This window comes from Mesoplodon bidens, assembly GCF_964165515.1.
Source record: "Mesoplodon bidens genome assembly, chromosome: X".
In the NCBI taxonomy this organism is placed as follows: Eukaryota; Metazoa; Chordata; class Mammalia; order Artiodactyla; family Ziphiidae; genus Mesoplodon; species Mesoplodon bidens.
The window spans coordinates 24,560,741-24,632,829 of NC_138163.1; the positions used below are offsets into that span (position 1 = coordinate 24,560,741).

The 72,089-nt window shown below is 41.2% G+C and overlaps 1 protein-coding gene and 1 pseudogene across 2 annotated transcripts; one reads left to right on the forward strand and one right to left on the reverse strand.

The window, feature by feature from the left end:
* Window positions 1–30,441: 30,441 nt before the first annotated feature.
* LOC308609288 (transcription factor A, mitochondrial-like) lies at window positions 30,442–32,642 on the reverse strand (annotated as a pseudogene). The gene is made up of 2 exons: window positions 32,580–32,642; window positions 30,442–31,138 (listed from the first exon to the last, which is right to left on the reverse strand). The product of its transcript is annotated as a transcription factor A, mitochondrial-like (transcript).
* Window positions 32,643–38,253: 5,611 nt separating this feature from the next.
* On the forward strand, window positions 38,254–60,165 carry MOSPD1 (motile sperm domain containing 1). The gene is made up of 6 exons (XM_081223181.1): window positions 38,254–38,357; window positions 49,760–50,014; window positions 50,126–50,201; window positions 51,679–51,896; window positions 56,314–56,475; window positions 58,562–60,165. The coding sequence occupies exons 2-6, from the start codon at window positions 49,861–49,863 to the stop codon at window positions 58,591–58,593; spliced, it is 642 nt and encodes a 213-aa protein (XP_081079307.1). The 5' UTR covers window positions 38,254–38,357; window positions 49,760–49,860; the 3' UTR covers window positions 58,594–60,165.
* Window positions 60,166–72,089: the final 11,924 nt, after the last annotated feature.

A 72,089-nucleotide genomic window follows, 5' to 3' on the forward strand; every position in this document is an offset into this window, starting at 1 on the left:
CAGTTCTCTCCTATCTTTTCTTATCATCCCATCAAGAGAGCTCCACTCTCATGACTTAATTACCCCCCAAAGGCCCCACCTCTTCATACCATACACAGGGGATTAGGGTTTCAACATGTACGTTTTGGGGGGACACACACAGAGAAAAGTCCACAGCAGTACCTATTAGAGTGGCTAAAATTAAAAATACTGACACTACCAAATGCTGGTGAGGGTGTAGAACAACCAGAACCCTCATAAATTGCTGTTGGGAATTCAGAATGATACAGCCACTCTGGAAAACAGTTTGACAGTTTCTTATAGAGTTAACCATATACTTACCACATGACCCAGCAATCCCACTTCTAGGTATTTACCCAAGTGAATTGAAAGCTTATGTTCCCACAAAAACTTGTACACAACACATATAGCAGCTCAGTTCGTAATTCCCAGAAACAAGAAACAACCCAAATATCATTCAACCAGTAAATGGATAAGCAAACACTGGTATATTCCATACACTGAAATACTAGTTAGCAATAAAAAGAAATGAACTATTGACATACTTAACAAGTTGGATGAACCTCAAAGGTGTGCTGAGTGAAAGAAACTAGTCCCAAAGGTTGCATACTATATGATTCCATTTATATGACCTTCTTGAAAAGACAGAACTAGAGTTATGGAGAGATCAGTTGTTGCCAGAGTATAGTGGTGGGGGGAGGGTATCACTATAAAGGGATTGCAGAAGGGAGTTTTTTGGAGAGTAATGGAACAATTGTGTAACAAGACTATTAAAATCCATAGAACTTTATGCCCTCCTCCCCTTCTAAAGTCCCTACCTTTCCTAGCTTCCCTTGCTGCTAAGGTGTAGACATACAACTTAGCTTCTGCCAATCTGATGCCACTGTGTTCAGCTTTGATTGCTAAGCTGTCCCTTGCCTCTCCACCAGAGTTGGTCCAAGAAGACCAGCCTAGAGTCTGTTCCACTACCTTTTCCACAGATTTTCTAACATACATAATACACCTATAATAAATTGTTGCTAATTTGAACTGGTTGAGTGGATTCTGTTGTGTAAAAGCAAGAATGCTAATTAACATATCTGTGTGTGACTGATGGTGCTATTCAATTCCAGACCAAGGCCTGCTTCTCGAACATACCACGTAACCATGATAATCAGTTACTAACCATAGCAAGCAACCATTATCAGAGAGGAACAACTGGATGTCCTTTTAACATGGCCAAAGGAGGAGCTGTGAGTCCTTACATGGCCAAGTATTCAATAACAATTCCTTGGCACTTGAAGTGGTAAAATACTGATTCTAAGTAGATTAGTCAATTGATTGCAAAAAAGGTCCCAACAATTCCTCCCATCACTATATGTGCAGCCCTTTGCACTGGGACTTTGCCAGTCTTTCCATCAAGAGGTGGAGTCTCTTTCTCCACCCTCTTGAGTCTGGGCTGGCCTGTGACTTGCTTTGACCTACAGAATGTGGTGGAGGGGTTATTGTGGGATTTCTGAGCCTAGTCAAGGAGGCTCTTGGAACCTTGAGGCTGTATCTCCTGGAGGTCTGGTAGCCTAAATCTCCTGGGGAGCTCTGAAATGTATAGACTCCTGAGCCACACTGCAACCAGAGCTACTGAGCACGAAGTGAGGACAAGCAGGTCCGCCCCACCCCTACCCCAAAAGTTAACCTGGAAAATATTGACTTGCTATCTGGATCTGACGCAAAGGACCAGTGGCTCTTGGCCCTGTGGTCTCCAGGGCGTCACACTGCTGGCTGCGGGGCAGTGACTCAGAGTCTGCCCAGGAGGGAAGAGCGAAGTCTCTGAGTGCCATATCAGCATGTATTAGCAGTCCACAAGCTGTCCTCTGGACAGCAGGGTGCAGAGGCGGGTCTGGGCTCTCTTCAACACACATCTCACAGGCTGCCCACTGCCATTTTCTGCATTCCTGCTCCCTGTCAAAGCTGTCTTGCAGGTTCATTCTCACCAGAACTCTGTTTTGTATGCGTGAGTACACAGAGCTGAGCGGAAAGAAAGAGTACACACGGTGAGCTCCCGGGGCCTGCCCTCCCATCCCACAAGAGGCAGCCCCTCCCATCTTGGTCCACAAGATTCCCTCTGCTCTATCCTGTGGGCTTGTGATCGGCGTCACATCCCACTGAAGCCTCATGGTCTACTGACAAAGGTTCTCTTCTTGACCATACTCTAGCCAGCCTCCTCTCGGGCTTCAACCTTGGTGTATAAAGACGTGAACAAACACTAACATAGTTCCTGATAGCTCAAAGTCTCCTCCCAAGGATGACCTTAGTTCCCTTTAAAGTGTCTGTCTGAGAAAAGTCAAGGCTGCCAAAAGAATTTACTGTTTCTTCAAGGCAACAACTGAGCATAGGGTCCGTGTCTCCCAGGCTCTGTGGGAGGGTAGGACCTAACATTGACAGGCACCAGTTAATAAACCCAGATGGGTTTCACACAGACCGACTATCCTCCCCCAACTTCCCACGTTTTATAATTTTTTCTCTTCCCTCATTCTATTGAGCCTTCACTTACTCCCTTCCCTACTTCATTTTCCTTTTAAAGCACCCAGTCACCTCCATACACATCAAAGTTCATGCTGGACTATCTTCTCCGTTGCAATAGGATGTTACGGATTAAAATCTGTGCTAACCACTTTAGTGTCTGGCTTTGTTTATCTTTGACACTACCACCAACAACTACATGTACACAAATCTTCTAGACGGTACTGTGTCATTCAGATGGCATGTCCCAAAGGAAAAGGAGGAAAAATGACTGCACTTGCTGTCTGAGTGGGACTGTGGCCTCGTTTTCACTCCTCACCTCATACAGCTGTTTCCCTTGATGCCGCTCTGAAGCTGTTTTGCAGCAAATTAAAATATATATATAGGTGTGAAAAAGCATGTCCTTCTCCACCAATACTTCCAGACCCAATACCCATCTAGGATGACAGAGCCTACCCTAAACATGATGAATGTCGAAGGCGCTGTCTAGAAGATGGAGTTAACCCTACAGAGCTCACCTTGTCTCCTGGCTACTCAGGAATTCAGGGAAAGAGCAGTGACAGGAAAGGTTGTGGGCGAGGGATTTTGGAGGCCAAAGGCTTTCTCATTTCACGTTTTCCAGAATGAGACTGCACACTGTCATTATAATTATAGGTTTTCAGGCTTGAAGCCTCCTCCCTGTGACTCTGTGTGAGGATGGTGGGAAGGTCCAGGGCTTCTGCTCAGGGACTTGGGATGGTTGTTTCTGCCCTTATCATAAGCAATGGCTTACCTTGCTCTGTGCGCACGCGTGCGTGCATGTGTGTGTGTGTGTGTGTGTGTGAGCTCGAGGGGGAGAGCATGTGCCCATACTGGGCCTGCTGCATTGGTATCTGCTTTTGTGGTGAGACAGGGAACAGACAGGCCTCGTCCTAGTGTAAGGCTTCCTCAGCACTTCACAGTTGCCAGTCCAGAGAGAATGGCGGACGGGTAGAGTTTGCTCTTTACAAGATGTAGGACATCGTCATTATGGCAGCAAGGAAAGGCAAGGGTTTTATCATGCAGATGGCCTCTTCTTCCTCTGGGGGATAGAGCGAGCCTATGGGACAGATTACCTTATTGGTGCTTGACCAGAAAATTACAGATAGGTTGATTAAGATTATATTTCTGGGAGAGGTTAAAACTATGATTCGATCAGGTATTAAATGTAGGTTTGGTATCATGAGCTTTTAGTATGAGTGATGCCATTTGGGGCCTGTGGTTTTCTTTTTATCATCAGCTACCCTTTACCCCCAATCCCCCACCCCACCCCAGTTCACAAAAGAAGAAACAGTAGCTGATGAGCATTTAGGGGGGAAATGTTTCATTTCATCAGTAACCAAAGAATATGCCCCTTACTAGCTATTACACACTACCCTGTTTCTTTCCTCTCTGTAACACATCATCCAACCCAGAACTAGGGAGAGTGGAATGGTATCTGTCTTACTCCCTCCTGGGCTCCTAACGTACGGAATATGAAAATGAATCAACGTTCAATAAATATTTCTTTTACATTTGATTTTTGAAGAGGTACAATATAAAGCAACTCTGAAGTAATATGTTGCCTGTCAAGTTGGCAAAGACTTCAAAAGATAGGAACAGTGTTGCAAATGACAAGTCCAAAGCAGCATTCTCTCACACTTCCAGGGAGAGCGGAGTTGTCTTTCTGGAAAGCAACTTGGCAATACGTGTCCAAAACCTAAAAGGATTACATTGCCTTTGAGCCAGCAATTCCTCTTCTGGTCACTGAGCCTCTAAACTAAAGGGCTAATCAATGGTGTTGAAGGGGAGCAGAGCTTGCCACCCCAAAATATGCCTCTTTGGCTTACTGATCATTTGGGGCTGATTATTTCTGAGAAGCTGCACAGAGGAGAAGCTCTGAAAACCAAGTAGAAGTTACTCTTTTATAAGATACATTTACACTTCTAAGGGAAATCTCCATTTATAAGGGTGTCGCCTGCTCTGTACCAAGAAGGGGGTGTGGTGAGGGGGGCGGGGATGACCTTATCCCCAGGAACTCTTATCAATGGAGAAAGCAGATTTAAATCCGCATCACGGGGCTTCCCTGGTGGCGCAGTGGTTGAGAATCTGCCTGCCAATGCAGGGGACACGGGTCCGAGCCCTGGTCTGGGAAGATCCCACATGCCGTGGAGCAACTGGGCCCATGAGCCACAACTACTGAGCCTGCACGTGTGGAGCCTGTGCTCCGCAACAAGAGAGGCTGCGATAGTGAGAGGCCCACGCACGGCAATGAAGAGTGGCCCCCGCTTGCCACAACTAGAGAAAGCCCTCGCACAGAAACGAAGACCCAACACAGCTAAAAATAAATAAATTAATTAATTTAAAAAAATCTGCATCACAACCTTACCCTTGTTTACTGTGCTTTTCCTGGTCACTTCCCATAACTACCTCCGACCCGCTAACATCTCCTTTTGCCTTTAGCTGGAGATGGTATTTAACGTGATAGCTTGGGCCGTTTGGGGGAGTTACTCAGTTTTCCTGGGTCTCTCCCCTGTATACAGGAGGTATCCATGTTATTGAACGTGTTTTTCTCCTGTGTATTTGTCTTTTATTACGGGGTTGGGCGGGGGAGGTCTCAGCCAAGAACCTAGACGGGTAGAGGGTAAATTATTGTTCCTCCCCTACTGTATGCACAGAAATTAAACCACAGTGAAGTATACCGTCCATGTGTTTTGCAATATTTAAACATTAGAAAATAATGCCATAGAAGAATAAATAACACCTTGGAAAGATCTTTACAAGATTTTGTTACAAAGTAGAAACAAGATAGTATGTAGAGAAATACTACATTTAAAATTTATTTACATTTAGGTAGAGGGAAAAAATAATGTAAACAAAATGCCATGATGTTCTGAGGGATTATCTGATGTACAGGATATCAGATGATTTTTATTTTCTACTATTGGTTTATCTGTATTTTTCAAATGTTCCCCACTTTTGTCATGACGCAATTAGAATTTACTAGAGCATCTTTGCCCCCTGCTGGTTTATTCAGTAATGGCCCTTAGTCTGAGGGAGGAATGTCGTCCATTCAGATAGAAGAGCAGATACTACTGCAGGCTTTAATCCAAAGGCAGAACTTTCAATATTCCCAAGTCCTTTGCTAGGACAAGTGGCTGTGTCCTAGGGGAGCAATTTTGCAGAACTCTGCTACCTTTGACCGTATGAGGACAATATGCTCTCTGCTGCCGTAAGACAGAGAAACAGCAACAGCAGGAAGAGGAAAATAGTTTCTGGGATCAGCAGGGCCCTCGAGGCAGGGCCTCTGCCATCAGAGGGCTGAAGAGGGCAGGCGATTGGAGTTGGGGCGGCGGCCTTGGGGTTGGAGGAAAGAGGACCCACTGAAGTGGGAGTCCGGGGCAAAATGGATTTGGTGACTGTCTACAGGGGATCAGTAACAGGGTGGGCACGAAGAGCACACAGGGTGAGTGGGAGACGGTGGTGCAACCCCCAAGGGGATGAAAAGGAACAGAATACAGGGAAGGTAAGGAGCTCTGGTCCAGGCCAGCGGCTGCTGAATCCAGCCAGGCAGCAAAACCTTCTCCTAGACATGTCTTACCTCATCATGTTGTCAAGGACCACCCACCCCCCCTCCAAGTTCTTAGGGGCCCATGGTTTCCTCTTTGAGGATCCCTGATAGGCCCTAGAATTTTCCATACATAGTGGTTTCCCAGTTGACCTCTCCTTATTCACTGAGAGTAACAGATAATGGGCAGCATTGGGCCTGGGCTGGGCCTGGGGTTGAGACCAGGACTGCCCTTACCTTAGTTAGGAAGATTGGATAGTTACGGGTGTCAAGGGATAAATATAAGGGTGGAAGGGGAGAACCCACTGACATAAGACCACTTTTCCATGATTCAGGGTTTAATGTCCTGGCAAGGACCCATGGAGCCAGTACTAACCTGATGCTGGGGATAGCTACTTGAGGCTGAGCAGGGGCACCACCTTCTCTGAGAAGATCAACAGTGGTTGTCTTCTGTAGACCAGGATTGACAATAGGAGATGCTGTGGTGGTGGAACTGGGTGCCCCAGTATCAATGGAGATGATTTTGTGATGGCAGAAGCCAATGATGACATTTAACTGACCTAGGCGAGATTGAAGTAATTACGATAATGGGCTGTGGTATCATCTGAATTGTGTCCTCCCCCCTTAAATTCATATGTGAAGCCTTAACCCTCAGTGTAATGGTATTTGGAGGTGGGGCCTTTGGGAGGTAATTAGGGTTAGATTAGGTCATCAGGGTAACACCCTTATAAAAAGAGGAAGAGACAGGAGATTCCCCAGCTCCCTCAACCAGGACCAAGAAAAGGCCATGGGAGGATACAAGGAGGGGGACAGCCCTCACCAAGAACTTGGCCATGCTAGCACTCTGATCTTGGGCCTCCAGAACCATGAGAAATAAATGTTTGTTGCTTAAGTCACCCAGTCTTTGAGCTTGTTACAGCATCCCAGACTGACTAAGACATATGTCAAAGACAGAAAGGTCACCAAAAGTGAGTATCCAGAAGCCAGACGTCCAGGTGAGGCAGTGTGTCAAAGTCAGTTAATCCCCAGGAGAGTAGAAGCAGACATAATTCTGGTCAATTTTGCTACCTCATAGTTGAAGCTCAACTTTTAAAAAATATTGGCATGAATTCCTGGGTGCTAGGTAGAGTACTAAAGGAATCTCAAGAAGTCTGGGGAATCCCCATCTTTCGGAGGCTGGTACCAAAGAGGGACATATCCTTTTCTATCACCCATCTCTTGGTTCCCATCAATAGCAGAGTCCTGGACTGTACATACTTGAGTGTTGACCCCATTTGCGTTCCTTCTATTTTTACATGTTTTGGAATGAGGCCGTGTTCTAAGGTGACCCAACTAGCTAGAAAGCAGCATCATTTAATAAAACCACCTTGTTAATTTAAAATGCAAGGAGCTGGAGAAAACAGAGCACTTCAGAGGATTTGGATTGGCCAATATTTTCATCAAAGAAAAAGAGATGATAAATAGCGGCTATACCATTTTTGCAAATTCATATTAACCTAACAGGGTTTCATTGCATTTCCTAACACCCACCTTTCAACACAGAAAATCCTCAGGCCTAGTGAATCCTGAGGAGGCAATCTTAGCATTGCTTTAGCAGCACCTGTGAAACTGGACTGGATTAGAGAATGGTGTTGCTCCTGGTTTAAAATCTTCATAAATGAATGCTGAACGTTTGCTGTTATTCATTACATGAATGCTCTTAAGAAAGGAATTTTAGTTTTGACATGAAGGGAATTCCTGTAGGTACCTTAGTAGGTCACAACCCATGCAGCAAGTACTTAGCAAGAAGGTAGGGTGGAGATTTCTTTCCCTGCTAGGGCTACAGTAACCATCTGTTTGAGATGATTGTTTTCTATCATTAAAGAAGAGGTTTTGTCCTGTACATAAACTGAGTAGCATATGATTGGTTTTAGCTGACCAACTTATACTGAGTTATGCCCTCATACTGAGGCAGAAGCTTACTGGGAAGCATCTATGTCAGATCTCAGGGCAAGGTCCAGTTTCCCGCAGTGGGACCACACCAACTGAGGGAATGAGTAGTGGGGCTGGAGTCTTCCCACGAGGAGCAGGGCCAGGCCCAGAGGGATGGAGACAGCTGTGGAGCCCTAGACGAGGAGGCAGCTTTGTGTTTGGGTGTGTGGTCAGAGTAGGTTGAAGGGTTCCAACGTTAAGTGACAAGAAGAATACCGATAGACTCTTAGAGCAAGAAATGAACCAGAACCTCTGAAGGGTCATTCTGAGGAACCAAGGCCTTGGTAGCTAAAGTGTGGAGGATGGAGGGAAGGTCACCAAGTGGGAAGAATTCAGGGACCTAGCACTTATATTGGACACCCTGGAGCCTCCACTGGAATCTCACTACTACATGATGATGTCTCTCCTCCCTCCCTGACACACGTAGAAGGAAGCCAGATGTAAGGTAAGGAACATAGGTTTTAGAGTCAAGCAGACCTGGGTTCAAATCATGGTTCTGTCATTTATTTACATGCTGTGTGACCTCAGACACATCACTTGCCTTCTCTGATCTTCAATTCCCTCATTTATAAAATAGGAATAATAAGAATGGTTATCATATAGGGTGTTTTTAAGATTAATGGGGACAGTGAGGTGTCTCCACTCATTAGGGGTATATACCTAAAATGGTTTCATTTTATTTCTTTCATATTTCCCAGTAAATATCTCTCAACTGCACTGTGGTCCTGATGGAGGCATAAGACCACACTCTGCTGAGGTGTGAAACTCTTTTCCCCCATAACATGGTAGTTTTTGGCAAGAACATGGGCCCCAATCTTATCTATCATTTTGGGACAATTCCTGGGCTTGCAGACAAATGCCATATATATCTTACTCCTCAAGAACCAGAAAATTGAGGCTTTGGCCCCTTTTCCACCTGGCAGTGCCCCAGGTCTCCATCTCTCCCAAAGTCCCTTCCTGTATGCCCGGGCAGCATCAGGCACAGTGCCAGCATGGGAGCTTTGCAGCTTTCAGAGGAAGGATAGACACCCGTCTCCATCTTAGTAAGATGGTGCGTGACTTCCAATGACCCTTGTTTTTATGAGTGGATCTCAGGCCTTCCCCTGTCTTGGCTTGGGGAAGGGAAACATTGCACAGTCCCTAACTAGACCTCTTCTATCAACTGGGCCCTGGGGCGTAAAGCTGGTTTTCCCACAGCCAGGTCTGTGGGCTGGTGGCTGGCCCTATTCGTTGCTGGTCCTCTGAATTTAGAATGTGGGGTATTGAGTGTCTTTTGCTTTAAGTTTTAGGCCCTTAGCTGTGATTCCAAGAGAACAGGCAAACTACAGAGACAGAAATCAGATTAGTGGTTGCCAGGAGCTCAGGGTAGGGGTTAGGGGATTGACTGTGAAGGGATTTGCAGAAACTTTGGGGGGTGATGGAAAGGTTCCACATCCTATTCTGGTGGTGATTGTGTTATAAAACCCATTGAACTGTGCACCTCAAAAGGGTGAATTTTACTGAATTTAAATTATACCTTAATAAAAGGGGGGAAAAAACAGGGAACAGGAAAAAATCTCTTTGGGTAACTAAGAGTGTCATATCACAAGGTAAAGGTCCTGGCACACAGATTTCAATACCCCATAGCCACTGTTCCTGGCAAGGGCCAGAGCTCTGCGGGAGCCCCGTCAGCACTACTGTTCACCAAGCTATAAGTCCAGTCACCTCACTGCTACCTCTCCTGAGCTGTCCTGTCACCTGTGGCTGCTACTTGGCACCAGTAATACCCACACTGGTGATATTCTTATTTCTGTGGGCCTCAGGCCTGCTTCAGCATTCCTGCTCTGGTTCTCTGATGGGGTAGAGCTGGGGTGGAGGTGGAGAATCCTTCCAGATGGGACCCAGTTCCTGACCACCAAGAAAACCTGCCCAGGATCTCCCAGGAGACTGGCTGGACTGTCTTTGGGCTCTGCTCTCAGCACAGCCTTTCCTGATGGCCCTGCAGAGAGGGACCGCACTCTGAGCCAGACTCACTTATTCTCCTTCCCAGGAGCCCTGGTGTGAGCACAGAGGAGACAGTGAGAGAAAGCAAGAGAAAGAGGCTTGTGTCTTGCTGGCTCCCGACCCAGGAGAGAAGCTGATAAGGCCTTACTTATGGAGGATGCCTCCTTTTTTCCATCAGCAACTTTAAAATATTTTTATTTAAATATCTCAAGCTCTTGAGGCTTGACACTTTGGAAAAGGAGGTCTTGCCCCAGGCTGTCGAATAGCAGTTACAGAATAAACGAGTGACCATCTGGGGTGGGCAGGGGGTGTCTGTGAAATCAGATGTCAACTGGGGTCACCCTGTCATTTGAGATTCCCATAGAATTAGCCTAAAACCCTGTCCGGCATCCATAGGAGCCACTGCATGTGTCTGCGCATTCTGAGGAGAACGTGCTTTTTTCCTAATCACACACCTCTGGCTCCGAGTTCTTGCTTGGGCTGAATCAGCTTAGTAAACAGAGGTTCTCACCATCTCACCCTCACTGACGCTGTTCCCCACACCGGAGACTGGAGACCAGGAATGTTGAAATGAATAGCCCAGCCCTGGCTGAAATTTGCATCACCTGGGGAGCTTTTAGAACTCCCAATGCTGGGACTTCCCTGGTGGCGCAGTTGTTAAGAACTCGCCTGCCAATGCAGGGGACATGGGTTTGAGCCCTGGTCTGGGAAGATCCCACATGCCGCGGAGCAACTAAGCCCATACACCACAGCTACTGAGCCTGCGCTCTAGAGCCCGCGAGCCACAACTACTGAAGCCCATGTGCCACAACTACTGAAGCCTGTGCACCTAGAGCCCATGCTCTGCAACAAGAGAAGCCACCGCATTGAGAAGCCCGTGCACTTGCACTGCAACGAAGAGTAGCCCCCGCTCACCGTAACTAGAGAAAGCCTGCACACAGCAACGAAGACCCAATGCAGCCCAAACTAACTAAGTAAATAAATAAATGTGTTAAAACAAAACAAAACAAAAGTCCCAATGCCAAGGCCGCAACCCATGCTGATTACATCAGAATCTCTGGGGGTGTGGAACCCAGGCATCAGTATTTTTAAAGCCTGTGTTGTGCAGCCAAAGTTGAGAAACAGTGCTTTCGAAGTTCAGACAGACCTGGCCCTGCCACGTATGGGCTCATGGACCGTGAATAAACTACCTAAGCTTTATGAGTCTCAAGTTTCTTCATCTCTAAAAGAGTTTGTATGAAGAGGCCATGAGTTAATCCTGATAAAGCCTGGTGCCTTGTAGAGACTAAGCACCTAATAAATGGAAGCTGTTAATATATTTTTATAAGACAGTTTAATGCTGTTATTAATGGTGGATAAGAGCAATTTAACACCCGTAAAACCGCTAGTTTGGGAAACCGTTGCTCTGAATGGAGGAATAAGAGAAGATAAATTCTAGCCACAAATATTCATTGTGATTCTAACTCATGCTAAGCTTCAAGGGGACCCAGTGATGGTTTGATCTATGCTTTCCAGGGACTCACAAATCTAGTTGTGGGGAGAATAGATGTGTAGACAAAGAAGGAGGAAGTGAACTTTAACTTACGTTAGACAATGAATAGATTCAAACTCCGTGCTGGAATGGCCAGGAGAGTTTTCACTGAGAAGGATGTGGCTTTGAAATATGGGTAGGATGAGGGAGAGTGTCTCGGGGAGAGGAAATGGCTGAGTAGAGATTCAGTGGCTGGAATAAAGATGGGTGGACTGGTCTGAGTGAAGCAGAGGGTTTGTTATGGAAAGCACTGGGGGATAAATGTAGAAAAGCAGGTTTGGGAAGAATTTGAATCCCAGGTGAAAGGCTGTGGACTTGATCCTATAGGTCCTTAAGGAGTGTGCGTGTGTGTGTGTGTGTGTGTGTGTGTGTGTGTGTGTGTGGTGTGATGGAATCCTCTGAGCATTCAACGAAAAGCTACGTATATGGTGGGGGACATCAAGGATGGTAATGTATCACATCCCTCCCTTATGGGATCTGAACCAACAGAGAAACATACATGTGAATCAGAATCAAAGTAGGAGCTCTGTTAATAATAAAGCTGTGTTGGAGAACATAGTATGGCCTTAAGGCCAAAATGGACTTCTTACACCTTCCTCTAAAATTAGATGAATTTAACCATCTAGTCACAAGCAGGAGAAGCCCTGACCTGGTTGCAGAAGCAGGAAGCAGAGAGAATATTTGCCACTTGTACAGGGAAATGTAGCAAGAGGTCAGGTCATTTATTTGCAGTACCTTGAACATATTAATCTCTGACCAGAATTGGAACCAATGGAAATCAGGCCATCATAAAATGGCAAATTTATAACTTCAGAAATTTTATTGACTCTCTCGGAGTACATGGACCCCAGAATAAAAATCCCTGATATAGGCAATGATAAGTCACAGGTGTTTTTTTTTTTTTTGGTAAGGAAATGTAGTAGCAGATTTATTCATCATAGCCCCAAATTGGAAGCAAGCAAAATGTCCTTCAACTTTTAAATGGTTGAACAAACTATGGTACATCCATACCATGGAACACTACTCAGAAGTAAGAAGGAATGAAAAATTGATACACAGCAACCTGAATGAATCTCCAGAGAATGATGCTGAGTGAGAAAAGCCAATCTCAAAAGGTAACATACTGTATGATTCCATTTATATAATATTTCTGAAATGACAAAATTATAGAGTTGGAGAATAGAACTGTGGTTGCCAAGGCTTAGGGATGTTGGAGCAGGGAGGGAAATGGCTTTGGCTATAAAAGGGTAGCACAAGGGATCTCTGTGATGGAACTGTTCTATATCTTGACTGTGGTGGTGGTCACATGAATCTACAAATGTGACAACATTGTGTATAACTGTACACACACACACACACACACACACACAAGTGCATGTAAAACTGGTGAAATCTTAATAAGGTCCATGGATTGTATCAATGTTAATTTCCTGGTTGTGACAGTATTCTATAGTTAAGATGTGACCGTTGGAAGAACTGGTGAAGGGTGTTTGGGATCCTCTGTTTTATTTCTTACTTCATGTGAATCTACAATTAACTCAAAGTGAAAAGTATTTTTAAAAAAAGCAAGCTTCACAGAGCATTGAGTGTAGTATGCTTCTGTTTGTATTCATGCCCTCAAAAGGATACATTCATATATATGTACTTATATAGGCATAAAAAATTTTTGAGAAGGCCACACAAGACACAGTTAATAGTCGTAGTTTTGTGGCCCTGTGGTTAATAAGGAGACTTACTTTTCACTGTACATCCTTTTATATGCTAAATTATTTTAACAATGTGCATATTTTCTTTTTAATTTTAAAGGAAAATTAGTTGAAGCAAATAAATTGTTGTAGTCACTGGAATCAGATATGCCACGTTATCATTGGAGCACTGGCATCTGATTCATCTTCCTTTGCTGCACTCTGCACAGGAATGAACACTTGCATATACATAAAATATTTCCGGAAAAAAACTGTTCTCAGTGGCCACCATTAAGGAATGGCATGGTAAGTAAAATAATGTGGCCTCAAAGTTGTCTGTGTCCTAATCCCCAGAACCTATGGATATGCTTTGGCACATGGCAAAGGAGAATTAAGGTTGTAGATGGAATTACGGTTGCTTATCAGCTGACTTTAAGATGGGGAGATTATCCTGGATTATTCAGGCATGCCCAATGTAATCACAGGAGTCCTTATAAGTAAAAGAGAGAAGCAGGAGAGTAAGCGGTCAAGGTCAGAAGGAGACTTGAAGATGCTATACTGCTAGCTTTCAAGATGGAAGAAGAGGCATGAACCAAGGAATGCAAGTGGCCTGGAGCAGCAGAAAAGGCAAGTGAACAGATTCTCCCCTGGAGCCTCCAGAAGGAATGCATCCCTGGTCTCCTTGATTTTAGCCCAGTGAGATCCATTTTGGACTTCTGACCTACAAAATTATAAGGTGATAAATCTGTGTTGTTTGAAGCCACTAAATTTGTGGTAATTTGTGATAGCAGCAATAAGAGACTAATATAAATGGCTATGAAGGTAAGAGAATACACTGAAATATTTTTACTTTTCAATTGACACCCTTCTTTAAGAGAAAAAGAAACAAATTCATCAAGTTTAAGAGCTAAGTGGTGATCCTAGATAAATGGTTTTCATCAAAACTCTGGAGCCCTGAGGGAGAAAGAGGCTCTGAATGGATGGGGCTCTAGGCCCACTCAACCCTGTCAGAGCTAAAGCTTTTTCACTTGTATCTGTTATTTATATTGGGCTTTGGTGGCTGTATTACTCAGGATTCTCCAGGGCAACAGAGAGAAGGAGAGGGAGAGGGAGAGAGAGAAAGTGGATTTGAAAATCTCTCTTCTCCTCTTGCGTCTTTCTTGACTATCACACAGAACCCTCATAACACTCTGATCACTCTAATACCAGATGTGTGGGCGTTCTTCCCTGCCAAGCCATTCTCTGTGACACCGGCTGGGTGACCTACACTTTAACTCAATTCCCACACTATCTACCTGGAGAGAGTGTCAGATCCCACAGGTTAAGGGCTCAGTCCCACAAGACTGCCCATCCCACTTCTGACCAATCGGCGGTAAATCTGAGTTTCCCATGAGCCCCTCCTCGGGTTCAATTAGTTTACTAGAGCAGCTCACCGAACCTCAGAGAAACGCTTACTTACATTTACCAGTTTATTATAAAAGGATATGATAAAGGATACAGATGAACAGCCAGACGAAGAGATACACAGGGCAAGGTCTGGGAGGGTCCTGAGCGCAGGAGGAGTTTCTGTGCCCATGGAGGTTGGATGTGTCACCTTCCCAGAGAAAGCAACCAGAAAAGTGGGAAACTCAGATTTATAGATTTATAGTCAACTGGTGAGAAGCCCAAGTGACAACCTGAACTCACCATTGGCATCTGAAGTTTGGGGGGGGCAGCAGTATTGTGGGACTGAGCCCTTAACCTGTGGGATCTGATGCTGTCTCCAGGTAGATAATGTCAGAATTCAGTTAAATTGTAGGACACCCAGTTGGTGTCAGAGAATGGCTTGGTAGGGGAAAACCCCCGCACATCTGGTATCAGAGTGATCAGAGTGTCATGAGGGTTCTGTGTGATAGTCAAGACCTCTCTCTCTGTCTCTCACTGTGATTTATAATATAAAATATCTATTTGGTCTTCCTCCCCAGTCTCTGACACAGGGCTCCTAAAACCCTTGTAAATCTCCAAGTGATAGGAACTCTAGGAGATCTTTTGTTCTAATGGGAGACTCTGGGTGGGCTCCTGGCTGGCTCCTGCATGGAGGGGGCTGGTCACCAGAAAGACCAAGTCACGAATAGAAGCTTGGAATTTTCAGCCCTGCCCTCCATTCTCCAGAGAAGGGTGAGAAGTAGAGTTAATAATTGATCAAGCCTACGTGACAAAACCTCCATAAAATCCCAATAGTAGGAGGTTCAGGGAGCTTCCAGGTTGGTGAACACATCAGAAAGTTCTTGGGTAAATGAAGATATGATTAGAAAGTACAGTGAATATGAAGTAGACAGCCCAAGAGCTAAATTAGATTCTCAGGAAGACAGAGAAGTATGCACTAGATTTCATCTTCAACATCAAGCTTGTAAAAGAGAAAAATATTTTCAGAGTGGTTTCCACAATTGTTCAGAAAATCCCTGCTTTTGCATTCAGTGTTAATGGGCTCCTGCAGGTAGTCGTCAGGTCTAAAACTTGTTTCCAGATTTGATGGCACAAACATCGCTATGAAAAACAGCATCCCTCAAATTTGGAAGAACTCTTTGAAAGTTTTGCTCTTCATATCATAGGCAATAGTTAGACTTAGTAACTGATTAGCCATTTATAAGGACTAGAATTATTCAGTTATTAAAGAGAATCCAGGGGCTTCCCTGGTGGTGCAGTGGTTAAGAATCTGCCTGCCAATGCAGGGGACACAGGTTCGAGCCCTGGTCTGGGAAGATCCCACATGCCGTGGAGCAACTAAGCCCATGTGTCACAACTACTGAGCCCGCGTGCCGCAACTACTGAAGCCTGCGCGCCTAGAGCCCATGCTCTGCAACAAGAGAAGCCACCACAATGAGAAGCCCGTGCACCACAACAGTGTAGCCCCTGCTGGCCACAACTAGAGAAAAGCCCGCGCGCAGCAACAAAGACCCAACACAGCAAAAAATAAAATAAATAAAAATTAAAAAAATAAAGAGAATCCAGGAATATTTCAATTCATACAATTAAACCTGGACAGAACCTTAAGATATCATCTCAGTTTTAGGAAAAGAAAGCTGAGTAGGTGGGTTTTTCAAGGTCACCTAGAGCCTTAGTATGGAAACTGGCCTCCAAATTTCTAACCCACTGCAGAATGGAAATCAGTTTAAAGCTTGTGAACAAACCAAGTTATATGATTTTCGAAACTTTAGGCATTGCTTCAATTGAACAGTCTTTCACCAATAGCAAAAACAATAGCTACCTTACAAAATAACTTTTAGAAAAGAACCTATCCAAAGAGTTTTAGAGAAACATAAGCAATTTAGTTCAATTGCTGACAGGGTGACAGGGAAGCCATTTTGGTCTTGACCAGGATTTAAATGCCTGTTCTCAAATAAATGTGCCCATTCCAAATGCCATTTGAGGGCTTTTAGACACAAGTTTCCATAGGGCTATGATGACCAATAAGAAATCACATCTCAGTGCCTTTCACATTTGATGAGTGATGGCTGTAGCCTCACTGAAGTGAGGTCAACCTCTGGATCTGATGCTTGAGAGCTATTAAGACCTTGGACAAGTGACCTCTTTGAACTGTAAGATATTCAAGAAGTTGTGGCTATTTTTATTATTATTACTATTATTATAAATTCCCATTTAAAATGGGGATAATTAAGTACCTACTTCATAGGATTGTTATGGTAATTAAATGAAACAACGCACTTAGCACTTTGGCATATAGTAATTGTTCAGCAAATGGTAGTAGCTATTAATAGCAGTAGTAATGTGACATCTAATGTGAAGGTGACATTATAAAGTCAAGTCGAAATCCCATTAAAATTATTCTCGAAATGTCCTACGAATATCCTGAAGTACACTATCCGTGCCTTTGTGTACATCCTGTCCAGCTGATTTCCTTCTGTCTCACGCTCATCCTGTTGCATCTATTCACTGAGTGGAATGGCAAGTGACTTGTTCTTTGTCTTTCTTTTATTTTCCTGTATTGAGTGGGGAGGGAGGAGCAGCATGCACACACAGTTGAATTGGCATGAATTAAATGTGGTAGATGGGACATCACTGGTTTATTAGTCCTAGGAAGCTGGCTCTTTTCAGTGTTATCTCCTGTGAGCCCTACCCTTTGCTACTTTCTTGTTCTCTGAGACGAAAGACATTAAAAGTTTTAAAAAGGCTGACCACGAGATTCCTTTCTATAGGAACTACAGAATTTTAGAGTTGCAAAGGATCTTGAAGGTGTTGACCAATGCATTGGGTGGCAGAACGTGCCACCAGATGTGACTGTGCTACTTACAAGCCGGGTGAGCCACTTAACCCCTCTGCCCTTCCATAAGCTCACAAGTGAAATGACGGCCTGTGCTGCCCGCCTCCCAAGGTTGTGAACAAGACTCCACAAGATAGTATGTATCCCAATAAAGATATTAACAATAGCTAGCACTTACTGAAGGCTAAGTTATCTCATTTAATTCTTACAATATCCTTGAATGAGGTAGTGCCCAATTAACTGGGCATTACCCCCCACCCCGGGTAGTGTCCAGGATAATTAATGATCCCCCATTAACTCATGGAGAGCCTGAGACACCAGAAGGTGTGTCAAAACACTTTGAAAACTCTGAAGTACTCTGCAAGCGTAGGGGATGATGGAGATGAGGATGTCGAGGGATAGAAGTACAAGTCACATCTCCAAACGGGACTGAGTTTTCTTATCTGTAAAATGAGAAGGTTGAACTCTTTCAAGGTACATCCAAAACTTTAAGAGTCTAAATACAAAAGCTTGGAGCAAGGTCCATTGTCTACACACTAAAAGTAAATTATTTCAATAACAAATTCTAATAAATTCACTTGTCATGTTGTCTATAGCAGCTCCATTCAGTTCACATGTTGAAGCCTGCGTGACATTTCACCCACTGCCAAATCGCCCCTTTCTTTTATGTTTATTTGACAAGCATGAATGCTTTGAAATGTTCTGAATATTTTCTCCTTAGAGCACAATTAAAGGACCAAGGAACATTCCCAGTAAAGCCTGCTTAGCACCAGATTATAATTTAATAATACATTCGTGGCTCCTTTGGTGTGCCTTACTGAAATAGCTGATGTGCATTTTTCTGTAAAGCCAACAGAATGCATTTATTTTCCCATGTTTTCATTGGAAATATAACATTATAGTTTTTCAGAGACAGAGAGAGAGAGAGAGAAGGAAGGAAGGAAGGATGGGAGGGTGGGAGAGAGAGACAGAGAGAGAGAGAAAGAGAGAGAGAGAGAGAGAGAGAGAGAGAGAGAGAGAGAGGGAGAGGGAAAACTTCTGCTCTAACCCAATCCCAAAATTTTTCATTCCCAGGTGCTTCCTTCAGTCCTTGTTCACCTGCTTCCAGATGTTTCCACAGTTCATCGTTCATTCCACAAGTATTTATTATGCCATAGCATGTAGCAGGCACTCACTGTCCTAGTAACTGAGTTTACAGCAAAGACAAAGTCCCAGGCCTGGCTGCAAGCCTTGTGTAGATGCACTTTGCACTTTTATTCCCCCTCACCTTTTTTGGGGGGGGCTTAACATTATATCTTAAGCATTTTTCCATGTGTCTGCCCTGAAAGAATGAGGACAGAGAGAATAAAATCGGCTCTGTAGGTCAGAGGGAATTTAAGTTCATACAAGATTTGTGCAGTGCTTCTGGGGAAGAGATTTGAAGATGATTTGAGGAGATTTGAAAGCACTCCCTAGATGATACTCATACATTATGTCATTTACTTCCATCTTTACGACAACTCTATGGGGTCGGAAATATTATTATCTTACTCCCATTTTATGTATAAGGAAACTGAGGCTCAGCGAGGTTCTTACTGGCTCCAGATCACATAGCTTATAAATTGCAAGGCTGGAGTTGGAGTCCCAGTCTGCATCACCCCGAACATCTCCCTTCACTTTCGGGATGGAATGGGGCCTTCCAGTTCTTCCTTAAGGAACTTGGATTTGCTTCTGTTTTTTTCTTTTTGAGGACGGTAGGGAGTGGAAAATCATTCTGCACCACCTGTTGCTCAATTTTCTAACTACTTCCAGGTTTGCAAGAAGATAGAAGTAGAGAGAAAGGAAGTAACATGCAACTTAGAGGAACTGAAAGAAAACAGGAGCTCTTCCTTTCTTTTTCTCTTTTCTTGCCTCAAGTCCTTCCACTGTATCACTTTTGTTTGGAGAAACAACTGAGAAAATAGTATAAACAGTCTACTAGCAATGGCATAAAACACAAATGACTAAGACATAGTAGCTAGACCGAATACTCAAGGGAGGCCAAAGACCCACAGCTTTACTGCATACACGCAACAAGTGGTTAAAGGGAGGCCAGGGTCACCTTGAACCTTTTAGGTATCTCCAAGGTAATAACAGCAACAAAAACAAAATTCCAATAACAGGAATCCCTAGACAGTCATGCAGCTCTTTACAGACTTCAACTCCCTGTACAGCAGTTTCTCAAATATGAGCAATGTGCGAACACTTTCTGTTGGAAAAGAAATTCCTTGAGACCTTCAGTGTCGATCTTTTATTGTAATATTACTTAAATAGATGGTAACATAAAAGGAGACATAAGCTCCTTATGCTTATACTTAAACAACAGTAAAACCAGATTGATTTTGCATATTAAATGCAAACAAAACTACAAAATCAAATTCAAATTTGAACATTAATTTCAAACATTCAAATCACAAGCATTAATTTAATATGATGGTTGATGTTGTTTTGCTGAAACTAAATCACTTTCCCCAATGTGAATACTGGTATGAGCATTATTAAAACACTTCCTCTGAAGTAACTATGATATTATCCACCTTCATTTGGAACAAATACATCCTTTATGCATTAGGTCTACCTCTGTTCTTTTCTCTTGGATCCAAAACAATTAAAAGAGTACTCTTTGTACTATTATGATTGTAAATAGAAATGCAAATTCTGATGCTGAAATTGCATGACAGGATTTGGTTATAAGGTGGGCATCCACTTGATACAATTCTGGGAGACAACTTAGGACCACACTTGGAAACACTAGAGATTAAGAGCATAAGCTTTGGAGTCCAGCAGATCTGAGTTTGTATCCTGGCTCTGGCTTTGCCAGTTTCTAGTTGGGCAAGTTATTTAACCTCAGGTTTCCTCCTCTATAAAATGGGGATGATAATAATAGTACTTTAATTTTGCCAGCAGAAGCAGGCACCATGACTCACTTTCTAGACATGCGTGATGTTTAAGCCTGAAACAGTAGAGAAACTTCAGAGCTCTTCTGTAACTTATTTCAGAGCTCCTCTGTAACTTGAGAACAACACAGAGTTGGGCAAGTTGAAAAAAAAAACACATTTCTCTGGCCTCCCACCCTATCCTCCCAATATCTGCATGTGCTGTCCCAGGTTCATGTTTTAGAGTGGAAATGGAAAATATGATTGACCCTAAAAAGGGAAACAACTGGCAATGCCAGTTAGACATTTGAGAATGAGTTGAACCCGTGCCACAAGACAGCTGTTTTTATCTGAAGCCCACCAATAAGGACTTGCTTTTCTGCTTCCTGGCCTGGCATGAATCCTTTGATTCCTGAGGCCCCCAAGGTTGAAAATAGCCTAGCCACCTGCCAATGGTTGGTATATTTTTAGGACCAGCAGGATTGGAAACAGGGCTCTGTATGCCTGGAACTTGAGCCAGGCTGCTGGGTGGGTCTCTTACCTCCATTGGGTTGCTAGGTCCTGAGTTGCTGGATCAGATCCAGCAGCCAGTCATCGAAGAGGAGAGAGAGTTCTGAGAGGAGCAGATTGCAATAGTAAAAAGGGGAAGAATACAGGAATAATGGGGCAAGTAGAAGGTCTTAGCTAGTGGATATTTGGATAAAGGATACAGGAAAATTCTGTAAATGCTAGGATCCCATAATAAGCAGAAATCACAGCACTAGACCCTTTCTTTATTTAAAAAATGTAGATCAATTTAAAATTGATCTTATGGTCTCTTACCAATCTCTCAAACAAAAAGCCTAATACACTTGAAATTGTCACAAAATCGTGTATGCGTCAAATTATAACAGACGAATCCAAAGATTTTGTTCTCTCTATGCTCCTTATTCCCCATCCCACTCAAGAGAAAAATCATTTCTTCCTGTTCTTCTTGTCTCTCTGTGGGTCTCACTCTCCTGAGTGATTTATCAAAATCATTCTTCCAAACTAACACAACATTCCTCCTAAGCAAATACACACTTACAGAGAAAGAGGAAATAAATAGACGAGAGAGCAGAACAGAAGGACCTAACCTAATCCGGGAGATGGAAAACATTTCCCTAAGAAAAAAACAGGAATAAAGCTGACTGTATACAAATGCTCATAGCAGCTTTATTTGTAATAGCTGCAAACTATAAACAGCACAAATGGCCATCAGCTGCTGAATGGATAAGCAAACTGTGGTATATACATACAATGGAATGCTACTCAGTAATAAAAGGGAATGAATCTTCGATATACATAACAATGCAGATGAATATCAAGATAATTATGCTGAATCAAAAAAGCCAGACCAAAATTAAAAAGACATACTAAATGATTCCATTTATATAAAACTGTAAACATGCAAACTCTAGACATTAAATGTGTACAGCTTTTTGTGTGTCAATCATACCTCAATAAAGTGCCAAAAATGCAAATGAATCTGTAGTGACTAAAAGCAGATCAGTGGTTGACTGAAGAGCAGGGTAAGGCGGGGAGACAGGGATTAAACAAGGCCATGAGAAAACTTTGGCAGGCGTGATATACCTATATATCTATGTATCTGTATATCTCTATATTATCTTGACAGGTGATGATTTCATGGGTGTACACATATGTCAAAACTTATCAAATTGTACATTTTAAATATGTGTAGTTTGTTGTATATCCATTCTACTTCAGTTAATCTATATGAAAAATATTTTTTAAAACTTAATTTGAGAACTGAAGAATGAATCATGTGAAATTGTAGTGTTGACATGGGGGGCTGGGGAAGAGAGAACTCCAGGTAGAGAGAAGAGTGCACAGAGTTTCTGAGGGGGAAGGGTATGGCATGTTTGAGGAGTTCAGAAAAGTCCTGTTTGGAAGGAGTTGAGAGATCCAAGGGGGAAGGGGCGGGAGACGAGGTCAGAGAGGGCAGCAGAGGCCAGATCACACTGGGCCTCACATTCATCTGTCCTTTCAGCAAATATTTGCTGAGTGCTTACTGTGTGCCAGGAGCTGTTCTAGGTGATTGGGATTATTCCAGTTCACTAGCGCTGTGATAGCAAAGCACCACAGACTCGGGGTGGGGGGCTTAAACAGCAGAAATTTAATTTCTTACAGCTCTGGGGGCTAGAAGTTGGAAGTCAAGGCATCAGCAGGATTAGTTTCTTCTGAGGCCTCACTCCTTGGCTCATAGATGGCCCTCTTCTCCCTGTGTCTTTACATCATCTTCCCTCTGTATGTGTCTGTGTCCTAATTTCCTCTTCTTTGAGGGCACCAGTCATATTGGATTAGGGTCCACCCACCTGACTTCATTTTACCTTAATTAGCTCTTTAAAGGTCCTCCCTCCAAATACAGCCACGATCTGTGGTACTGGGGGTTAGGATTTCAACATATGGATATTAGGGAGGACACAGTTCAGCCCATAACAGATATAGGTGTGCACAAAACAAAGATGCACGGTCTCGGGGCTTCCCTGGTGGCGCAGTGGTTGAGAGTCCACCTGCCGATGCAGGGGACACGGGTTTGTGCCCCGGTCCGGGAGGATCCCACATGCCGCGGAGTGGCTGGGCCCGTGAGCCATGGCCGCTGAGCCTGCGCGTCTGGAGCCTGTGCTCCGCAACGCGAGAGGCCACAACGGTGAGAGGCCTGCATACCGCAAAAAAAAAAAAAAAAAGATGCACGGTCTCGTGGAGGGGGTCTCATTCTAGAGCGGGGAGACAGAATAAACAATAGTCATAATAAAGTATATCGACTGTAAGAGGTGGTAAGTGCTATCGGAAAAAAAAGTGGGGCAGGATAAGGGGATTGGGAATATGAACTGTGTGACAGAAGGTGGGAATCAGGATGAAAGGAAAGAGAGTTAAAAGTTTTGTTCTTTAGCCTGGGGGCAGTGAAAAACTCTTGAAGGTTTTTTAACAGAAGTGTGACATGATATTTGCTTTTGAAAAAGATCACTCTGTTTATGGAAAATAAAATAAAGGGTGGGGGAGGCAGGTAGGAGGATTTGGCAATAGTCCAGATACAAGGTCATACTGGCCTGAACTGAAGTGGTAAGTAGGGGGCTGGGATCACGGGGATAGACTGAAGGTATGCTAAGGAAATGGAATCAATAGCGTTTGGTGATTGAATGTAGAAGGTGAGGAAAATGGGCAAAACAAGGATGACTCCTAGGATTCTACTTTGCATGGCAAGATGGATGATGGATAAGGAACACTAAAAAAGGACCTGGTTTGGGAGGGAAGATCATGAGTTTGAATTTGGATGCAGTGAGTGACATGCCCTGTGTGATTCCCAAGTGGAGTTATCCAGTGGTCAGTGAGATATGTGGGCCTAGAGGTTAGAGGAAGTGCATGGACTGGAGGTACAGATCTGGGAACCAGCAACATATAAATGGTAGAAGCAAGGGGTGTAGATGAGATCAACAATGCCTGCAAGACTACATTGTTTCTCTGGTCTGCTTGCTCTCCCACTTTCTGCAATGACAATGTCATGCTTTCTCCACCCTTTTCAAAACTTCTATCACTCCTACTCAACCAACACACAAACATACCCCACCACCAACGCTACCACCGCCATCATCATCAACGGAGACCTAGATCCCAATCTCTCCTCCTGAACCCCGCCCATTATTCCCCCTCCAGTTTCTTCTGTCACTCCTTCTTTATTTTCTCCATCCCATCATCTCTTATATATGCTCAAGCCTTTCCCATCTTTAGAATAATTTTCCTTGATACCCCCTTCCCCTTCTAGCTATCCTTCTATCTTTTCCCCCCTCATTGTTAAAATTCTCCCAAGAGTTGTCTGTTCTCACTGCCTCCATTTTTTTTATTTCCCACTCACTTCTCAACTTACCTCAATCTGTATTCCACCCTCACCACCCACTGAAATCTTTTGAGAAGGTTGGCAGGACATTCATGTTCCTAAACTTAATGGGCACTTTTTGATTTTCATCTTCCCTGATATCTCAGGAGCATTTGTTACAGTTGACTGCAGTTGAAAACAAAGGTTGTTCTCTTTAAGTGCCAGGCTCATTTCATTCATTTATGGAGAAAAATATCTGCCAAATGCTAAGTTTAAATAACCATCGTTTGCCCATCATTCTTTCAAATAAAAGTGGAGTCCCATGAAGAAAACAGGTAGTTCAGTTTGTAACTCAACTGGACAAGTTAATTTTTTTGAGATGACCATCACACTTTTTTCTGCAGAAGTGCTTTATGCATACTTTCTATTTTGTCACACAGGATATTAAAAAGACCTATACTCAAGGGTTGAGATTGAATACAATTAATACCTCTTACTGATTCCTCAGGTAAAATCGGAGTTTACTTTGCTTTCTTCAAGCGTGTGGTGATGAGAAGTACAATGACTGTTACTACAGTCTGATACCACTGGCTTGATTCATGCCAGTGCACCAGCAGTTTTACCTACCACTGCTTTTACACCGTCGGTGAAAATGTCCACACAGTAAAAAAAAAAAAGGCTGCTGCTGCTGAGGAGGAGGATGCAAACAGTTTTGACCTTGCGGGACCTTGGAAAGGGACTTCCAGGGACCACAATTTGAAAAACATCCTTTTAGGTTCATCAGGATTTACCCTAAACTGGTGAATAGAGTCACATTCCCTGAGAGGTGGATAGTGGAAGAAAGTGGGGTCCTGGTAGCATGAGAGAGGAGCAGAATCAGTGTTGATACCAAATGTCTCTTCAATGAGCAAAAACAACAACAAAAAACAGCTGTAGTAAAATCATTAAGTGAGAAATGGCATAATGGGAGGTGTAATCAGAAAGTAGAATTTTGAGTTAGGTTAAATTTCTGCTGATTACAAGGGTAATCTGAAGTGTAACTGTTGGAATGGGTGGCTGAGTGGAGGAGAGGGTCATTTGAAACAAGGAAGTCAAGGAATAAAATGGCCAGGGCAATGGGTAGGTTGGCCACGTGGACCCTGAAATCCCCCAGGATGATGTCAGCAGGGCTTGGGATAGAAAGGAAGAGCCAGTTGCTAAAGTATCCAGTGAATACAGAAGAGCGGCCATAAGTTCAGTTGATAACAGGGACCAAGATGGGGAAGTGGTAGCACACCCAATCAGTATATGGACCTCAAAGGAGGGAATAATGACTTGAAAGTGGCATTCCCCAATGTGGAGGACACCAACCTTACCTCGCAGACTACGGAATGTGGGGTGTTGAGAGATGAAGTAGGCACCATTCAAGAGGGCTGCAAAGGAAATGGTGCCCTGAGAGGAAAATCAGATTTCCATTAAGGTAAGGAGGTGGGAAAAAAATGCTCAGAAAAGGCGTTGAGGATATAAAGGAGTGTGATAGTTATGTAGCAGCCATTCCAGAAAAGTCATGATGGAATGTTTGGTTGCTGAGAGAAGAGGGGAACTTTGGGTAATAGGAGAGGAAACAGTATTATGGTGAAAAGTATACTTGGGAGATGGGAGATAGTGCAATATATGACTAGAGGGGCTTAGAGTTGAGAAAACACCTCTGGATGTAAGCCCATAAGCTACCCTAGATTTAGTCCTGCCGGCCTCTGGGAGGACCAGGCTTAGATTTTCAGAATTCAACTAAGGTTTGGAAAAAAAAAAAAAAAAAGGCCACGAGGTTATCAAGTCCTGAGGATACTAGGGATGGGATGGAGTGGGGTGGATAGGACCTGATGGTTTTATATTTTGTTAGACTAAAGGACATGTCAGGTAGTTTTTTTCAGAACAAAAGAATGTCTGCCTCAAAGAAGTCTGCAAATCCATACCTCTTAAGATATGGAAAATGCTTGCAGATTTGAAATAAACTTTTTCAGTTTCTAACCATCCTATTCAAGTTATTTAAAATTGTAGGGGCTTCTGCCAGAGCATCTATTCAGTTACAAAGAATCATTATCAAGTGCTATAAACAGAACACAAATTTCGTTTAAAAAAAAAAGACTATATGATTACTATTACCAATGGGACCAAAAAGAGCCAGGATTGTTCTTGGTTTAAATATTTAAAGATACTGCTCCAAACAAAATAAAGGGGTTTGTTACCTACCTAAATAACCTCTACAGTTTTAATCTGGTCTCTTGGTTTGTTGTGATGTATTGAGGCAATATGACTACAGCTAGTCACTTCCATTGGGGTCAATTTTACCTAAAACGCTGCAGCACTGGTAGATGACTAAAGGTAAGGAAGTGGTTTGAGTTGCTGATGGGAAAATTGCCATAGCAGTTTTTTCTTGCCTGGTTTCAGAGGCTTGCTAATGTTGCCACCAAAGAGTACCACTGGACCCCAAACTCCTTGGTTCTTTGCAATCATGGGCTCTCCATCACTGCTGAGAATATATAGTTACGCAAGCTCCAGTATCCCAGCTTAAAAGTACCACTGGCCAATCAAAGTGTATTTTGATGACACAGTCATTTGTAACAGTTTTTGTTGGTTAAACATGGTTTTATTTGGGGGCTTTGCTTCAAATACTAGGAATTTGTTTGGGTGTGTATAACCAGATTAAACTAGAATTGGCTTCTTAAACATGGAGCTTGGGTGTTTTAAATGTTGTATTTCACTTATTTAGTAAAGTTACTGATTCTAAATATATATCTAGACTCTGATTTTACTCCAAATGTTAACATTAAAAATGCATTTTGTATAGTTATGTTGAGAACCTCAACGTTTATATAATCACTCCATTTTACAGATAAGAAAACTGAAACTAAAAGAGACAAACTTGCCCAGGGTCACATACAGCTGGTAAGTGTCAAAGATGAGGTGTTTTTTTTTCCACTTGTAGTAATATCATTTTAATTCAGAAATTTAAATATACACATTCATAGCCAACTATTTAAAAAAGCATATGCCCTGTAAAAAAAAAAAAAACTGGCATTTCCAAAAAAGGAGTTAGCCAAAAGCAGTAGCAAAATTACATGATTACAGTAGGCTGAGTTTGCACATAATATCCCTTAAACATCAGAAAGTAAAATAATTACACACCGACCCCTGTCATCAAATTATTTCAAAAAATCTAATATTGGTATTCTAATGAACAAACGCATAAACATCTCTTTCTGACCAACTGCTCAGACAGCATAAACACTGCTTTCACTTCCTCAGCATCCTTTCCCTTGGCACTATTCTCTAGCTCTTACAGCAATTACTTTGTTGGATCAGTTTAAGAAAATTCTAAAAAGTAAGGCTTTATATGACTGGCCACTGGTTATTGATGTAAGCTCTTATTCTTTATAACAATAGAATATTTGTGTATATTGTTAAACTGGATGGCATTTGATATATGGCATGCCAGTCTTCAACATGTACTGAAGTTTATTAAGAAAGGTGTGAAATCAGATTATCTTAATATTTAAGGTATTAACAATGACATTCTTTTAGAAACAAAGAAAAACAAATAAAATGATATTATCATAAAGTGGTTTTGCTCTAGCTCCTTTCACTGTTTCATACTTTTGCTCCCTATATTAAGATGTAAATAGTTAAGAACTTACCAGACACTGAACTTCCCAGTATGTTCGGGAAGATAAGATTTGAATGTGTTTGGTACAAAATGATATAGGTACATAAATGCTAAAAGAGCTCAGAAAGTAATTGCAAAGATGTGTTTTATACTACACTTGTCCTGCAGGTGTTTACATAACTCATTTCTCTACCTCACCCATTCTATACTATTCATTACAAACACTGACTCCTATGTGCTCCCTGGGCTCATCTGAAGCACAGAACACAGTAAATTATTTGAGTGATTATTTTCTCCATTCTCCTGAGGATGATACAAAATCAGTACCATTCTAGAGGCCATAGGGAATTAGGGCTTAATTCTCTCCTGGAAACCTAATTGAGAAAAGCTTGTGACAAACACTAGCACACGTCCTTTTCTCCCCTAACCCTTCCTCCCCAAAATACTCCAGCCTCAGGGTGCCTATTTACCTAATGGTAGACTTTGTCCTGTATTCCTATCCACAGAGGAAAGTTGTTTGAATAAACTCAACTTCATATTTTTTTAAGATGTTGGGGGTAGCAGTTTATTAATTAATTTGTTTATTTTTGCTGTGTTGCATCTTCGTTTCTGTGTGAGGGCTTTCTCTAGTTGTGGCAAGCAGGGGCCACTCTTCATCGCAGTGCATGGGCCTCTCACTATGGCGGCCTCGCTTGTTGTGGAGCACAGGCTCCAGACTTGCAGGCTCAGTAGTTGTGGCTCACGGGCCCAGCCACTCCACGGCATGTGGGATCCTCCCAGACCAGGGCTCGAACCCGTGTCCCCTGCATTAGCAGGCAGATTCTCAACCACTGCGGCACCAGGGAAGCCCCTCAACTTCATATATTTAAATCTTAGGCTTCCTCTTAAGCTATATTTTTCTCTACAGTCCCTACCTTTGCCAAGTTTGGTATGTAACAAGTCATTTTTTCATGACTTTTTATTTATTTTCTATCCACAAACTACAAAAATCTTCATTTGTTTTTGGAGATGTAGAATACACAGTTCTTTGGCACAATATTTTGTATAATATAAAGTAAATATAAATTTTGAGTTATCCTATTCCTGTGAACTGATGATGACAGTTGAATATTTTGCTCAAAAAGCTGGTGTGGATTTTGAAAACTTTGCTTGACTCTCCTAAGAGGATAAATAGATGCTAAAAGATGGTAAGGTTTATATGCTAACTGGCAAATTCTTAAGGTTTACTTTACTGAGCCATAGCAAATAAGATCGTCTCATTCCACAGTATAGGGGTCAGTCTTTGCAGGCTATGCATCTCTGTAGCAACTAGTCAACTCTGACACTGTTGTACAAAAGCAGCCATAAACAATGAGTATGGCTGTGTTCCAATAACACTTTATTTATGGACACTGAATTTCATATTAATTTTCATGTGTCTTGAAATATTCTTTTTTTTAACCATTTAAAATTGTAAACACAATTCTTAGCTCACAAGGCCATGAAAAGCAGGCAGTGGGCTGGATTTGGCCAACAGGCCAGAGCTGGCTGTCCCTTATATAGGCTTTTATATGTTACGCAAAATGTTTAAAAACTACAGGTTCCAAGCCTAGAGACTTAGGAGACTTATGTTTTTTTAGATGTCTCATTTTAAAACTTATACCGAATAAGTTCTCTACTTTCTAGATAAATATACTCACATAAGATAAAAAATAATTCAAAATACAAATTCCTACTTTAAAAAACAAACAAAAAACAACCCCAGAAAGCTGTAAAATGAATGTTTCACCTTAAAACATAATTAGGAAACACTTAAGTTTTTATTCTATGCAATATAAAACAATATGCATGGATTTGGTACATAATTTTTTAGTTTTTAATTTAGGAAAAAAAGATAATGGGGAAAAGGTTTATGAATCTCTCTATCCCTTTTATAAAAGTTGCAGCTGACACCAGAAGTCCCTTGCATGTACAACCATCAACTCTGACTACAATATGAATTATACCTAGGATTTGTAATTTACCAATATGAGTTCTGGATACTCTTTTTAAAATGCACAATTATATCATAGAACACTATGGCTTCTACAAACTTTGAGACACTTTTGAATAGGAAACTCCTGGCTTCATAATATAAGGAAACAATAATATTCTTTCCATAGTCATAGAGTATAAAAAACTTCACAGTCTGATTTACCTTTACCAAAGGTAAAATGATTCACTGCTACATTTCATGGATTATTTTGATGCTCAGTAGTTCCTAAACACAAAATAAATTCCGCATGAACTCTTATCAGTTTGGGTTTTCCAAAGCAAGACACCAATACAAAGTGTATTGAATTGGCTGGCAGAAGTCCATGGGCTACAGAAAAGGAATTAAATATAAACGTTTACCAACTTTATCCATTCTAATTTTACAACAGCTTCGGGTATTGAGACCTAATTGGTTTCTTGTGTCTATCCATTACAAACGTAACTCAGTCTTCTATTTTAATACTTCTCAGGGTCATTTTTTGCTGGGTATTTCATTGAGCATCGTATAAGATCATCTCTTCCAACTTCAACAACTTGTTCTTCTCAAGATTTCATTTTGTTACAATAACGAACTTTTTCATCTTTAGCACGTTGGGTGTATACTTCCTTTTGAGAACTAGAGAGATTTTTCCAGTTTTCACTTACAGTTTTCCGCTTTACTTGTGATGTGCCATCCTTAGCTTCCTGAAAGCATTCAGCTATAAAAATGTTATAAGTTGAGCGAGGTCTTTTCAGTTTTCCGAGCATTGTTAACTCTCTCTTTTTTTATTAACGCTTTCTTTTCTAAACGTTTCTGCATGATTTCTTTTTCCAAAGATACCATTTGACTTGGAGTTAGTTGTTCTTGAATTCTGTTTATCTCTTCTTTGTATGCCTGCCATTCTGCCCTGTAAGCATCTTTGTATATCTTTTTCTCTGAATCAGGATGTTCCCTCCGCAGCTTGGCGATTTTTTAAATTAGTTCTGAAGTTTTCGCATCTGGGTTCTGAGCTTTAAATATGGGTAGCTGTTCTTTAGAAAATCGAATGTATGAAGTCATAGGCTTCTTTGGATAACCACTCATGTTGGATGAAAAGCGACTTGGTACATTCGCAAAACTGAAGGGAGAGCGCAGTCGACAGCCACAGCCCGCGCAGAGGTCCACTCCTGGCTTTCCCAGAGCACTCAGCATGCCCCACTGGCGCAATAGAACAACCCCAGCAATGACGACTTGAACCCGCGAGCAACCCTCCCGAATTTGCTGTCATGCCCGCCACTCAAAGATGAGGTTTTAACCCGGATCGGAATGCTTTTTATCCACGCCCTTAAGCCACTGCGCTGCAGTACGGTACACCTGTCTTCTGCAGTGGACGTTTGGAAAATACTTAAAACTGGATTATAGGGTTGGCCACTTTGAAGTACAAAATCACATGGGCTGATGTGAAGTATAATTATATACAAGCTACATCTTAAGTATGTGTTACTGCAGGATCTCCCTGCCATGGCTTATCCATCCCAGTCACTGAAATCATCCACGCTTCTATGATGACATGTTCTCAGATGTGCTGTGGCGTGCGTGCTTACCTTAACATTGTTTTCAGTGTTAGTTCAGTCTGCCTTCCAAGTTTGCCCATGAAGTGAGTAGATAAGTAGGTGAGTGTGACAAGTTATACATCTTGGATGCTTAATGAAATTTTAGTGCTGCCCTTTGGCATGTTCCCTCAACAGGGTGGCCCAAAAGTTTTAGTGCAGTTTTGAGCTTTAAATATAAATACATTTTCATTGAGCACCCACCAGATTACTAGATAGAAAATCCCAGATCACTCTACCATTTATGAGACAAGTCGAGGAGCTAAGCATTAAGGGTTGGGTCACGGGGAGTACAGGCTTTGGGATGGAACAGAGTGAAAGGGTGTAGACAAGAAAGAAGTCAGCCCCCCAGGACACGATGTAGGAGCTCCCCGACAACCTTGATCATTTTCAGTCATGTTACCAAATTTAGAAAATGCTGAGTATCTGGATTTCTTGTAGGAAATGGCAACGCCTCTCTGGGTTGGACACAGGACAGCCAAAATGGCAGGCACAAGTGTCCGAGAGCATGGAGGCATGGAAGTATGAGGATGTAAAAGCACGGAAATCCTCTGGAGAGTGCAGAGACATGGGCTGGAATTGGGGATGCCCCAAGCCAGTATCTGGGCTACACCATCATTAGTATGCACTCCCCTTGAATTTGTATACCAAAGTTGGCCAGTCTCAGTGGCTCATGGCTTTTCTTTCTTTATAAGGTCTCAGATTCTTCGTAGTAATAACTAACATGTACTGAGTGCCTTCCTTCTATGGTCTAGGCTCTTTACAAACATGCATTATTTCCTCTATCCAGGCTATTATCTGAAAGAAGGCTTCATAGCTGAAGGATCTGACCTCAGAGAAGTTAAGCAACTTACCCCAGTTTCCGTAGCTCATGACTCCATGCTTCTTCTAGTAAAGCACTCAATATCACATGTCTCATTCCACAGCTGCCTTCTATTTTCAAAAGGAATTCCTGACTTTTACCTCTTTCCCCTTAATACTATGCCTAAGACCATCTCCTTACCTTGGTCAATTTTTTCTGGCATAGTGAATAGAGAGTCTTGTGCAACTGTTGTAACCCAACAGATGCAAACAGTACAGGTACCCTGGTTGCCACAACAGAAGGTACAAACCATCCTTAGCTCTGCCCACAGGCTCACTAAGTCATAGGCTTCTCTCGGTGTCACTGAGACCATCTCAAGCTCCTGGAGCATGGAAAATGCTCCTACTATTTAAAGAATAAAACAAAATCATTCGTACATAGTATTGACATCTAGTAGGTAATTCAATACATGGTCTTGACTAATCAGTAATTTAGGGACTTTTATTTTTATAATGTGGGTTGTGGGGTGGAGGGGAGGAGAAATACAGAACAGTTTTTCTGTGGTTGATTCTATAAGTTTGGGTGGGGAACCAGGGCAGGAGAAAAACCTATTTCCTGGACCTTGAACAAAGATTTCTGGCCAGGCCTGCCACAGACTCATTGTAGTCCAGCCACCTTATTATACAAATGGGTGAGTTTTGAGGCCCAGGCTGAAGAAAGGATTGGCTTGAGTTCATACAGCTAGTTAGTGGGACAACGAAAGTCAGTCCCTACTTTTGCAAAAAGTACTCTAGGCAGTTAAAATTCTCTTTCTGCCCTGCTACCGAATGCCTGCAATTGTGATTCTTATTGCTTATTTTTTTCCAAAATGAGCTATGGCAAGAACAGGAGAGGAGCTCTGGGCAAAGGTTTCCAAAATGGAATAGCAATGCAATATAGCTGAACATGGCTGAACAATCTAGGGTGAACAGTATGGCCTTTAATGCCTTTGTGTGCCTGGATTTGCCACGTGTCTGGATGGTCAGCGGATGAGAATGCAGCCGAAACCTTGCTGGTATTCAATCCTGTTTTAGCCACAGCTTCCAGTCCCAGCGCTTGCCTCAAGGTATTGGGAGAACTAGGCCATATTCCCCACTCTTTTCAAAAGGCCCTTCTCGAACTCAGCTCAGGTCAAAAGGAGCACATGTACATCAAGGCTATGAGCAATAGGCTCTCCCTGAATCCTAGTCCCAAGACTACCAGTGCCAGTGCCTAGCAGCCTGCATCTCTCCTGAAGTAGCTAACATAGGCGCTACCAAAAGGGAGACCATTTGGTCTTCAACAAACATTTGCTGACCCATGACTCTGTGCATGTCTCGAGGCTAGGACATGAGGATACAGAGTTGAACTGTGGCTCCCCTCGGTGAGGCCCCAGTCAAGCAGGTGGAGCAGACATTAAACAATTTCATAGGTCAGCACAACAGAAGCACCGACAATACATCAGGCACAGTGACACACCCCAGGGGGTGCGAAGGCGTTTAAGACCCAGTCTGGCTCTCACCACCTGAGAGACAAACAGGAAAACAGTGACAATACCGTGTTTAACTGCTGGGAAAGAGGTCTGCTTGGGAAGCTGGGGGAACTCTGAAGAGAGGGGTCTAAAGGAAGTTTTGGTCACAGAGCACTGAGAAAGTCCTGGAAAATCACCAACTGGATGGAGACAGTAATGGCTCCTGTTTTTGGCTTCCACTGGGAAATCAGATTAGCTGCCAGCCACAGAGCCTCAAGCCAGTTTCTGCGCTCTTGGAGCAAGGACAAGGAAACCCAGGGGAAGGTTTTGCTTTACTAGTTGTGGGCACAATTGTGACGCAAACTGAAGTTTCTCTGCCCTTCTGGAGCCTCCTCTCAGGATCTGTTCCAGTTTTGATTTCTCCTTATCTGAGAGGCCTTTCCCAGAAAGAATCCGAAATGAATTCATTCTGATCTGTGAGTAACTGGTAAAAGCAGAGTCTCCCAGGTCTCTCTGAGGATTAGAATCACCTGGTGTCATTCCTAATTATACTGTTGATCTTGTTTTTCTCCTGCTGTGATATTGTGATTTATAATAAAAACTATAGGGCTTCCCTGGTGGCGCAGTGGTTGAGAGTCCGCCTGCCGATGTAGGGGACGTGGGTTCGTGCCCCGGTCCAGAAAGATCCCACGTGCCACGGAGCGGCTGGGCCCGTGAGCCATGGCCGCTGAGCCTGCGCGTCTGGAGCCTGTGCTCCGCGGCGGGAGAGGCCACAACAGTGAGAGGCCCGTGTACCGCAAAAGAAAGAAAGAAATATATGTTTGGTTTTCCTCCCCATTTTTGGCACAGAGCTCCTAAAACTCTTGAAATATCCAAAGTGATGAGAGAAATAAAGCTGTCTGGATATTCATAACAAACCCCTTTCAACCACATCTGAGTTTATGTTAATGCAGTGACTTCTGGAAAACCCCTAAGGATGGGGACCTCCAGAGGGGAGAGGGGCTGGAGGTTAATAATTTAGTCAATTTGGCCAATAATTTAGTCAATCATGCCTATGTAATGAAGCCTCTATAAAGACCCCAAAGGACAGGGTTTGGAGGGCCCTCAGGTTGGTGAACCAGAATGCTTCCGTGTGCCACCATGCTGGGCCCCAAACTCCACAAGGACAGAAGCTCTTTTGTTCAAAACCTCGCCCTATGTATCTCCTCATCTGGCCATTGGTTCATATTCTTTAATATCCTTTGTAATAAATCAGTAATCTAGTGAGTAAACTGGTTTCCTGAGTTCTGTGAGCTGCTCTAGCAAATTGATTGAACCCAAAGGAGGGGGTCATGGGGACCTCTGATTTATAGCCAATTGGTCAGAAGTACAGGTGATAACCTGGACTTGTGATTGATATCTGAAGTGGAGGGCAGTCTTGTGGGACTGAGCCCTTAATCTGTGGGATATGACACTATCTCCAGGTAGATAGTGTCAGAGTGGAGTTGAATTGTGGGTAGACAGTGCCAGAGTGGAGTTGAATTATAGGACACCCAGCCGGTGTCAGACAGTTGGTCAGTGGTGTGGAAAAGCCCACACTTTAGAATTGTTGGAGCAGAATCTTACCTGGAAATTTTTATTCAATAAGTCTGGGTAGGTTCTGGAAATCTGTTTTTTTTTTTTCAGGTACAAATAATATATGAAAGCAGGGACTATTTATTCTCTGAAAATGGGCAACTCTCCTTAAAATTCTCTGCTCATTTTCTACACCTTCATGAAGTTGCAGGCTTTGTAAAATGAACAGGCTAATGCAGCTGGGCTCACAAATCAGACATACATGTGCTGAAGCCCCAGCGAAGTCTGAACTAGAAGAAAAGATACTTCCTGAAGCGCATAGCAAAGGGGATCAGAAAATTGTCCAAGCTCTGCATATCAGAATAGTTCTGAATTCATGGCTTTCTTTTGTGGACATCATGGAAATCTGTTTTTAACAAGGGCTCTGTGAACAAAGAAGAACAAAGAGCGTTGCTCACCACCCAGTTCTACAAGGGTTAAGTTGTAACCCACTGCATTTGCTGACGGACAGTGCACGCTGAGAGGAATTCAGGATGAAAAACAGGATGAGGCACTCTGTGCTTTGGACAAGCAGGCCCCATGGATAGTTAGATGCATATCTCAGGAAGAATTTCAATGACCCCAGATTCTTGCATCTTCTAATACATAGGAAAGCACAGTTAAAATCATTAACTTGAGGTATCTGTTCTTTGTGAATAGCAATAATCTTTTACCAAGAATGTATGCTTGACTGCACATATTTCCTAGCCGAAAGTCGTGGATAAACTGGCTTCTCCCCTACCTCTTTGGAGCAGTTTCCTCAGAGCTAACTGAATGGCTGCCTCCTGGGCTATAGTCCTCAGCAAGACCCTAAATAACACTTAAACTCACAACTCTTATATTGTGTGTCTTTCTTTAAGTCAACAGTTACAGGTAACTCTTCAGGCAAATTTGGGAAACCATGATTTAAAGCATTATCGCCAGGGATTCACAATAAAGGCTTTGATTTCTAATGTGGAATCTCAAACACACATACCTAAGTGGTAGAGTGTAAAGGTTTTGAAAACGTAATAATAAAACAGACCTTACACTGGAAAAGCAGCCTACAGTTACATTTTCACATATACTATAAATATTACTATATCAGAACCTCCTAACAGCCCAGTAAACTGGGTAGCACAAGGATTCTTGTCCCCATTTTACGGATGAGGAAACTGCGCCAGAGTGTATCTTGTAATGTAATTGGAGAGCAAACAAATATGCATTAAATGGTGCAAGAACAACACAAAGCAAGATGCCTACTTTTGTAAAGGTATACCTTATAACACGGTTTACAAGGTCTGAAGGCATGTGGATGGAGCCCAAGGGCAGCCTGAAGCAAATAGGAGTCTGAAGCTTCCCAAAAGCAGGAGATACATCTGCATTTGGAAACTCAGTTATTTTCTATGGCACCGTGAAATCTTTCTACACTGGATTATCATGTGAACTATACCAGTAATATCTTCCACAACCACATATTGTACCACAAACCAGTCTGACTTGCAAGGGAAGTACAAACTTTGGTCCTTTTGCAATGCTCTGCTGACTAACCAGTTTGTGTTTCATGTGGCTGGGTCAAGATGGAGATGTCCCAGTGAAGGGAAGGTGGTGATTATATGAGGTTTTGCCTAGGATTCTTTCTGGGCCTACTTAGGGCTTCAGATGCAGTGAAGTTGAAGGATTTCATTCAATTCATCCAATTGTATGTCTCTTCTGGATCAGGCATTCTGCTGTCAGCTATGGGTGGGTTTTGAGAAATTCTTAGCCTAGGCAGGAGAGAAAGGAAGACATATACATGACTAGTGATTACCTAAGTCAGGAAGAATTGCAAAGCAGAAAAAGTAACATGTGATGGTGGTGCAGGAGTTAATGATTCTCATGGACGATCCTGGAGGGTTTACCGGAGGAAGTGACATTTCTACTGGACCTTGAAAGACAGAAGGGCATTATAAACTGTGGGAATCTGTGAGCAAAGGCATCTGAAGCCTGAGCCCATGGGAGATCTACTGGCAGTCCATTGCTCGGGTGGGACAACTGGGGGAAATTCTTTGGGCCTTATACTTGTGGAGAGGGGACCTGGAGTGGCTGTACCTTACTCTCCTTAATGGACATGATTAAAATTTAATTTTGAAAATTCTCTTTAATGATACTCAAGGGGCCTATGAGCATTACTGACAGTGTGGCCTCCTCTCAAGGGGGAGTATTTTGGGCAGCCAGCGCTGGTTGAGTTGCCCCAGGTCCCACTGTCTTCCATGGATGGCCAGTTGATGGACTCAGGTGTTGGGTTATCAGAAAAGGATTGCAGAGGACCTCATATAAAATGTTAAGGGGTTGTAGATACTGCTGAAACAGTGAAAGGTTTTAAGCAGAAGAGTAGCTTGTCACGTATACATCGTAAATCTATCTGGTTGCTGTCTGGGAGATGGTTTAGACCAAGACAAGAGTGGAAGGAGAGAGTCCAATCAGGAGGCTACTGCAACGGTCCAAGCAAAAAATCATGGGGCCTAAACAGAGCCTGTAGCACTGAGGATGGCGTGGACAAAGAGGGGGTTAATAAGACATCTCAGAGGCAGAATCAACTAGCCTCTGTCCTCATTCTGTGTGTGTGTGTGTGTGTGTGTGTGTGTGTGTGTGTGTGTGTGTGTGTGTGTGTGTGTGTAGGGGAATAGGACGAGGGAGGAGTCAAGGGTCACTGCCTAACAAGTGCAATGAGATGGTCCTCTGTAAGAGTCCCCTTTCTCCTCAAGGAGCGGCAGGAAGGGAGAGGAGGGGCAGGTCAGAGACAGCAGGGAGAAATCCAGAGGCCAGGTGGCCGTAAGGAAGCCCCGCCCCCGGATCCGGCCCCGCCTCCGACTCCACCTCTTCTCCCTCTTCCCACCCACCCCGCAACCGCAGCTCATCCTCCAGGGCGGAGAGAGGTGGCATTTGAGTCCTCCGGTATCCCAGCAGGCAGTGCAGCCTAGAGATGCTGACAAAGGACTGGAGGGAGCAGTCGCAGCTGCTTTCCGAGGAACCGGTGTTGCCGAGGTGAGAGTCCCCCACCGTCCCGTCACCCACTTCCTCCGACTTCGGGAAGACGTGGAAGTTACGTTGCCAAGAGACCCCGCGGAAAGAATGAGCTGTACCTAAACCCCGAGCTTGGCTCTGTGACTGACAGCCGGGCTCCGTGGCGCCGGGACGCGGGTGGGAGGTGGGGGGAAGGCAGCTGGAGTCCTTTCTGCCCCATCTCTGTCAATTGCCCCGCCGCCCGTGGATCTCCGCCCGCGGATCTCCGCCCCCGGATGGGGCTGGCGCGTGTGTGTTTCGCTTTTGCCCGGGCGGAGGCAGCTGGCTCTGGATCCTCCCGGTGCCTGCCCGGCAGAGTTCGGTTGCCCCGGGGATGCGACTCCAGGGACAACTCTTTAGCAGATGTTTCGAGGAGGTCTGGGGGAGGGAGGTCGACTCCCTGTTCGGGATGACACTGTCCTCGTCCTTCCTCCAGTCCAGCCGGTCCCCGCGGCGAGCAATTGGAAGGAAATCGGCGGGGCTGGAGCGAGGCGTCCCGGGATGGCTGGAGGGCAATGAAAGCGGGGTGGAGAGGCTGGGAGTGAGAGCAAACGCCTTCTTGAAATGATTGGCGGGGGATGTAAGGGGTACGTGGCCTGTGTCTTCCCCCTTCCTGGACCTCCGCACGGATCCTGATGGTTGCACCAGCTGCTGGGCTGTAAACAGGCTCACATGACCTGTTTCACATGGAGCCGGCCGGTGTGGGGACGAGGGCTGGAAAGGCTGGGCCCCAGCCTGGTGGAGCTGAAGTCCTAGGATGGACCCTTTGATACTCCCTCCTCAGCCTTCCAGCCCTTCGTCAGTGCTCTGTGGTGTCCCCTCTGGGTAAAGTAACTGACATCTATCCTCTCCGGACTGAAGTAGCATTTCTGCCCCAGTAGAATCGAAAAGACCTCACTTTGGGGAGCGAGAGGGAAAATGTTAAGTGAAAAAGGTCCCGGATTTTTTTTTTTTTTTTTTTTTTTTTTTTTTTTTTTTTTTACCTTTGAGGGAACTAAGAGAAGGACGGAAACCTGAAAAATTGGGTCTTTTGGATCTTGCCTAAAAAGCAGTCCTGTACTTTCGGAATGTATTGTGTTCTTAATGTGAATTCCAGACAAAAAGGGGAAAATCTACTTCAGGCAGGGCGCACATGGGATTTAATATATTCTTGATGGTGAAAATCTTGTCCACTTGTCTCCTCTAAGTGCTGGGAAATCTCTGCCGAGAAAATATCATATACAGAATATTGAATAGGGAGTGGACACCAACTTTTAGATTACACGTATATTTGGTTATAAAGCAGTGGGAAGTTTGGAAAACAGGAAACGGAGCCAAATGTGCCTTTCAAGTTGTTCACGTCTACATGTCCAAACAGGATTCGAGATTAAACTAGATTCTGAAGCATTTCTAGAACTCTCAAAATAAGAGGTTTACTCAAATACTAGGATACTTGAAAATTTGGAATTCCCTTTATTTATAGAATATAATTAAATATAATGGGCAATATTCAGTACAGAGTTACCATGTTATAGGCAAAGATAGAAAATAGAACAAATAGCTTATAACATAATGCATGTTTCTCCCCTTAAATTGTTCATGCACATTTTCTTCCTAAATTTTTTATTTTCAATTTTTTTTTCTCATGGACCTTTTACATATAACTCCAATTTCTGAAAAGCAGAAAACAAGAAACTGCAAGAAAAGCTTCCCATTCCTCTAGCTCAATGAAGTAATTTGTTATTCTTTTTCTGATTGTAAAAAGTTTAAGACGGAAAATAATTTAAAATCTTGTCTGAAACTTAGATTATTAGTGTTCTGAATCTTGTTTTGCCACCTTGTAGCATTCTGGAGAATCTTGCCCTACAATAAATAGATTAAGTGATTTACTCTTTGAGGCCCTCCATTTCCTCATGTGTAATATGAAAGTTTTGTTTTAATCTCCAGAGCCCCTAATAGCTCTCAAATTCCATAAAACGGTGCAGTTTTTGATTGGGCACTATTCTTGGATAAAATAAGCTGGTCAAATAAGGCAAGATGTTGGTATTAACTAAAAGGAACATGCAGTAAGTAACAAGAAGTACCCAGAATCCTAATAGAAATAGGAACTGCATTCTGCAAAATTCTCATTAGGTAAATTAACCATATAGGTTGACCTGTACCTGTCTCTCCTACTCTCAATCAGGGAATTGAAGATTGCCTCCGCTAAACATTAGAAATAACAGTTCCATCTGACTTTCTTGATCTTCAGGGCATAGTGCAAAGTCTGATTCTTTCACTCATTCCAGCTTGTTCCTGAATTAAGTGGGCTATGTGATCAGTGATGAAATTAGAATAAAAAGACAGCTCTAGGGCTTCCCTGGTGGCGCAGTGGTTGAGAGTCCGCCTGCCGATGCAGGGGACGCGGGTTCGTGCCCCGGTCCGGGAGGATCCCACGTGCCGCGTAGCGTCTGGGCCCGTGAGCCATGGCCGCTGAGCCTGTGCTCCACAATGGGAGAGGCCACAGCAGTAAGAGGCCCCGCGTACTGCAAAAAAAAAAAAAAAAAGACAGCTCTAGGGCTTCCCTGGTGGCGCAGTGGTTGCGAGTACGCCTGCCGATTCAGGGGACGCGGGTTCGTGCCCCGGTCCGGGAGGACCCCACGTGCCGCGGAGTGGCTGGGCCCGTGAGCCATAGCCGCTGAGCCTGCGCGTCCGGAGCCTGTGCTCTGTGGCAGGAGAGGCCACGGCAGTGAGAGGCCCGCGTACCGCAAAAAAAAAAAAAAAAAAAAGACAGCTCTAGCAGGGTCTCACCTTGGCAGTACCTTGATTAGATCACCAGAATCAGTATCTGGTTTTCAGCTTTTCAGGGTTCAAAATTACATTTTGCCAGCACATCTAGAAACTATCAGTCAGTCTCAGGGATTGATCCATACTAACCAAACTCACAAGAGATTTCTATGTTAATATGAATACCAGTTTATTAATAAAGGGAGACGTAGAACTGCCAAGCAGACCAGAGATTCATGTACAAGCCAGGGAACCCTTTGGTCTTGACACTGTAGGAACACATAGAAATTGCTCTTGACCTCCCCTTTTTTCTAGGGTCTGTTTGGACCACTTCTTAAAACACTTAGTAGCTGATATAGTTGAGAAAATTATAGCTTGCTTTTATATAAAAAACATTTTGGTTATACATTTGTATGGATATACCCTAGTCACCTGATTGAACTTGAGCCACCTGAAAAACATCTCTGAAATCTGTTTCCTCTCCATTCCTCCTGCCTTAGTGTAGGCCCTCATCTCTCCATGCCACATTCATTCAATATTTATTTATTTTTTACTGTAACTACTTTGGAGTCAGGCCCTGTGCTTGACTGGTCAATGGCAACCGGTTTCCTACTTCAGATCATATCCAGTCAATTCCCTGCTTAAAATCCTTCCGAGGTTTCCCTTGGCCTGCAGCAGTGCTTCTCAAAGCATAGTGTGCATCAGAATCATTTGGAGAGCTTATTAAAACACAGATGGCTGGGCCCCAGCCCCAGAATTTCTGATTCAGTAGGCCTGGGGGCAACCCAAGAATCTGCATTTCTAGCAAGTTTCCAGGTGAAGCTGCTGCTGCTAGTCTGGTACGACATTTTGAGAAACACTGGCATCCAGAATCAAGTCTAAACCTCTCAAACTTGGCTTACAAGATTTTCACCATCTGCCTCCAGCTTACCTTTCCAGGCTTCTCTCTTGCCGCTCCCCCGTACGTGCTATTTTTTAACCATAAGCAATGCCAAAGCTCATTTTAAGAGTCCCTTTCATGCCTCCACACATACTCTTCCTTGGAATTTACCCCCTTCTCCCTCCACTCCTACTGCAAACCCCTATTTAAGGCAGACTGTTACTTTCTTTATGCTCCCAGAGCGTTTTGTATCTATCAGCATTTTAACACTTGTCACATCTTATCCTAATTACTATGTATATCCGTTTTTCCTGCTAGACTCATTTTGGAGGGCTGAGACCATGATTTCATCTTTTCTCCATATTCTTTAGCACAGTGCCTGGTATATAATAAGTGCTCAGTAAATGTTTGTTGAAATAGTTTGTGATTCTATAACTTCTGAGAGTGCTCTATGTAGCAACATATGTATTTCATGTAATGAATTAATATAGATTTTGAAAATTGCACATACATCATGAAATAACTGAAGACATTGGGATAGTATAAAACAAGGGTTGGAAAGAACTAGTTTGAAAGAAATGTTTTAAAAAAGACATTATTGGAGGGCATCCTTATTTCTTTTATTTCTTTATTTATTTATTGGTCGCGCTGCGTGGCATGCGGGATCTTAGTTCCCCAACCAGGTATTAAACCCATGTCCCCTGCCATAGAAGCTCGGAGTCCTAACCACTGGATTGCCAGCGAATTCCCCATCCTTATTTCTTTTAAACCTTAAAAGGTACACTACTTAAGTTTTACATTTTAAATATGTAATAGCCTAGCACTACATATCATTTATAGCAGTCAATCTCATTAGTAAGATATCAACTTATACAAAAACCCCTTGAAATTGTATAAAAACAAAATTGCCTAATATTGAGCAGTGAACCATTTAAAAACATAGCGTGAACATTAGAACATCGCTTGTCAAAGAGCCGATTTTAGGAACAGACCAGCCATTAAAAAGCCTAATAGACGATACTGGAAACTCAGAGATGAGGAGAGCTGACTTTATGAAATGGGAAGGAAAGAGAGGTTTTAATACCAGTGAGAGTAAAGCAAAAGAACATATTGCTCTTCACTATTTACTATTCAGTTGGCCATTGGCAAGGACTGCACCAAGTATGGAGGAAAGAGATAACCCCTGTGCCCAGATAAAAGGGAGCTGGGCCTGAAGGTGGAGCTGGGAACCCTAATCAGTAAACACAAGAACCAGGCACAGGTAGTAAGTAGCTGGTGCACTGTAGCCAAGCAGATGGGTCACTAGTTTCTGGGAGAGGCTGTACTTCAAATCATCCTTAACTGTTTCAAACTTTGAACGACTTTGGTACAAGAATCCCCAAGGATCACTTATTTCATTTTTCTTGCAGGCTCCTCTCCCCCAGATAAGGGTGGGGCGGGGCCGGGGTGGAGGGAAAATGACTATATGGTTTGCAAGGGGTTTCTATGCTCTTTAAGTCTCCAGGTTTTGAATCTTTGGGGATAAAAGATCTCGAAACTCCCCTGTTTATCTCAGAGCCTTATCTTTCCCTTCCTCTGGTCCATCCAAAGTGAGGAAGCCAGAGAAAATGATCACACTTGGGGTATTGATCTCTCTGGACTGATGGTGGAAAGTGTGGGTGAGGATTTCAGTGTGTTGAGGCTTTTTTTTTTTTTTTGGTGGGAGAGTAGTTTGCAGACTGGTCACAAGGTGGTGTGCACACATAAGGTTTTCGCTCAGATTTCATTCATGTTTGCATTTCTGTGCTTTGGGATCAGAGGAAAAGGATGAGGCAGTCTCCTGTACCACCAGCTCGCAGCGGTTCTGTCTCCTTGTAAAGTCAAGTCGGGGGTATGTCAGAACCTCAGATTTCTAAACCCTGCTGGCCCAGTTGGGCACAAGGAGGCAGGGAAGATGGGGAGAGGGAAGTGGGAGGGAGGGAGGAGGGGAGAGGCAGCTGGGAGTGTCGATGCTCTCGTTCTCTTCCTGCAGCCCATGGCAAGCAGCCACCATAGAGTTACTGTTCCTCTAATTGGGATCGGTTGCCTGTCTTTTGTGGATGAAGGGTGTCCAGCTATGGGGAAGGGGAATGTTTCTTGGTGGAGGAGACAGTTATTAGTGGAGGCCTGTAGGTTAACTGCTAAGTTCAGTATCTTCTAAGAGCCTAACACTGAGCTTGAGTCTTTGGATGCAAAAAACAAAACAAACAAAACAAAACAAACAAAAACCCCACAGAAAAACAATATGGCATTATGACTGAAATCTGGGGAGTCACAATTAGTCCACACAAAACAAATGTCAATGTATTCACTCTATCCAGTAAGTACATTAAAAAATAATGCAACAAAATTAGTGAAATGCTTGTAGATCAGAGCAGTAGCAGAAGGCCATAAAGAGGGGACATTTGTACTAGGCTTTGAAGAATGTGTAAAATTTTGGTGTCCAGAGAGGAAGAATAAAATAAACCTTGGTTATTATCGCCCTAATGAATAGTTACTGACAGCCATAGCTCTGCTTTCACAATCAGGAAAAGAAAGTGTGTGCAACTTAGTAAGTGAAATTGTCTCTCAATTTTTTTTCTTGATAAAACTGAAAAGGAAACACATGCATCAAGACTTGAATTTTGGATCATCCTTTGAGAACTCTTCTCTTCTGGAAAAGCAGGGGAATTTCCTAGAGATGAGGGCATGTGTTGCCATCAGCATCAGGGAAGCAGGGTTTTTGAACTGAGACGCAGAGGAGATGATTATTGTATAGGGAAGTGCGAGTCTGGAGACCAGAGTTCTGCCACCAATTTCCTGTGCAACCTTGGGTAAGACCCTTAACCATCCTGGGCCTGTTTTCCTTGTTGGTAAAATAAGAAGGGTTAGGAGCTGACATCCTTTGACTCTGTGTGTGCTTGACTTTTGGAAAGCAACCTTATTAACTGATTCACAGTGAGGTTTTACCGGCTTAGTGTATAATCTCTCCCCAGAATTTTTGCACTCTATCATTTTGCAGTATTGACTAGAGCAAGGCGAAAGTGTTAGTCTCCGGAAAACCATCAATTAAAGGCAGGTATCATGCTCCATCATGTTTGTTGGCAGAGTCTGTAATATTGCACTGGTGACCTAGTGCTAATTTCTCCCTAATCTCCTCTGGTTGGAGTTTGGGAGGCAATTTATATCTTAGCCAAGATAAGTGAGAAATGGGAACACAAATTCGAAAAGAGATAGTAAACTGCTCAAAAATGATTCAGCACTTTTTTAAGATGGTGACTAGGGGACAGACAGCCTATTCACAATTCATGGGAAAATATTCAACTCATAAAGAGAAAGCTTCAAAATTCAAAAATAAGAATTTCTACTAAGCCATCATTTAAAACTAGTAAAGTTTCTACTCTGACCTATGCCAACTAACTTCCTGAGGTTCGAAGCAAGAGTTTAGTTAGCACTTGTTCTGTGTGTTTAATTTTGACTCCCCAGCCAGATTTATAAACCATCTCATACTCCTTTGTAAGAAAGTGTTACATTTTCCTAAGTTTTCAAGTCATCTTAAATAAATCTTGGTTCTTCCCATTGTAGTGAGTTTCTGTTGCATATAAAATTATTTTAAATAACTAAAAAATAATTCTATTTAACACATAGTTTAAGGTTTTCAATGTTATTAAAAGATCATAAATGGAAAATGCAATCAACAGATTTTTCACACATTGTTTCCAAATTCCTTCTTATGTTTCAAAACTGGCACCTTTTTGGAACTTCCCTGGCGGTCCAGTGGTTAACACTCTGTGCTTCCACTGCAGGGGGCATGGGTTCAACGCCTGGTCGGGGAACTAACATCCTGCATGCCATGTGGCACAGCCAAAAAAATAAAATAAAAATAAAAGTTAAAAAAAACCTGGGACCCTTTTCAAATTAGCCTCTAGTAGAGTTGTTGTTTGAGTCAACTTTTTTTGTTTGTTTGTTTTGAATTAGGTCTTCATGGGGTTCAGAACTCAAAAGATTTAAAAGGGTATCAAGAGAAAACTCCCCTCTCACCCCTGTCCCCAGCCATTCAGTTTGTCTTTCCAGGGGCAGCCCTGGCTGTCCTTCCAAAGATATTTTACCCATACCCAAGAAAATAGGTTTACATAGTCTTTTATCTTCCTTTTATACACAAATGGTAACATACCCTACTCTCTGCATTGCACCTTGCTTTTCTCACTTAGTACTGCATTTGAAGATCAGTCCATATCCACACCACACAAAGAGCTTCCTCTTCTTGACAGAGAGCTGGTATCCCAACGAATGGCTATATCATACTTTACTTAATGAACCCCCTTTTAATGGCCAGTTGGGCCATTTCCAATCTTTTGCTATTGACAACAGCAACTAGCCCTTACTGCATGCCACGCTTCATTCCATGTGCCTCACAAAAATCATTTTATTAATCCTCAGTGCTGCAAAAAAAAAAAAGCCCTGTCACATAGATTTCACACAAGGGGAATATTTATGCCTGAGAAATTCCTGGAGGTAGAATGTCTAGATCTGAGGGTTAGGTGCATTCAATTTTGGCAGGTATAGTGGTTGTACCAACTTATATTTATATCCCCGCCAGCAATGTAAGAACATGCCTGATGGCTCCTGCCACGTACTATCAAACTTTTTGATTTTTGCCAATCTGACAGGTAAAAACATGTATTTCAAGTATAGCTTTAGTTTGTATTTCTCTTGTGAGTGAGCTTACACATCCTTTTGTGAGTTTAAAAACAATTTGTATGTCCTTTTCTATAAAATATTATAGTGTTTGCTCATTTTTATATTGAGTTGTCTTTTTTAATGATTTGGAGGTCCTCTATATATAGTAGGGTAATTAGACATTGCCTATGGTATGAATTGAAAATGTTTTTTTGGCTTTACTTATAAAATTTTTTGCCATGCAGAAGTTTAAAAGTTTTTGTATAGTTGAAGTTATTAATAGTTTTTGGTTCCTGGTTGTTAGAAAGCCTAAGATTATTAAAAAGATTTTCCATGGTTTCTAGTGCTTTTATGCTTTTGGTGTTTTTTATACATTTAAAGCTTTGATCCATTTGGAATTCACCATAATAAAATTCTGGAATTTTATAAGGAGTGAGGGATAAACTCAATTGTGTTTCTAGATGGATACCTGGTTTTATCAACATTTATTGAGTGAACTATCTTCCATGAATTTGAGATGCCACCTTTTTTTAAAAAAATCTTTTTAAAATTTATTTTTGTCTCCGTTGGGTCTTCGTTGCTGCGTACGGGCTTTCTCTAGTTGTGGTGAGTGGGGGCTACTCGTCGGTGCAGTGTGTGGGCTTCTCATTGCGGTGGCTTCTCTCATTGCGGAGCACGGGCTCTAGGCGCGCAGGCTTCAGTAGTTGTGGCTTGCGGGCTCTAGAGCGCAGGCTCAGTAGTTGTGGCGCATGGGCTTAGCTGCTCCGTGGCATGTGGGATCTTCCCGGACCAGGGATCAAACCCATGTCCCCTGTATTGGTAGGCGGATTTTTAACCACTGCACCACCAGGGAAGCCTGAGATGTCACCTTTTATCATAAGCTAAATTCTCACCCTAACTGAGTTTTAGAATAAGATGTTGAATATTATTTAGTGATGCCAAATTTGGATGTTCTATTCCTGGTAGCCAAGCTTACTAAGAAAGTAATTGTAGAGCTTATCATTTCCTATTGAAAAAAATAACATGCCAAACTTCTGAGAGGACATTATCCAAATAGAAATATGTATGGCTCTTAGGAAAGAAAAGAAATTCATGGCAAATAAAAACTCAGAATTAAAATGATTTAATCAGATGCTTTTTAGAATAACCTTAGTTTTCTTTTATTGAAATGGCCACTTAGTTTGGTATAGTGGAAAGAATACTGGACTAGGAGAGGCCTGCTGGCATTTTTTATCTACCTTGGTCTCTTCCTAATTTAGTAATAACAACAAATACTTAGAACAGCACCTTGCCTATAACAAATGCTAATGGCTTTACATAGATCAGTTCATTCAGTATATGTAATTAATAAAGAATTTGTAATCTGTTGTGAATTAAACAAATGTAAAATATTATTACTAATAAATATGTCTATAGGTGCTTTCAGCTTAGTCATAAAAACCCAAAAAACAAAAAACAACCTAACACTGTGATGGGCTACATGCATGCTATAAAGTATACAAGTAGAAAGTGGAACCTGGGGCAGCCTGTGGCTGATGACCTTACCAAGGTTCTCCCTTACCTTCACATTCCTGTGTCTTCACTTATGCTGATCCCCAGGTCTCAGTGCCCTCCCTCCCTACTTCCCCCAACACAGAAGCTCGTATCCTTCTTTTCTTTAAGGGCCACCCCAAATGTTGTCTCCTGGCCTCTCTTCCAGGTAGAATTATTCACGAAGTCTTCTAATTCCCTAGCGCTTTATATACAATGGTATGCATTATAATAAAGGTAGCTTAAATATTTATTTTGTCTCCTCAATTATACTTGAGTTTCTGGAGGGCAGAGTTTCTGGAGGGCAGGGCCTGTGCATTATTCATTTTTGTATCTCTGTGCAGCTCTTGACATAGTTCCTGGCCTATAATGTTCAGCTGAGAGAAAAGAATAAAAATTTGCATACATGATTATACAGTATCCTATTTGATAAAAGTGGGCAAGGCCTCAATCAGAATCTGAGCCCCGATAGCTGGTAAAAACCAAACAATGGTACAGCAGAAACTAACACAACATTGCAACGCAGTCATACCACAATAATAATAATAATAAAAAACAACCAAACAATGTAATCATTTGTTATATTTCTCTCTGAGTGTATGAGAACCTGAGTGCAAACTATTAAATGGATTTTGGCCTACTGTATTTTATAGGTGTGATCTACAGGGTGAAAATCAGACATTTTCTGTGACTGTATGTTTTAGCTTTCTCATTTTATTTTAAAAAGCCAGACTTAGGGCGCTAGCTAAATAAGAATGTTGTTGATCAAAATTAGATTAGGAGATAAATACAGAAACATTACTTATCAGACAGTCTACAACTCTCTGGAACATATTCAACAACCCCAGAAGGAATCCAAAAAGGTCTCTGAAGTTGGAAAAAAATAGCTCTCATGAAGTCTGTGTACTTGATGTAGGAGGAGGGGAGGCACGGTGCCACTTGCATGCCAAGGCCTGCTTACTGACTTTGAATTTTCATGGAAAACTCCAAGGACTGCTTAGCAAGTTTGGATATGCGTCTTCCTTTCAAGACATTTTTCCTTGTCTTGGGTTTTGGTAGAAAAAAAGATTAAGAGAACTCTTCCACCCATGCTGCCAGAAGGCACTAACTAAAGCATTGTTGAAATAAATGTTAAAAAAGTGAGTCTCGTGTTTTTCCTTTGTAAATCATGGAAGCTTACTTTGTTTTATGTTATTTTTTTTCATCTTTAAGAATTCTGATTGGCTCACATAAAATCAGTTGTGACAAAACTTCTTTTTTTTTTAATCTGAGGTTTTAAATGAGTGACATCCTTTTGATCTCACCTTTTTGAGGGTGATTCATTTTAAGTAGGAAGCCTTCTTTATCATAGGTTGATATCCTGAATGTGAAAGGAGCAAGTGTAAGTTTCTTTGCATAGTTTGGTAGAAGCTGTATAAGTAAGCCAAGCGGAAAAGTCAAAAGGCATGTTTAAATGATTTGGGGACTGTTACAATGCATGCTAACCATGCTAGTCATAGCTAGCTCATGATAACAGGTATCACTCAGCTTGCTTTTTCTCTTCTCTTTCCAGATTGCCAAAATGCTTTGGAGTTTTTAACTGATTTTCAGAAAAGCCCAAAATAGATTTGAGACTGTAAAAACTGAAGCCGCAGCAAGGGGGATTCAGTGCCAATGCATCAACAAAAAAGACAGCCAGAGTTAGTGGAAGGAAATCTTCCTGTCTTTGTGTTTCCCACAGAGCTGATATTTTACGCAGATGACCAGTCAACACATAAGCAAGTGTTGACGCTGTATAATCCCTATGAGTTTGCCTTAAAGTTCAAAGGTGAGTCTCCTAGGTGTATTTTCTGGATTTTAACTACTCCCTACTAATTTTTGACTTGTAGAAACTAATTTTTTAAAAAACACTAATGGCCATTGTGACTTTTTCTTTCAGTTTTGTGTACTACTCCAAATAAGTATGTTGTCGCTGACGCTGCAGGTGCAGTAAAGCCTCAGTGTTGTGTGGATATGTAAGTCACAACCACTTCCTGGTAACATGTTTTCAGTGTGTTAATATTTATGTGCTTAACTTGAAAAAGATCTGTTCTTGAAGCTGCTCCCACATAGGCCTTCATTGTATTTTGAATTTTGGCTGAGAGTTTGTCTCGCAACATACTTTTTAAGAAGTTTCTAAGAACTTATAAACAGGTTGGCCAAATAATAATTCATTATGTTGGAGCTCATGTGTGTGTTAATATTTCCACGAACACTTCCTCATTGTTGTGCTTTTATTCATAGCAGGGAGATTTATGGAGGCAAAGTTCTAACTTATTCCTTTAAATTTCTCTAGCTATAAGAGGGACTTTAGCCCTCTTTGGAACATCTTGCTGTTACAGTGTCATTTGTGGAACTAATAATACTATGCTTTCAGAACAATGGTCATATATATTAATCTGAAATGATTCAGCTAATAAAACTGAAAGTCTATACAAACAGGAAGCGAGTGTATTACTACTCATCTGTAAAAGGTTATCTGAACTCTTCCAGATAACTTCGTCTTAGAGTGTCAGATAAATGATTGTTTGTTCAAGCTGTTCATATTTAATTTTCACTTTAGAACGAGTGGTGACCAGATGGATCCAATGACCAGCCCTTAATTTAAGCTACCAAGTAAACTGTATTTGTTTAAATCTTCCGTTGAGAATGAGAAGCAGAAGTCTTTTCTCTTGCATACATTTTCATCATCTCAGAGCCATAAAATGATGTATCTTTGAGGACGTGTTTTTGCACATTTCTTTTGATTTTCATTCAGTACGTAATAAGCACGGACTATTGCAAAGAAATATAGTCTCTTGCCTAATCAATGTGTTATCTTTGACCCAGTTGTTCTGTGTTCTCTATTAAGAACGAAGTAAAATAAATGGCACTGCAGATAACTTGCATAAAATTTATAGTACTTTATATACTCTTTTCAGAGAAATACAGAAATGCATTGTAAGCCTTCTGTTGCATTGGTCTTACTGTGTTACCTACTTATTTGATTGCTTATTTTTGCCTTCGTACATGGACTTCAATTTTAAGTGTAGGGTGAGGTTTGTTATTTTGTTACTTGAACAATCAATAAGTGGCAATAGGAATTTATGAGACTTTTGTGGGGAAGAAACAATTTCATATATCCTGTTTAGTGAATATTGCTGTACACAGATAGCCAGGAAAAAATGTCATTGCTAAAAGGAATTTTCTTTACCTATCATTCTTTTCTTTACCTATCATTCTTTTACTTTTCTTTACTTATTATTCTTAAGATGACTCTTACTCATCAAATATTTCAGAATTACCCATTTCTTTTTGGGTTATACTATGATTTTTTTTTACAGTATCACTAGCAAATTTCTGTATTTGAGTACTTGGTTATAGTCAGTTAATATGTATAAAATCTCTTGCTGAATTCTGCCTGACAGGCCCCCAGAAACCTAAACAGCATTTGTTCTTTTTTAATGTTTCCAGTGTGATTCGTCATAGAGATGTTCGATCCTGTCACTATGGTGTAATAGACAAATTCCGTCTCCAAGTTTCCGAGCAAAGCCAGAGGAAGGCTTTAGGAAGGAAAGAGGTCGTGGCTACTCTTCTCCCGTCGGCAAAAGAACAACAAAAGGAAGAAGAGGAAAAAAGAATAAAGGAACATTTAACTGAAAGTTTATTTTTTGAGCAGTCGTTTCAACCAGGTAGTCTGGATTGTTTTTAAAGCCCTTTTGAGGTCTTAGACATTTCTTACTTTAAGAGAATCAGGGAGCAAAGAATAATTACTAGAACGATAACCCACCACTCTAAACCTAGTCGACTACTTCAAAAGTGAACGAAGAGATCAGGTACCTAGAATCGAACAAGAGGCCTAGAGCTGGCCTTTCAGCGGAGAGAAGAGCTCCCGCTAGATAGGGTTATAAGGAGAGGGCAGTCGTTGACAGAGCCTTTTCAATCTATAAAACCTGAGACTGCAGGCACTGTGCTTTATAATGCTAGCACAATTTGGCAATTCTATACTTTTGTTTCTGTGACTTTCCTATATCCTTTCTCATTTAATTAATTCGAAGAAGGAGAGAGATTGTGTTTGGCAATAGGCCAAGTTTGGTGTGCTGTTCATATTATTTTGAAAAAAAATCTCATTAAAGTTGAAGTTAATTAAACTAAGTAGATTATAATATCCCCTGTGGGCTATTAATTGAATCCCTCTCCATTCCTCATTTCCTTCCAGCTTAGATATTCAGGAGTGTTATGATATATTCTTTCAACATCGACACGATCCTCATATTCAACTCTTGGACGTCATTCTGCCTCCCTCTGAACTTCTCATTATCTCCCTCCAACCCTATTATAAGGGGAGGAAGATAAAATTTTCCATAGAAAAGCATGGAAACTTTTTGACCGTGATATATGAACGTGATAGCAGCTGTCCTTGAAATTGCAACATTATATATGAGGGATTAAAAACCATCTACTTGTCATTTCATTAATTCATAGATCCATATCAGTTTGTTCATCTTAGAATGTTTATCTCGACAAGACAGGGAGTAATGCCCCTTTGATTTACTGGAGCCAAGTGTCTTCTCATTCCATGCAAGGAGTGCCCAGATTTTCTGGTGATACCAAGATTAGGAATTAGGCAGTAACTAGTAGATTGTTTTCTTCTCAGTGACTATTATTTACCGACAGGACCAGTTTTTCATGTTTCGAAGCTGAAAGAGAATCTCTGTCAAATGTCACTTCGATGTCCAATCAATACTGTGAAGTTGACTTATAAATAGATATGAAATGCAAGATTCCTCTTTTAAAATGCCTCCTGTAGAACAAGAAAGGCCATTTGAGCATTTGGTTTTGGGTGTTAATTTTATAATTTAAAGTAAAGTGGTCGTTGCAGATCATTTTGGTATTTAACAGACTGGTTTAGTGCCGAAGAATAATAAGGGTTAAAAGTTTACTGTTTTATATATATTTTTTTTTTTCTTTTATTTTTAAATTGTTAGAATTCAAGTGAAAATCATCCTAAAATACAAATGTGTATTAATTGAGCATTTTATTATTTTATTTTTATAATGAAACTTTGTCTCTGAAGTACATTAGAGAATTCTTCTAATTGTAAAATTGGAGTAGGTAGATGAGTAGAATAGGTGATATTGGCATAACACATGGTGGTCTCTGTTTTGGGGGAAAAAAAACCACACACACCTCTCTAAGCCATCCTGGTCAGGAAGCTCAAGGAAAGCAGACTCCTGATTTGTCTTGTTCATCAAGTTCATCACTTGTTCAGCACAGTGCCTGGCATACAGTAATTACACAGGAAATATATGCGTGGGCCTCACTAGGAAGGCTGGACTTCTCAGCTGGTAGGGGCAGCTGGGCTGGTTTCCTTTGTCTTACAAGGTTTCCATGGCTGCTGCTGTCTAGAGCAAGGGCGGCAGCACACAGTAGAGCTCCCCGCTCCCTGCAGGTACCGCAAGGTTGTGAGGGTCCCTCTGTGAGTTTAGCTGGAAAAATCGTTGGCGGCTGTATCGTGAAAGATTTGGATTTTAAAATGTGGTAAAAGGCAGTACAAATGAGAAATTTCTTCTCAAGTTATGTATTATATAAAGAGACATATAGTAGTAACAAATTTTAAAAAGTAACCAGTACCTATAATCCCACACACTTAACAGATCTGCTTACGTGTGTTCCATGTTACTTTCTAGACCTCGTCTATGTGCATAAATACAATTATATATATATATATATATATTTATATATATATTCTTTTTTTAACAGAAAAAATATATATATATATTCTTTTTTTTCATTTAACAGAAATTGAAGATAAACCCACAAAGCATACTTTCACAAAATACCAAAGCCCAGGTCATTAAAAAGTTATTTTAAAAAGATTCAGCTGAATCTTAGAGCGTTTGTCTTAATTACGTTATTAATGAACTGCTATGTCTATGCCAGGTTTGAGCCAGTGCTCTCTGGCTTAAGAAAACTACGTTCTTTATTATGGTTTATAATAATAAAGAATTGAAAATGACCTAAAAGTCATTTAGGGGATTGATTAAATTACAAATATTCATAAGATGGAATGTCAAGCAGACATTTACAAGGATTTGATAGAATGGTAGATAGTTATATATGGACATAGAAAGAGGTTCAAATATATTTCCAAGTGAGAGAAAAAAAGTTATAGAACAGTATGTATAATATGGTTTCATTTAAGTAAAAAAATCATTTTACGTGTTTATATGGGCATTTATAAAATCTGAAAGGATCTATACCAAGCTGTTAACAGTGTTATCTCTAAGAGGATGGGATTACAGAGGAACCTTTATGTTTTCTATATCTCTAAAATTTTTACAACCCTGTAGTATCAGAAAAACTTTCCACTTTGAAAAATGTCAAGCATTTATGTGAATGTTTTTGGAATTTCTCTAAATAGTAAAAATTCCTTGAAATAATCTTTACTGTGGGTTTGCATTGAACAGTGTAGTTGTCATAAATATTTTCCTTGAAAACTTACCTTTGCAACAAATATAAATATAAAAGTACTACATTCATTAGCAAGAGACAGACTTGTTTTTAGGCATTTATGCTATTGTTTCATCTCAAGCAATAATCACTATAAAATTTGAATTTGTTTTCACCTATCTGTCTTTGGTGAGGCTCAATTAAACTTCACACAACAGCTATGGTATTAATAATTTAGAAAAGCTGCATCTAATAATAAAATGAACAGCATTATTTCATTAATAAAACACAAAGATTGTGTTGCTGTTGGCTATTCCTTTTAATGAAAGGAAGAGTAGTGGGAAAAGCCATAAGACAGAAAATGCTGGTGGGTTTCTTAAAAATATGGGTATGAATATTGTACACATACAACCAGAACTGAAGAATAGCAGGCCAATAATAATTTTTTAAGAAGATGTTGGGGGTAGGAGTTTATTAATTAATTTATTTATTTTTGCTGTGTTGGGTCTTCGTTTCTGTGCGAGGGCTTTCTCTAGTGGTGGCAAGCGGGGGCCACTCTTCATCGCGGTGCGCTGGCCTCTCACTATTGCGGCCTCTCTTGTTGCAGAGCACAGGCTCCAGACTTGCAGGCTCAGTAGTTGTGGCTCACGGGCCCAGCTGCTCCACGCCATGTAGGATCCTCCCAGACCAGGGCTCGAACCCGTGTCCCCTGCATTAGCAGGCAGATTCTCAACCACTGCGCCACCAAGGAAGCCCCAATAATAAATATTTTTAAATTTTATTTTATTGCGGTAAGAATACATGATATCTACTCTTTTAACAAATGTTCGTGTACAATATAGTATTGGTAACTATAGGCACAGTGCTGTTCTCTAGAACTTATTCATCTTGTATAATTGAGATTTTTATGCCCATTGATTAGCAACCCAGCCCCTGGCAACCACCATCTGTGCTCTGATTCTATGACTTTGACTATTTTAGATTCCTCATATAAACGGAATCATGCAGTATTTGTCCTTCTGTGACGGATTTATTTCATTTAGCGTAATATTTGCCTGACATTGTTTCTGCTGCTTTCTTACTTCTATGCTATAAATGGGGGTAGAGTGGAGGGCAAGAATTTTCATAGGCAGCTTTAATAACATTAAAGTAGAACCTTTTTGCCACCTTAACACTTGCAAAAATGATAGCAGGATGCTGCAGGTATTAGGACCAAACCTGCCTTGAGACCTACCAAAGATACTCCCAGAAGGTAGTGGAGCTCTACTGCAGTGGGCTCCAAAATGGAGTACACACAAGCAGTGCACTGGGGGTACGGGAAGAAAATGCCAGAACTTCAATTTCTATCTATTTTTAGCCCATTCTCTGCACAGATAATACATGCTTGAACACTTTCTTCGAATTCCGGTGGGGTAGTGGGGAAAGGATGATGACCACTGTTCTCTTCAGTAGGAACTCACTACCTCACATTCCATCCTATAATGGGCTTCCAGATAAGTCCAACAGATAAGGCCCCACAAAATGGGAATGATGGGGAAAGAATCAGAGAAGTTAGACAAAACCAGAATCCTGGTGAGTGGTGGCCAGTCTGTGTGAATGAACTTTTGTCTTAAGTTGTTTTTAGAAGCAAGCTCAGGGATTTTTATCTTTTTACAGAAAACAGAACTGTCTCCTCAGGACCTAGTTTACTAACTGTCTTCCTGGGAGTGGTGTGTATTGCAGCTCTGATGCTTCCCACGCTGGGGGATGTGGAATCGCAGGTACCTCTCTACCTCCACTTAAGTGTCAATCAAAAATTAGTGGCTGCTTATATCTTAGGTAAGTGTTTTAAAGGTGCATTGGGGCGCATGTGTAGGCAATTTGTTTTCTTGAAAAGAATAATACATTGTTCTTTTATTTATTCCATTATTTCTGCAAAAAATCTCTTTCGGACTAAACTGTGTCCTAAATACTTGCAAAATACATTTGTAAAAACATGAGAATGATGGAAACACTCACATTAAACTGCAGTAAGCCAAGGATTCCTAACCTGAATCAAGGCCCAGAATCTTTAAATGGCTTGCCTGAGGTCTATTGATTACAGTTGATTCTCTTTTTGAAAAAGTTATTTAAAATTTTAATACAGTTTTTAAAGATTACTTTCCATTTACAGTTATTACAAAATATTGGCTCTATTCCCTGTGTTGTACAATACATCCTTGAGCCTATCTTACACCCAATAGTTTGTACTTCCCACTGCCCCACCCCCATTCTGTCCCTCCCTGTGTAGGCAGTTGTTATGGCCTGGAGGTGGTAGTGGCGGTCTTTACGTGTGTGTGTGGGATGATGGTGGTGGCTTGATTTTTTTTTTAAAGAAAAACAGATTGCTTCAAAAGCACGTTGAGATAAAGTGCATTTTAAGGTTTAATTGTTGGCTCACATTTAGTTCTTTTCAGCTTGTTTATCTAGTACCTAATACTGTATTTTTCAGTTATTTTCTCTTTGCTGATTTCCAATGGTATAAAACATGCATAAAATGTAAAATGCATAAGTTCCATGATACGGCATTTTTACCTCTAGGAATTGATCCTAGGGAAACATACAAAGCGCATACAGTGATAAAGATGAACAGGGAAGCCTTGTTTAATGTTGTGACCCTTTCTCTTTAAACCAGTTCCCTTGTTTCCTGTTGAATCATTCTTTCAGTCATCCTGGCTTGAAACCTTATAGTTAATTAGTTCAAATGAACAAACATTCATTCAGTACCTACCATGTGTCAAGGATTAGGGTTCTGGTGATGAATGACTCTCCTCATCGTCTCCTCTCTCCTCTTCTGAGGTGCCAACTCTTTTCAGTATTCTCTCTCAGAATTCCTTGGTGTGCTCCCTTTTATAAAATCTCCAAATTGTCTTCTAAGTTGTCTCCGACTTCTGTCTGTGTCCCTCCTATTCCTCCCCTTTACCCCCATTATCTCCCCCCCCACACAAATCATCCATCACATTACTGTCAGGTTGATTTCCATCCTGTGTTGATTTCACCACCACCACTCCCTACTCAACAACCTTCAGTGATTCCCCATAATCCATAGAATGAAGTATAACTCCATAGTTTGGCATTGAAGACTCTCCACACTCTGAGTCCTCTCTGAGTTACTCTTGGCTAGCTGCTTCCCTATGTAAATTCTTGATTAGAGTGTGTTAGGTTATTTATTGATCCCCAAAAAGCTCATCTGGAGCCCCGGTCCTACCTCCATGCCCTTGTTCTTGCCATTCGCTCACCTGAAATGCCTGCCCATCATACTGTTCTATATCTTTCCTGTCCATCTTTTAGGCTTACTTCAGCTTGATCTTTTGGGGAATCTTCTCTGACTGCTCCAGTCCTATGTGATTATTTTCCTTCTCTGTACTTTATCACTCACTTTTTAAAAACCACTCATTTAGGACTGAGGATATTCTTATATTGTTATTTTTTTATGGTTTTATGTATGGAGTCTCTTCAAAAGAAACAAGCTAAGCAGAAATACTATGCTTCTGTCTCTTTGTGGCCCTAGAGCCCTGGGATACAAACAGGCTTGCATTGTTTTTGTTAATGAAATTAGCAGGCTTTAGTGACACTTTAAAATGCCATGTCTGCTATTATTATAGTTGACGTGACTGGATAAAGCGAGAGATATATTTGATGGTTAAAAAATTAGCTACGGCCAGACATTAGTGATTGCATTAAATCTATCCAATGACTGCCTATTGCTGTAAACTGGATTTCTTCTGTATAGTATCAGCTAAATTCAAGTTGATTTTGAGTTCTTGGTAGAGTGCCTGCCTATGTGCTGTGTTTTATTTGCTCACTGAGGTGTAAACAATTATTTATTGAATGGAAGATTTTGTAAAATGCATGTCCTTAACTGTTCTCCAATTTTTTCTTTCAGGTCTTATCACAATGGCTATACTTAGAACATGAGCAAGGAATTCACTTGACTTCTGAAGTAAATTTATCTTGAAAATATGAATGTGGACTGCCTTTTATCTCTATTTCACCCCATTAACATGCTACAAACTATTGATTGATTTACAATCATTGCAAATGTATAATATATATTTTAAATTACTCTATAATTTTATTCAAAGGACTCCAGCACATTATGTTACAGCAAGGAAGCTTCTGAGTGACACTTAGGAAATTTTTTGAAGAAATTCTTTTTATATCTAAGCCGACCGTGCAAAAGACTTTAATTAAGACATTTGTTATTTTCTCATCTTTTTTCTAATTCACTTTGATTGTTGAGGTCATGTATCCTTCAAAGTTAAAGGCCTAAAAGAGCAAACTGACCAGCCTGAAAATGAAATTACATTTATTTCCTAGCTACGAACATCAATGTTACTATATAAATCATGCCTTGTCCTCTATCATTATATACAGTTGCCATGGTGTTTCTAAAATAAGAGTTTTACAGTTAATGTGTAGAAGGTAAAAAAATGAAAAAGCATAAAATACTGAGGAATCATGTTTCTCTTAGGGTCTCACAGAAGACAGGACATATTTAATTCATCTGGTGAACTACAGGATAGGTTGTGGTCCAGCCACCAAGAAGTAGGGTGACCATTCTGTTTGGTCTAAGAATTCTGAAGGAAGGTAGGCATTTGTTTAGTTAGCTGGTACACCTGGCTTTACCTCTGGATAATGCTTTATGTTAATAGGAGGAAAAATCACTTTATCTTTTCTCCCCAGCCCTTTGCCTGACTGTAAGCTACTGGCCCAGATTGGGACTACCAATGCCAGGTGGTTTATGTGGAGATGATTTTTCACCTTTAAACTCTAAGCCAAGTATAAAAAATCCTTAATATCTGTGTCTATTTTTTATCAGTCACTGAGACATTTTTTAAGTTTGTATTTATTATTAAAACAACTTTACCAAAAAAAGTCCCCAAAGCACAACTATGTACATTTCTTTATAGCCTCTTCTGATCTCTAACATATATATGCAGTTTTAACTGTTATTGTTATAGTATCTGATCTTTTGACTTAGGATTTTTATCTGAGAGCACAATGCATTGAGTCTCTTGAAAATCATCTTCCGGATCTTTTTACAGAATGAACTTATGCACTGCTACTGTAGTATTCTCAAGGAATATATGTAAACACGAGATGTATGCCTGAGGTTGGGTTTTGCAGGAAACAGTACTTTGCTTCTAAAGTAAAAGCTTTTTACGTATACTCTTTCATAGAAAATCCTCATCGTTTAACCATTTGGGGAGCATAAATCATTGAATGGATCATGTCTGTAACGTTGTGTAATGACTAAAAAGCACATAAATGTAATCTATTTTGAACTTTGTAAAAAAAAACCCTTGTGTTTGAAGGTTATCCTTTCTCTGTCCAGCTCAAGTTGCGTGTGTGTGTGTGCGCGCGCGTGCATGTGTGTGTGCATGTGCGTGTGCAGGTGCGCGTGCATGTGTGTGTGCATGTGATAACACATTGTAAAGAACAGAAGTTACTTTAAAAAATAAAAGAAAATGGACACCTAAGTTTCACAACGATTGACACATTTTGTTTCGGTATATCTCTGAGGAACTAAAAGTCTCCTGTTTCCTAAAGCTGTCTCCTATTCCTGTGAGTTAAATAAGCAAAAATAAGAAGTGAAATATGTGAGCTAAAATGTCTTAAGTTTTTTAATTTACCGAAGGAGTTAATTTGTTTTACAGTTTTTGAATAGGTAACAGTTACGTGCTTCAAAAATCAAAAACTGTAAAAAGGTATACAGTGAAAAATCTCTCCTCACCACCCCTGTCCACCCTGTTCCCTGTCCACACAGCTCCTTACAAGTGACCACTTTTATGAGTTTATATATACTTCATTTGTTTCTCCAGATATATGTTCTTATTTTAATGCTTTTATATATAAATGGTAACATGTTCTACATACTGTACTGCACCTAGCTTTTTTCTACTTAACGCTATATCCAGGAAGAACTTTCTATATCAGTAGTTAAAGAGTATCCTCCTTCTTATTATTACAGCTGCATAATATTTTGCATGGCTTATAGCATAATTCATTTTACCAGTTCCTGACTAGTTCTACCAGTAACGCATGAGAATGCATTCCACAGTCTCATTAGCTATGTGTTTTGCCTGTCTGATAGCTGAGAAATGATATATCCGTGTAGTTTTAATTTTTGTTAACTTAAAAGTGAGGTTGACCATCTTTTCATAGAGCTTATTCACGTCTTTGGTCCCCCAACCCCTGCTTTCTGGTGGGTGGGTGGTTTTATTCCTTATTGGCTTGTAGGAGCTCTTTGTGATATGAGTTGCAAATATTTCCTTTCAGTTTATCATTTTTCTTTGACTTTGCCTATGGTGTCTTTACCATGTAAAACTTATTCTGGAGTCGTTGAATTTATGACTCTTTTATGACTTCTGGATTTTGAATCATAGTTAGAAAACCCCACTCCAAGGTAACAAATCATAGATATGCACATGCATACAAACACCAGTTAGAAGATATAGAGAATAGTCCATTTACAATAGCAAAAAAATTAAATTAAAAAAAACCTAGGTTTAAACTTAAAGTCCCAAAACTTTTATAAGGGAAACTAAAACACTCCTGGGAAACACAAAACTAGATCTGAACAAATGGAAAGACATCTGGGATGTTCTTGGATGTGTAGTCTTAACATCATAAAGATTTCCTATCTTTCTAAGTTACGTAAATTTAACATGATCCCAAAAAGAATACCACAAAGTTCGGGTATTTTTTTTTTCACCTAGACAAGTTGACTCTAGAGTTCATATGAAGAAATAGCATAGCTAGGAAAACTTGAAAAGTAAAGGGAGAAATTTTTCCAGAAATTAAAACTTTTATATAACTCCAATAATTCCAATAATGTGCCATTGGCCTGTGAACAAACCAATGGAAAAGAATTGGAGTACAGAAATAGACCCAAATATATCCAGCAATTTAGATAAAGGTGTCATCTGCAAACAGTGGAGAAAAAAATATACTGGTCAATAAATGGCATGAAAACTGGATAGCCATCTAGAAAAAAAAATTGAAGTTGGATAGATGCATTCCACCAGGATAAACTCCAAATGGATCAAAAATTTAAATGTAAAAAGATGAAACCATCAAGGTGCTAGACAACATGGGAGAATTCATTCCTTTATAATCTTGGAAGGGGTTAATTCTTGATGACTCTTGATAACAGTATTTCATATGGAAGACTAAATTCATAACCAACGTCTCCCCTGGGCAGTAGTTATACTCCCCTCCTCAGCGTGTAACTTCCCAGTTTTGTAAAAGGACCGCCCCCAAATGAGTTTTCAAAGTAGATCCCCAGAATCATAAAACGGTTGGATTTTTCCCTTTTAGAGATTACTCGATTCAACTCACTTAAGTTCTCCCCTTTAATTCAAACCTGCCGCATTTTGACACGATATAATCAACAAAACTGGGTGACTGGCAAGCGATCATACACTGTGTGTCTGCACTGTGTGGATTTACAGTCCACATTTGAGTGTGTGGTGGCACCTCAAATAGCCTTTGATCCAATTCAGTGCTGAAGTGCCTGGAACACCCCACAAATGCTGTAGGAGCTGGAGAGGCCTGAACTGGTCTTAGACGGTGGGCTGATTCATACACAAAGAGTAGCGGGGCTCACAAGAAAAGGCAAGGATAAATGTGCCACGAGGTGAGGTGAGTTGTTTTGAAACAATTTCCAGGGAGATATTTGAGACTGTGATTGTGTGTGCCGTTATTTCCTGTCTACCATGAAGAAAACTTTTTTTCTGCCATGATTAAAGGGGCTGAACACAGGCTAGTGAGGAAAGAACCAAGCTTGCCAAGGGGCCACCGGCATTACAGAATTTAATCAGGGACATGGTAAAGAAGTTGTCATCGTGAAAATGAATATGATTCATCTTGAAGGCAGCTAGCAGACAGAAAACGCACAGCAAGAGGCATGGCAATAGTTGTAATTATCTGTCACTGTAGGTGTTTCTGCCTCCTCGAAATCGTGAGGCCTGCACAGTTCTGCCACCCGAATTCACTTCAGAAGGAGTTATACAAAAAGTCAGCTTGTAAAGCTCCAGGTTTCTAGTAGGGATTCTGGAAACGAGTGTCTCCTCGACGTTTTCATTCACCAAACAATTAAGTAGAAAGACTATATAGCAGCTGCTGAGGAGACACCTACAGGGTTTCAACATGAACATGGAAACAGAACTCTGAGGTTTCAAAACTTTGCTATTATAAAAGAGATTGAAGATTTCAAGTAGCACCTAAAGCCCTGACATTTTGAGAGAACAGGCCTAAAAGGAACAATTTAAAATAGACCTAAAGGAAATTGCAGGTAGGGGAGTGCTTGGGACCGTGTAGGTGCTCTAGGAGATTCAAATGGAGGGAGTCTCACTGTATTATCTCAGCAGCAGAACGTCAAGTTAGCGATTATTTCATTAGGAAAATATTTGCTACACCTGTAATCTTGAAGCGATTAAACAACATACCAGAGCAGAACATTACTCTCCAGGATTAAATACCAAACAAAATAACAAAGAGTTGACCCAGCTACGGGCAACTGGGATGAGACCTTGTCCAGTTACCACATCAAAGACCCTTGAAGTAAGCCATAGGCAGAAAAAAAGAAGAATCAATTAGGATACTGGACTAAACTCAAGCTGGCTGTTTCCTTAATTTTGTTCATTTAGTTTCTAATTTGCCCCTGTCACTTAGTTAATCTAAATATGTCCAAAAAATTAAAGTGGCACCCACCCTGAGCTATGTCAGCTCAGTACCTAATAAAAAATGGGGCCCAGTTCAAGGAAGATGATGATGAGGAATGTCCAGCTCACTAAATGCATTTTCCAATTAGCTGGGAGATTGCTTTGTGAATCACTGACTTAATGAACACACAAGCTGGGCAGTTCAGGATGGGGGAAAGCCCTCATTCAATAAAGTGAAAAGAATAAATGAAATGATTTCACGAGGATATAGACAGATTTTAGTCCACCAAGGTAGAGAAAAACAATGCAAAACCTCTCTTGACAAAATGAAGTGTGAACTGTGATAATGTTAAGGGGAAAAATGTGCTAAACCCTGGGGTGGATGAGTAAATTACTTTTGCACAATCACAAGTCATGGCAGACGAGGTTAGGAATGGATTTATTTGGGGAAATTGAGAGGAAAGCTCCCTCTCTCCCCTAATGAACATGTTTTTGGAGCTAATCACTGTACTAGGTTACCTGTGTCTTCTACTCTTTGCAGGCTGTTTGTTTGTGGGCTTTTCTTAATAGACTTTATTATTTAGAGCAGTTTTGGGTTCACAGCAAAATTGAGCAAAAAGTACAGAGGCTTCTCATATACCCCTGTCCTAACCCCCAACACGTGCATAGCCTCCTGCACCATCCACATCCCACAGAGGTGCATTTGTTATAATGGAGGAACCTACACTGACACATCATTATCAAGCAAAGTCCATAGCTTACAGTAGGATTCACTCCTGTCGTATGTTCTATGGGTTTGGACAAATGCATAATGCCATGTATCAACCATTATAGTATCATATAGATAGCATCATATAGAATAGTATCACTGCCCTAAAAATCCTTTTTAACTTAAAAACCTTGTTATGGAAAATGATAAACATGTACAGAAGCAGAGAGAATAGTATAATGAACCCCTCCCATTTACCCATCGCCTGCTTTCAGAAATTACCAACCATGGCCAGTCCCAATGAGGTATTTTGCAAAGGCTATGAGAATGGAGCTATAGGCAGACTGGTATTACTTTTGTGGAAAAAGGATTTCTTCTCAGTTAAGTGAGAGATTGAATTATTTTGGAGTAACCATGTATTAAGCACTAACTGTGCTAGGTACTTTGCAAATGTTATCTAGACCCTTGCTACTCCAAGTGTGGTCGGTGGACCAGCAGCATGGACATCACCTTGAGCTTACAGGCAGTGAAGACTCTTCAGCCCCATCTCAGACCTACTGAATCAGGGTCAGCAGTTTAGCAAGATCCCCCAGGTGATCTGTATGTGACTTGAAAGTTAAGAAGCACCGACTCCCTGGTCCAGGGTAGACACTTAAAATAGCATCCTCACAATCCTGAAACAACTCCTCAAGGCAGATACTATCGTGCCCAATTTATAGATGAGATAACTAAAGCTCAGAGATATTATTTGGCCTTTTCAAGGTCTCCACAGCTAAACTTAGACTTGTCTGGCTTCAGAGTTTATGATTTTACCGCTTAGAGCATGCTGCCTCCCAGCTAGGGGGCTCACTTTTGGGTCAACTCAGTGGAAAAAGAAAAGGAGATGGTAGTATGTGTTTGCACAACAGAGGACCAACCAGTCATCCTGGCAGATGATGATGACAGTGACGATGACAGCGATGATGACAGCAATGACAACAACAGAAAACCAAACAGTTTGCTATTATGCACGCAGTCACTTGCTCCACTGAAAGCCTTTTTCACTTTTCAACCAGTTATTATGGAATCGTGTAGACAGCTAAATATTTCAGAGTGGTCAGAGGTCAGGAAAAAAAAACTGGAGCAATTATCAAAGTTAGTCCCCCTTGACAGTATCTGTTGACCCAAATATGAACCAAACTGCAAACCATATGCTTTCCCAGAACAGAGAGAAGATGTGCTATAGACTCACATAACTGGTAAATGCATTTTTAAAAATCCATCAGGCCAGTTTGACATCATATAGGCAGGAAAGGCCGGTTTCACTTTCCAACCAGCTGGGCAGTTTTAGCCTATAGCTCTGCTTATACTGAGAAGGGAGCCTGAAATGGCTGAGCACCATTGGGCAATGCAATAGGACCCTTTGTGTTCCAGGTAGCATTTTGAAAGGAACATTACAGGAAAAGGTAGAGAAAAAGTATAATTCGGGGAGCACACCCCAAGTTTAGCAGAAACTCATTAGATCTTAGGAACTTCTCCCACTAATCCTAGGAGGAGATTAGGCCGTTTCCTACTCTTTCTGCTGCACTAATGACTCAGGGGATCAGCATGGCTGCTTGCTTTTGCAATGAGCTGATCTGATGATTAATTAGCCTCTAGCAGAAACCTGATGAAGTTCTCAGTTCAAAGCCCCAGGGATCTAGTTCAGGGCAATCTGTCCTCAACAAAAAAAGACTAGGTGAAGAGGCACACAAACTGGCCTGGTGAGAGGGGGCCGCAGGGCTTATGATTGACTTTCTACTTTACAACCAAATGACCTGGACGCAACCTGCTGTTGTAAAACAGTATTCCTACTGAAAAACAGTAAACCCACTGGCTCAGCAAAGCTAATTGTCTACGTGCATGAAATCAAATTCCTAGTGTATCTTCTCTGCCTTGTAAATACCTATTTGGATCACTTTATCCCACATTCTTTTTTTTTTTAATCCCACATTCTAATAGATTTTATAACATTTTATGGCCAACCTTGCCCTCATGCTAAATAATGAATGATACTAAGAATTGAGTCAAAAGAGGCCCAAATAAAGCCACCTAAGGTAAAAAGATGACTTATGAAAGTCATTTTCAGAATGTTTTTCTAAACATTGAGGGAGATTTTAAATAGTATTTTAATACTGTATTTGAATATTTTGATCACTATATTTTCCCTCTGAAAATCTCACAAAGACATTTCTAAGATCTATTTATCTAAATGACCACCTTTGTAAGGTTAGGAGGGCAGTTATTATTTATCCCTCTTGTGCAGATGAGGAAACAGAGGCTCTGACAGTTGAAGTTAATTGCCCTCCAGCAAGGAAGGGGCACAGCCAAGATCAGCATCCTGATCGTGAGCCGGCCCTCCCTTCTTTCCACTTACCACAGGTTGAAGAAAAAGATAGCACAAGAGTAGCCACAAAACTACCCCCTAAAAGAACTAAGGCAGCTGAGAATGTGTCAGGATTATTAAATTAGTTGGAAATACCTTTTCACTTTGGAAATTACAAGTTACACCCATGGGTTATTTGGTGAGGGGGAAGACACTGAGACACGAGTACTGAAGGCCTTTGGATTGTAAGCTGTGATGTGGACCCAGAGGAATGGCACTTGGGGTGGGGCACAAAGCTAGCTGCATTCTGTCCTTCCTTTCCTCACTGCTCATACTCTCCCCACCTAAGGGGAAGTCAGGAATATTCTGGAAGGCAGGGGCCCCTACTCAGAAAGTAGGGAGCTGGGGCACTGTTGTTCCAACTTCAAGAAGAGGGCATTCAGTAGACTGCAGTGTCTCCCAGGCCAAAGTCAGATGCCTTACCCACCTCTACTTCTGGGGCTGGCTATGGATGGAACCATTAGCTTGAATTTATTCTAAAGGGCACGTCCTAATGGGTCTGAGTCTGGATCTGTATATGTGCTGCTATCCAGCTGAGGAGAGCACAGTGCTCTGTATGACGTGAAGAGCGAGTTAAGTTCGTGAAAAGATTTCAAAATAGTCCAGGGGAGAGGAGGTCGGGGAACCCCAATAACTTCACTTCTGCTAGCCCCTTCCAGTTTTACCATGACTTTGAGTCATTATTTTCTGATGTTCTTACAATGGGCTATAGGGTGCCCCGTAAAGCTCTCTTCCCCACAAGGGAGTCCTGGGGAGTTGGGCTCCAGTTCGGATTATCTAACAGAATGACCCTTGTAGATACCATGTAGATAACACACAATCAGCCCAAGAAATAAATTCCACACATGAACCACATACATTTGAAAGGACCCAACTGCTGGGAGCCAGACTAATCTGTAGTTAAGGAAGGGATTTCTGGAATTTTCTGTGAGCCTTCCAGGCTTCCCGCATCTCATCCCTCTCATTACGTAAAAGGAGTGGAAAAAGGAGATGTTTGTTTGGGACAGGACAGTGTGTGATGGGAAAAATCAGCAGGTGAGAGGGCATTTGTAATATTTAATCTAAAGGTAAGAGTTTTGCTAACTACTGAATAAATTTATGGAAGGAAACAATGTCCTTGGTATAAATATTTATATCAAATACCTCAACACTCCTAAAATCCTGGAGAACGTTCTGGTTTGCATGTCATAGGGGCTGGCTGGACACTTGGAAGAGATGTCGTAGACAGAATTTGGGCATGGGATGGGAGACTGGGCTGGAGAAGTTACTCCTTCAGGCCTGAAATTCTGTGAAAACTAGAGGTGCCAATTCATTTTCTTACGGAAACTGCACTTTTTAAAGTACAAAATTATAGAGATGGAGAACAAATTAATGGTTATCAGAGATTAGGGATGGTGGAGGGGGACGGGGTAGGTGTGTCTATAAAGGGGCACACCAGCGAGATCTTTGTGGTGACGGAATAGTTTTGTGTCTTGATTGCGGTGGTGGTTCCACGAATCTATACATGTAATAAAATGGCGTAGAACTATACACACACATTGTACCTATGTCAACTTCATGGCCTTTATATGGTACTATAATTATGTGCAATGTAATCATTGGGGGAGATGGAGTGAAGGGGAACTTCCTGAGTCTATAATTATTTCAAAATAAAAAGTAAAAAAAAATAAATAAATAAATAAAAACTTTAATCAAAAAAAAAAAAAAGAGTGGTCCTCTCTAGGTGGTAGGATTATAAATTTTTAATCTTTTGGTATCTTCTTTATGCTTTCATATAATTTCTGAATAGTCTACAATTAAAAAAAATAGAAACAAAAAAAAATAAAAATAAAAAGTAAAGAAACATCAAGCAGAATCCTGCATTTCTTTTAAGTGCCCTACAAAACACTTCATTTACCCAATTTTTCTTTTAAGAGAACCCTACCCCACACACCATAACTCCTTCACTCTTGAGGATTAGAACTACAGACTTAGGAACAAACTTTTCCTTATCCATCTTAATTTCTTCATTGGGGAAAAACTGTCAGAGAATGCATCTTCCTTTTAAATTTTAATCTACAGGTCTGATGTTTCAGATGGAGCTATTCAGTTGGTAATGCCTTGAGCAGACAGTCAGGGAGGTCCTATGACTAAGCCAGCTCTTCTCTCTGAAATGGAAAAAAAGCAGAAACATGTTAAATTCCTGTCATGCCTTGCATGTGAATAGAAGCATAAGGGTAGGCAGGAGGGAGAAGACAGGTCAGGAGGGTCTGGCATCCTGTGGTAAAGCAGAGAGGCTCCTCTCAGCTCCTCTGTGCTTCTGGTGTTGAGAAGCCTAGAGAAATTGCCCCAGGAGGTCAGGCACTTGAAAGGTAAACAGTTCAACTAGCCTCAGAGAGGGGGCCCTTGGAGTCAAATGTAGAAATGTGAACCAGCTTCCTTCCCCACTTCCCCAAGTCCATCAGAAGTGGAGGTGGACAGAGCCTGAGCCCTTCAGTGGGAACAGGTGGTTGTAACGGGCAGGTTATAAAGGGGTTTGGGATGGGAGCACCTGCCACGGGCTGTCAGCTTCCTGACACACTCTATCTGCCAGAGGCCCCAGCTTGGCCTTCGTAGATTCCATGCATCTCTCTGAAACTTCTTCAATCCATCTCATCTGACCCAGAGCACATGACTACAAGCTGTCTCATATTATTCTATTATTTTGAGTCATAGGGGCCTGGGTTCAAATCCTAGTTCTACTGCTTATTATTTGTGTGATCTTGGGCAAGTTGTCTTAACTTCTCTGCCCCTCAGTTTGCAGATGGGGCAAATGGGGATAACACCTGCCTTACAGGGTTTGTAAAGTGTCTGGCACCTAGTAGGTGCCTAGCAAATGTTAGCCTTCTCTTTGCTCTGCTCATTGTTTTCAATGTGGACGCCACATTACCCACTAGACTGGAGGCTCCTTGAGAGAGCTTCTTTCTGTTCTTTCTCCCCCTGTACCTAGCATCGGGTTGAGTACACTGTTAATGAGTCCCTATCGGTTAGGCTAAATGGTGCCTTCCCAGCTGCCTCAGTGGTACTACTGATGGAGACCCAGAAATGGGCATAAAGGAACATCAACATTTCATTTCTGTTTTGTTTGGTTTTGTTTTTCTTTTCACTTTCTGTTTTTAAAAATCTTATTTTTAAATTGAGGTACAGTTGACTTACAGTATTATATTTTTCAGGTGCATCAACATTCCATTTCAAAGATATGAAAGTAACATGCTGAATTCTTTACTTCCCTGATACACTGTTATAGTAAAACTGTCCATGTGATAAGGCCCACCTTTAGTGCAAATATAATTTTAGACGAATATTATGTACCTCAAGTAAAATTAAAGTCAGTATAGCAATACAATTCTACCTCAAGAAACAAGAAAAATCTCAAACAACCTAACCTTACACCTAAAGCAATTAGAGAAAGAAGAACAAAAAAACCCAAAGTTAGCAGAAGGAAAGGAAGCATAAAGATCAGATCAGAAATAAATGAAAAGGAAATGAAGGAAAGATAGCAAAGATCAATAAAACTAAAAGCTAGTTCTTTGAGAACATAAACAAAATTGATGAACCATTAGCCAGACTCATTAAGAAAAAAGGGAGAAGATCAAATCAATAGAATAACAATAGGACAGGATGTCCGCAACTTACTCTCAAGTGTTTTAGAAAAAAAGGTGTGTGTGTTGCATGCATATGCGCATGCATAGAGAGACAATGGTAAATGTAATAAGATGCTAATGATAGATAAATCTTCATCAAGAGTATGTGAAATTTCTTTTTACTACCTTTGCATACGATCTTCTGTAAGTTGAAAATATCTTGAATTAAAAATTTAAAAATATATTATTTTGAGCATTTAACTATAGTGCCTGATGCTGTGCTAGGTATGATATTCAAGGAAGAACAAGACATGGTCTCTATCTTTAACCCAGAAGCTCACGGTCTGGGGCTGGCACGACAAAAAAGAGGCCAGCACAATTCAGTGTGATAAAGGATGGCACAGAGGAGCTGTGCTAAACCCAGACCTCCTAGGGTGAGGGGGTTGCAGAAGGCTCTTTACAGACGAGGTAAAGGAGAAGCTTAATGTTGGGGGAGCTAATTAATTAAGTTTGGGGTGCCAGTAGGACATGCAAGCAGAGCTGACCAACAGACTGTGGGTGATAGACAAGAGGTGCCTCCTGAGGACAGACAACAAAGCCTGGATTAGCAGGTGTCAGGGGCCAGGCCAAAATCACCATAGCCTCCGAGGTAACATAAGAAGTGCAAGCATAAGCAAAAACACCTGAAGCTGAAAGGTTGAACACAAGTGTGCTTACTGATGACTTACGATGAACTTTGTGGTGTGAAAACTGAATGTCCTAGAGACATCAGCCCCTAGATTGATAAATATCGATAGAAGTAGCCTGGAAAAGGGCATGGCCCCAAATTAGCTAGGATTGTTAATAATAGACTGTGAGGCAGGAAGAGGACATTAAATGATTATAAGAAACTAAAGAAGTGATTTTTCAAGAACAGGATGAGCTTTACCAGCAATAAGGATAAGGTAGTACCCAATTAACACAACAGGATGGGGAGAGATTGTTGTTAGTAGGAAAAATCCTGAGAACAGTGCTGGGTTCCACAATGAAGGGAAATCAGCAAGGCAGTACTGCTGTTTCAGAAGTCAATGGGGGAATGGGAATTTCCACTCAATTATTAGATATAAGAGCCAGGATGAGAAAGTACATGAATGTTCCTACCAAGGGCCTGGTGGGAGCTCATTTTTTTCCTTTCTTTGAAAATTTTTATATTATGGAAAATTTATAAAAATAATGAGAACAGCATTGGCTTCAGCCACATAAAACTGCCAAAATGTGACAATTTTTGACCCACAAAAATGGCAATTTCATGTTTCAAAAGAAAATGAACCCCCATATACCCATCACCCAGCTTCAGTGATTATTGACACATAATCAATTTCATTTCATCCAAGTCCCCACCCATTACCCTGGCAAACTAATTTGAAGCAAATCTCTGGTGGGAGTTTTTGTTGTGCTTTTAAATAAATGATTTAATATCTATAAAAGAGATTCATATTATATATACATATGTATTATAATGTTTCTACTTAATTTTCTCAGTAAAGTAATATATTCATGTGGCTCAAAATTCAAAAGATATATCCTGTTGTATACCTTTAATATATACAATTTTTATTTTGTATTTACACTTCCATAAAGCAAAAACAACAACAACAACAACAAAAAAAAATGTACAAAGCGAAAGGACAACAGCTCTCTTTCCTCAGAGGCAAACTGACATTAACAGCTTTTTATGTATCCTTCCAGAGAGGTTTTACGCATATGTTAGCAGAGATTGCAAACTATTTCCACCGATTTGTACCTTGCTTCTTCCAACTAACAAAATATTTTAGAGATCATTCCATATCAGCACATAAAGAGCTCCCTCTTTTTTCCAGCTACCTAGCATTCCATTTAAGAACCACAATTTATTTAACTAATCAAATCACTATTGGTGGACTTTTAGGCTGTTTCCAATCTGTTGCTGCTATGGACAGTGTTGCAATGACTCACCTTACACATTCATCTTGCATCAAAGCAAGTAAGTGTTTATATCTGTAAGAGAAATG

Bases quoted from the DNA above. Each gene is read 5' to 3' on its own strand.
- MOSPD1 (XM_081223181.1), top strand. From the start codon at position 49,861: ATGCATCAACAAAAAAGACAGCCAGAGTTAGTGGAAGGAAATCTTCCT. The intron at 50,015-50,125 runs GTGAGTCTCCTA...TTTTTCTTTCAG, and splicing joins GTTTGCCTTAAAGTTCAAAG to TTTTGTGTACTACTCCAAAT. The intron at 50,202-51,678 runs GTAAGTCACAAC...TAATGTTTCCAG, and splicing joins CCTCAGTGTTGTGTGGATAT to TGTGATTCGTCATAGAGATG.